The sequence below is a fragment of the Neomonachus schauinslandi genome, chromosome 1, assembly GCF_002201575.2.
Source record: "Neomonachus schauinslandi chromosome 1, ASM220157v2, whole genome shotgun sequence".
Classification (NCBI taxonomy): domain Eukaryota; kingdom Metazoa; phylum Chordata; class Mammalia; order Carnivora; family Phocidae; genus Neomonachus; species Neomonachus schauinslandi.
Genome location: NC_058403.1, coordinates 162587751 through 162659202, shown reverse-complemented (window position 1 = coordinate 162659202; position 71452 = coordinate 162587751). Strand labels below are relative to the sequence as shown.

At 48.5% G+C, this 71452-nt stretch overlaps 1 protein-coding gene across 1 annotated transcript; it reads left to right on the top strand.

Annotated features, from left to right (window-relative positions):
* The first annotated feature begins 13662 nt into the window (after positions 1-13662).
* On the top strand, positions 13663-29636 carry SLC6A1 (solute carrier family 6 member 1). The gene is made up of 14 exons (XM_021695019.1): positions 13663-13907; positions 14298-14429; positions 15017-15117; positions 16002-16111; positions 17714-17846; positions 20659-20793; positions 21000-21103; positions 21411-21535; positions 22940-23052; positions 23448-23579; positions 24996-25098; positions 26531-26631; positions 27040-27207; positions 29005-29636. Exons 1-14 carry the CDS (start codon positions 13670-13672, stop codon positions 29107-29109), a joined length of 1800 nt encoding a protein of 599 aa, XP_021550694.1. The 5' UTR covers positions 13663-13669; the 3' UTR covers positions 29110-29636.
* The last annotated feature ends 41816 nt before the right edge of the window (positions 29637-71452 follow it).

Below are 71452 nucleotides of genomic sequence, written 5' to 3'. Positions count from 1 at the left end.
CCTAATCAAGTGATTTATGATAATATCTGCCAGGTAGCAAGCATTTTCCTCTGTACCAGGTTCTGTGTTAACCACTTTACGTATTATCTCATTTAATCCTCATAGTAGCTAAACGTAGGTATCATCACCTCTGTCTTAGAGAGGATGGGGGACTAACTCATGGTCACACAGCTTCTGAGGGTTTTCTTGCCCTCAGGGCCAATGCCCTTAACCACTCCCCTGTTCTGCCTACCCCTGTCCTGCCTGCCCCTGTCCTAGATGACAGATCAACCTCCGAATACCCTTTGACATCCCCAGTGGAAGGTGTTCATGAGTTTGTTCATTGGCCATGGACTTAAAATGTGCTCAGTAAAAATCCGATTCTCCCAAATGGGTAGGTTTTTCTTGCTGCATGTGATTTTTCACTTTACAAAGAAGGGGAGATTCATTCTATAAAGACTCCTTTAGAAAGCTAAGTGAATGAATCAAGAACAGATGCATTGGCTAAAGTGAGCATTCATTTGAGTCTTTTAAAGATAAAATCAGCTTTCACTTGTGGGAAATACTCGAGACCCTGGAATCTGACCCTTAATCAATTCCAAAAATACACACCCTCCTCATTCTTGCAAAATATTCTAAAGCAGCGTCTCTCAACATTGTTTTAAAATCCAACTGAGCTTGTATTAAAAGAACAATAGGATTGTTGTTTCCCAGATATAAAATTACAATTACAATAGTGAATGTGTGTTTTTGATCGCTACCATCCCTGAGAGTTTTGCCCATCTCCTAGAGAAGGGGAAAGAGTAACTTTGTCCTTCTACCACTTAGAAGATGAGCTTTCTGGAGTGACTAGATTGCAAACTCAAGGTCCACTGAGAGCCAGGCAGGTCAAAGAAATGAGTCAAGGGATCAGGAACAAGATAATAGTCATGGCGGGACTTACAGTAAACTGGAAAACTCATGCCTACTCTCTCCCCCCAATACCTGCAAGTTCAAGTTTTAAAATTCTGATACCACTGAACCAAACACAGATGGGGACCCCCTCGGCCCCCACAGGCCATCAGTTTGAGATTCCTGTGGCTTCTTACTGTAATCTTGATGCAGACAGTTTATCTTTGGGGCTTCAGTGTGTTCATCTCTAGAATGGAGCCAATAAAGCCTGCAGAGTTGTAAATGGAGCCCCGGGTGTGGAAGCTTGATAATGAACTGAAGAAATGCCCAGCGCCTTCGCCGCGGAAGTGCTATTCTGTGACGCCGAGTCAGCTCTCCACGTAGGCGGCGTGTCTGCGTGTGACTTATTACAGATTATCATTTAGTTCAGCCCGTCTCTGCAGTGCTGTGTTTTCCTTTTTCCCCCAGTCTGAGTTTTTAAAGGGCGTTTATCCTAATGCCCTTCAGAGTCCTTCAAGCACATCGTGAACAGGAGAGAGCGGTGATGTAACCCCCCGGGTTTTCTTACAAGTGTGTCTTAAAAGGCAAAGAGTGATGTGAAAGAATGTCAGGTGGTCAGCATGTCACCCTAATTTCCTGATCTGAATGAATCCTTTCTGACTAGGTGAGCTGGGGCCTTTTCAGAGGCAGCCCCTGGAGCACAGAGCTGCAAAATTGCACACAGCCGGCGAAGGAAGGGAGGGGGTAAGGCGTAGCCTGGAACAGGACAGTGAGGGCCCCGAGGCCGGTGCCTGGCACAGGGTACCTCAAAGTAGGTGCCTTGAGCTGTCCGGACAGACTGATGGGCACAGACAGAAGGGCTGGCCTCCAGCGAATCCAGTTAGACCAAAGGGAGGAAGCCAGCTGGGCAGACCCTGCCACCTGCGTCCGGGGTCTCAGCTCCTCAACCACTCGAGACTGTGGGCTCTGCCACCACGTTTCTTCCTGCTGAAACACAGGCCCCCTCCTTCGTTGGTTCTCCGAGGCTATCATGAGATCAGAGAGTAGAGCCTTGCACAGCCCACAGGAAAGGGACAGCACCCCTTCTCCACTGTCCTTATTTTTTTCTTTTTCCTTCCGTCTTCCTCCTGTGCCCCTGCTCTCACCTCTCTGCTGCTCCCCTGTCCCTCTGGTTTTCTTTGCTCTCCTTTCTCCTCCTCCTTCCTGCCCTCCTCGCTCCGTCGCTCCTCACTCGTCAGCACCCACGGACAGCTGGACTCTGGGCCCCAGGCATCTGCAGGAGCGGCGGTGTCCGCTCCAGTGTCCGTGGAGGAGGCGAGGTCTGGGCTCTCCGTACGGGAAGCACGCAAGAGCCGGTTCCCAGAGTGTGCTCATCTCCTCACAGTCCTGTGACCTCACGGTGGCACCCTGAACGTGCTGCAGTGGGAGCATTTACACCCCAGAATCAGCCTTCTGTTCGTTTTCCTGAGGGCCCCCTTATAAACACCAGCACACTGCCGCTTCGGAGACCAGTGCCACCTTCCCAGAGGCAGACGTTTCTTGAGGACTTATAATAACAACGTCTCCTGTCACAGAGGGACAGAGTGACAGATGGGGACGGAAGGTGGAACTCAGGACAGCATGTATACATCTGTCACTGTTTGAGTGGCTGTGAGGGAAACAGGGCAAGTCCAAGACCCGGGTCCCATCCGTATAGAGGTGACAATGTAGCTGGGGAGATAAGACCGAATAGTCATTAGTAGGATAGAAGTCAAGTTGTGAATAGTGATAGGCCTTCACCTTCAGCCCCACCATGATCCCAGCTCCGGTGCTGTCCTCCCATGCCCCATCTCCTCCCCGCCCCCGGTGCCAGGCTCCTGCCAAGTCATCATCAGATCAAATCTCCCCACTTTTGAAGGCTCCAGTTTCCCCCAAGTTCCCCCCGCCCCCAGTGCCCAAGGTGGGGAAGAGGGATTAGAAGCAGGGGCTCCGGAATCAAGCCTCCTAGATCTGGGACCACGGGCAAGGTGCTTTACTGCTCTGAGCCTCAGTTTCCACGTCTGTGCAGTGGGGTATGGTGAGAGGTAAATATGATCATCTGTGAAATGCACTAAACATATTAAGCACTTAATAAATGTTCAGTGTGGTCACTGCTCTTATTACAGGATACAGTGCACCCCCTTTTCCTGCATTCAAAGCCCTTTATTGCTGCTTTCCACCTCTCCAGTAATGCTCCTTAAATCACCCCAGCTTCTAGCCAGCCATGCCAGGCTCCTCATTAGCCCTAAATGCATTATGCATTTTCCCCCTGTTCTCTCTGCCCAGAATGGACCAGCAGCTAGGCTTGGGGTAAGGTAAGGATTCCAAGCCCGCTTTCTCTGCCTGTGGTTATAAAGAGAACCTCCCCACTTCTGTCCCCTTCTGTCAGGGGCACAGTGCCATTCTCTCCCAGTTGTCTGCCAACGGGGCCATCCCTCCTACTCTGGGCTGATGAAGAAATTATCCCATGCATGCTGGTTACCTGTGGCCCAGCTGTCCCGAGAGCCCAATGGCAGCAGGCCCAGACTCCAACTGGCATCTTTATTCCCTTGCACCTAGTGTGGGACCTGCTACCCAGATGTGCACGGTCCGTGCGGGCTGGATTGGATTGAAAATTGTCTTGACAAGAGGAGGTGCTCAGTCGGGCTTTGCAGACAATTGTTAGCAAACCACTGATTGGGTGAGCTAGACACACAGGGTGAGATGAGAATGAGGACACGGAGTAGAAGGGGAGCTAGAAGGCGCGGTCTGGCTCCTCTCCTTGCCCATGGAGGAGAACAATGGCACAGAGAGCAGAAGGGGCTGGCTGGAGATCACACAGCTGGTGATGTGTGCAGTGGATTCCCACTCGGGGCCTGCGGCTCCAGAGACTCCAGCTGGCCACACTCCCTCTTTGCCCTGCAGACGTGGCCCAAAGGCAGGCCTCTGCTGTGGCACACAGGGCCCGTATGTGCAGTTGGAGGAGAGCTGGGGACTCCCAGAGGGGATCACCACCCTTTGGGGCTGACTGACAACCCCCCCGGGGGACACTAATTAGAGCCTCTAGCCCCTGGGGCCGAGGGAGAGCTGCTCAGCCTGGATCCCATGTGGCCTCTTGTTGGCTCCTGAGACACTGGCAGGTCTGCCCAATCGGCCATGGTGACAAGTTAGCTTCTCAGGGAGCCAGACCTCAGCAGCCTCCCTTGGGTTTCTTAAAAAGAGTGGCAGGCCTTGTCCTTATGGGGATTTGTCCTGGAGGGAGTTGCTTGCTGGAAATGGGCCACTCTTACACACCCTAAAAGTGGGGTCTGGGTATCCCACTAGAGACCGCAGAATAGAGTTTAAGAGCGTGGACACAGGAGCCCAGCTGCCTGGGCTCGTCTTAGCTCCCCTTGCTCCTAGCTGTGAGACCTTTGGCAAGCCACTTTAAGCTCTCTGTGCTTCAGTTTACCCATCAGTAAACAGGGAGGGAGTGAGAATAGTTAATACACATAAATCATTTAGAGAAGACCCTGGCATGTTAGTAGGTGCTGGGCTCACTTCTTTCCTGCACTCTGAGCTCTTCTTTTTCTTTCCTTCTTTGTTAATGAAAAGTTGGGGATTTTTTTCCTGTGTGCCACCACAAAAGAAAGAGAAGCTCGACTTCTGGAGTTTATTTCACCTTTAGATGGGTCTGTTAAGCCTCTAGCAGTTATAAAGCTGATTTATTTTTTCACACTCTGGTTGTTGGGGGTGGGTGGTTGGGTTCTCTAGCCTTCTCCTACATTCTGGCTTTGGGGCACCCCCAGAAAACCAGAATTCCAGGTTCTCAGAGGCTGCAAGCTGAGGGGAAGGGCTTGAGCCTGGGTTTCCTTATCTGCATGGGGCTGTGAGGCTGGGGAAACTCAACTACGTGTAGTCACATCTCTTCCCCTCAGAACCCAGCAGAAAAGCTCAAATAAGTGGTAAGGCTACATCTAAAGGCTTCAGAGAATTTCACACAGGCCCATGTCTGAGAGGCACCTGCTTGGTGAGCAGATACCACCTGACTGTGAGCCTGGGTTAAATCCTGTGTGACCTTGGATAGGTCATTTGACCTCTCTGAGCCTCAGTACCATCATCTGCAAAATGGAACCAGTAATCATTTTAGTTTCAGTATATTTAGCACTTGCTGGGCCAGGCACAGCGCTAGAAAATTCAAATCCAGTCCTCATTCCTCATGAAGTGGTTCCTGTTGGCTCCATTTCCTTATGAGGAAACCAGCACTTTGAGAAAATAAATAACTTACTTGAAAGTCACAGGGGGATGTTGTGAAGTGTAGGTATTCAATAGATGCCATTAAGAAACGCGCCTGGGTCTGCAAATTATGTCTCAGGTATGTTGAGGCAGGTGAGGAGTTTGTGCCAAGATGTGAGGCTGCTTTCCTTCATCTCTTGAGTATGAATGTGTAATGAGCTGAGAATTGGGGTCATGGGGATCTCCAAGGATCATACTGTTTGTGTCCTGTGTGACCTTGGGCCAGCCACCAGCCCTCTCTGGGCCTTGTTCTTCATCTGTAGATTGCTGGTATAGACCAAGGGTACCAGTGTGGCAGAGAACAAGTTTGGAGCAGGAGGGAGGCTGCATAGGTCCTGGCCCTAAGCCCCACTGGCTGTGAGGGTCCAAGGAGAAGGACCTACCATCTAGACCTGCGGTGTCCAGTTTGCCTGCAGCTCGCATCCTGGCAAAGACTGAGTCCTCACCCCCAGACTCGGGTCTCTGAGACCTAAGTCCTGAGGCCTTGTAGACCCTCTCCAGCTGCCCCTTCTCCATCAGAGCACCCTCTCTAGGGGTCCCTCCCTAACCTTCAGAGCAGGTGGTGTTAAAGGCTGCCCACAGCATGGCATCCACCTGCCCACTTCTATCCTCCACCCAACCTTCTGCACGTGATTATCAGCTATTAATTGGTCCTCATATTTGTGCCATGTTTTTCAATTACAAAGTACTTCCCCGGCCATTCATCTCTTTGAATAGCAATCTAAGCTGCTGTTTATTGAGCACTTCCTGTGCACCAGCCCTCTGCTCTCACCAGCCTCTTTCCATGCATTATCTCGATTCAGAGTTTCACAACCATCCTATGGAGTACAGAAGTCCAAAATTACCACTGAGGAAACGGATACTCAAGCACAGTAAATATCTAGCCCCTGGACACATAGGGACTGGAATCAAGCTCTGTGAAATAATCAGGGGCATCCCTGACCTACGGCTTCCAAAGCTTCCGTGTGCACCCGAATCACTGGGACTTTTAAAATGCAGCTTCTGATCCCATGGGTCTGGAGTGGGGCCCAAGATCCTGCATTTCTAACAGGCCTCTGGGTGATGCCAATGTTGCCTTGTGGAGAACCACACTTTGGATAGCAAGGCCTTGAATCACCAAGCAGTCTGAGACTCCTTCACCATAGCTGCAAACCGGCAAGTCTCAGTTTCCCTATCTGTCAGCTGGGTGAAATAGCCTTTGGCTTACAGAGATGGAATGAGGACTGGATAATATAGCACCTGTGAAATGCCTGGCACACTGTAGGTGCTCAATAAATGCTGGCTCTTCTCCCTTGATAGGAGCTGGCATGGGTCTGGGTACACAACAGATGCTCAATAAAGCCTGTCCAATTTATTGAGCCTAGCATTTTCCCCCTAAAGCAGAAAATAAACTGCATTATGTTTCCCTTTGGAATGAAGCCAAACCCAATATTAATTTTTTTCTTGAACTGCAGAGTTCCAAAAAGAAATAAAAGCGAGTAGAGTGATTGCAGTATGAAGCAAGCCTCTATAATTTCTGTAATTACAGAATGGGAGCAAGACAAAGCAGGAGTATGCACAGCGCCATGGGAGGGAGTGGGGGCCCCTACTCCCAAACCTGCTGCTCCCCGTCTTGCCTTCCTGGCTCTTCCTGGTGCCCCCCCTCCCTCTGAGCCTCCTTCTGGGCCCAGCCCTAGCCTTGGACAGTGGCAGCCCTGAGACACTGGCCTTGGCCTTTTGGCCTCTGCCCAAGTCCCCACCCCACGCAGCCACCGGTCCCTCTGATGCAGGGGGACAGAGGGGGGATTGTCCAAGGTGGCTGCCACACACTCCCCTCCCCCCAGCCTGCCATCTGTGCGGGCCTAGGCTGCTGAGAGCCAATCTGCTAGTAAGGCCTGCAGGCCCCACCTCCAGAAGAGATCCCTGGTCCCACTCCTCACCGCCTCTGCCCTAGCTGCCACCATTCAAGTCACTGTCCTCTCTCACCTGGACTCTCAGCCTCTTAATGAGCCTCCCTGCTTCCACCCCTGCCCCTCTGCAGCCTCTTCTGGGCAACCACAGTGAGACTCTTAAATGTAAGTCAGATTTCCCCACCACTTACACCCTCTACTCTCTCTCATCCTGTTTAGAAGAAAGTCTGAACTCCTTGCTGTGGTCTCTGAGACCTTGTGTGATCCGGCCCTTGCCCGCCTCTGACTAGTTCTGTTCCCTCCTGTACTGGACTCCAGCCAGCACAGCCTCCATGCTGACTCTCAAACATGCCAAGCTTATTCCTGCCTCAGGGCCTTTGCACTTGCTGTTCCCTCTGTTTGAAATAATGTATCCTAGAGAGTCGTATTTCTGGCTCCTACTTCAAACTGAAAAAAATTTTTGTTCAGGCCAAATTAAACAAGCCCAAGGGCCAATTCTGACCCATTTTGCCACTTCTGATCTAGAGCTTCCAACTTCATTTTTTTTTCTTATAAAGCATTTCCTCACACAGGGATTGGCAGAGGTATTCTTTCTGCTTGGTCTGGCCCCATTTTTATTGATAGTTTTAGGACTTGGTCTCAAACGGCAAATCGAGGAAGGAACAGATTCATGGGAACATTTTCACCACTTTCCTGCCTCGAGTCTCTTTCTTTAACTCCTTCCCAGAGCCTCCCTGAGTGAGTCGTCTTCTATAATACTAATCTGATCACATCATCACCTCTGTTGCATCCCTGCAACTGGTCTCTAAGTTCCTTAGCCTGGCTTTCAAGGTCCGTCACAAACTGACCTTCCTATCTTCAAACCTTTCTACTTCTGTTCCTGCATTTCTCTCCACTTGGGATGCCCTTCCCTCTTTTTGAGGCTGATGAACACCTATTCAACCTTCAAAACCCAGTTCAAATGTCCCCTCATCTGGGATGCCTTCTTTTTTTTTTAATTAATTAATTAATTAAATTTAGAGAGAGAGAAAGAGAGCAGGGGAGGGGCAGAGGGAGAGAGAGAATCTCAAGCAGTCTCCACACTCAGCACGGAGCCTGATGCAGGGCTCGATTCAATGACCCTGAGATCATGACCTGAGCCAAAACCAAGAGTTGGGGGCTTAGCCAACTGAGCCATCCAGGCACCCTTGGGATGCCTTCTCTGGTTGACTTCAATCATTCCTTTAAGCCCTGCAGTGTCTTGTTCATACACTCTTGCTGCACATATCACAGGGTACTATGATTGGCTACAGGCCGAGATATTTCTCCTTCTAGGCTGTGACCTTGTCAAGGTCATGGACCTTGTCTTATTAATCCTTGCAACCCACATGTCCAGCCCAGCTCCATGAACACATTAGGCCCTCGGTAAATATTTACAAAATGTAATCTTTCTGCTGGCTCCTGTTAGTTTCCCTGATTCAGACTCTGGTTCAGAATACAAAGGGCTTGAAATGATTGTTCCATCCGCATTTCAGCACACAACGAGCAGACACTTGATGAATGAAGGAAGGAGTGAATGAGTAGGTGAGTGAATACAGAGGATGTGTCACTGTGGTCTCACATGAACTGTGCCCTTTTGAACGTTGCTTCGGTGGAATTCAGTTAATATGGGGAAACATTAAGGACTCGGAGGAACATGTAGCCAGATCCTTGGTCTGCCGAATATTGTCACCTGACAAGGAAGAACCAGAAGATTCTGGAAGAAGGCCTTGGAAAAATGCCCCAAATCATGAAGCGGTGAGAGGCATTCCTTTGACCCACGCGGCCAGCAGGTAGAGGAGGGCCGCACTGTCGAGGGGGTGGAGAGATGGAAGGTCCTTCTGCCGTGGGTCCGCAGAGCCATCCTCCAACCTGGGGCAGCCCCTGCCCGGCAGAGCGCATCCTGCCTCCAGGAAAGGCTAGCAGGGGCTCCTGCTTCCAAAATCATTCATTTTCTAGAAAGATAGCCAGATTCCTTTGCTGGGCACTTGCACGTGCCTATGCTTTCCATGTGCTGTTTTTCGTGAGAGAGGGAAGCAACAGGTTAACCAGCTGGTGTCGGGAATGAAAATTTGTCAGCAGCTACTCCTCGGGTGTTTGAGCGAGGCCGCTTCTGGAAGTGTTGTCTGTAAGCTCCGGGTCTCAGGCCTTTTAACTAACGGGGGTCCCTTGATCATTTTTGTCCCATCTACTAGAGGCTTTGACTTTTGTTCCTGCCAGACTTGACTTATTATGGAATAATCCTTTATTTTATTGACAAACACACAAATGTACTGCTCCCAGCTTCTGCCTGGCCCAAGGGAATGGGCTAGACCACTCTTCAGTTGGTATACAGAGAGCCCAAAGTGGGGAGATTTGAAATTTTTACTAGCTAGTTTTCCCCCATGGAGGCTAAAAGGACAATTTCCATCCGTCTTCTGAAAATGCTGCAAGTCTCTGGAGGGCCTGGCTAATAAGCCCGCGATAAACGTTAGCTGCTGTTAGTCGTAATAGTGTGAACACCGCTGTGCCTCGCAGGTTAGGAACCACGATCTGTACACAGCTGGCAACATCAGGATGAGGAGAATGGCCGAGATGACCGGAGCCCTCGCTCTGAGCCAGGTGTTCTTGCACAATGCTTTACATGCGTGATCTCATTTATCCTTCACCGCAACCGTGTGAATGAAAGATTATTATTTCCCCATTTTACAGATGAGGATCAAAAGGGGGAGGAACGTGCCCAGCGCTAGTAAATCTCAAGGGGAGCCAAGGTCTCTGATGTAGCACCTTCTCACTGCCTTGCAACCCAGGGGGCTTCTCCATAGGAATCCCCAAAGAAGCACCAGTTGTATGAGCTGGCGGCCTTACACTGTGATCTTCACATTTTCGTCTTCTGAAAGGAAAGCTCCATCTGCTTATGTGGCTCTTCAGAGGGCGGTTACAGGCACCTGCCCGGATCTTTCCCATATTCCGAAGATAGCGCATGTGCCTTCCTCATGCTGAGCTCTTCAAGCAGCCGTGGTCTCTGATCTCTCCGGCCTCTGCACGAGGGGGATGCTAAATGTGCTCAGGGAGGGGGCGGAACTCTCCTTCTTCCCGACCTTCCACCTCTCCTCTGTGTTGATGTTGAATGGTTTCTTCAAAGGACACACACACCACGTTTCATCCCCTTAAACACGCCCTATCATCTCGCCTGCTTGCTGGGAGTGAGCCAGAGCTGCACCTGTCTGTCTGTCCGTCTGTCTCTCCCTGCGTGGTGTGGGGCAATCTGAGGTCCAGTGCATAGTAGATTTTGGAGTTTGGTTTGAGTCTCCATGGATAAGCAACAAGTATATCCAGAGCGGAGGCCAGAAGTTGTTCCCATAGGGCTATAAGCCTTCCTGAGAACTTAGTCAAGTGGTAAGAGAACAGAGATTCAAGACTTTAGCAGGCATCCCCTGTGCCAACATGAGCGAAAACAGGGAATTTTATTTTACCATGGTGGGGATGCTATCTTTGTAAATTCTGAGCATTGGAATGTAGCCAGTCTTAAGAAAGCCTGGAATGGCAAAGACAAATGCTTTCAAGACTGTCCATCTTTTGACCTCTAATTTCTTTCCTCCTTAGCAGACCGACTGACTCTCCCTGCTCCTCTGAGTACAGGTGGGCAGAAGAGAGCTGCCTAAGAGTTCCCAGTTCCCCGGACAGGCTGGCCTTCTTTCAGCCTCATGCCAAATTCCCAGGGAAGGAGCTTTGATTGACTAGCCAGAGTCAGGTGATCAGCTCTGGTCCAAGGTGATTGGATCCTTTTGAACAAACATGGTGGCCGGAGCCCACAAGGGTAGGTCATGGGGACAGTTAAGGTCATCCTTGATTTGACAGTTAATGGCTAACCACCCCCACCCCCACACACCCTTTCCTAAGGCAGCTCTCTCCCCCGCATATCCCAAGACTTCCTGGTAGACCACAAGATGGGCTATCATCCCTGATGATGGGAGGTCACCCTACATTCCTACCCTATCTGGAGTTCCTTCTGATGGTGCCAGACCCAAGTCAGGAACCAGATGGGTCATCTTGAAGACTAAGAAGCAGGGTTGGCAGTAAGGTTTGGATTGTCCGAAGGTAGTCTGGTTTTCTGTGAACTCTAGGCAGAGACAGTGGTGTTTGGTGATGAGGACTACATGTGAGGGGCTGGCAGGCGAGTGCACAGCAATCAGGGTTCCCCCAGTGGGGCCGAGCTGAAGGAGGAGGCCATTTGGGGCCACACACTACTTTGGCTCCGCTCCTACGTCTCAGAGTCCCCAGCCCATTGTTCCATGCAGTCCTCTTTTCTCTGAGGGTTCCATAAGCTTATTCTGTGTTATTTGATTAATTTAAATTTTTTGTAGAAATTTAGAAATTATAAAAATCCAGAAAAGTGCAAAGAAGGAAACAAAAGTCACATATAAACTAATCAGTATGAATGCCTTAAGATATATCCTTAGGGTTTTGGAGGTTTGTTTTTTTTTTAATGAATAGATTGGGGGGGGGTGGGCAAAAATAGGATCATACTAAATAAATTATTTTGGGGTCTGCTTACATGGCCTTTTACAACATTTCTGCACGTTTGGTTAGGGGATGGAGAAAAATCTCAGCTGCCTTTGTTGGCTCCCAGTTGGGCCCTGAGGGGCTTTTGCCCCTCTGTTGATTTCTTTTTTCCTTCTGATAAAATGATGGAATGCTGTCCTTGCATTGCCCTCATGCCCGCCCATACAGCTGAACCGAGAGGGCAGCAGGCCCCTTCCAGCATGTTCCTAGAACCACATGGCGTGGACTCATGTGGTCACCCGGCTTGGGGGCTCCCATGGGCTTCCTGCTCCCCTGCTGCTCTCTGCCCAGGGCTGCCCGTTAGCCACCACCTGCCAGCTCACTGAGGTCCCTCCTCATCTCTGCTTTGCAGGCTTGCACCCAGGGGTGGCAGAGGGAGCTGCTCTGGAGCTGAAAATCATCAGGTAACATCCACAACCAAAATGATCACAACCATGTGTGGAATTCTCTTTCTAAACCAGTCAGGTGAAAAATACCCGTACAGCCATGAAAGCTTATTTTTGCCACAGTTCTACAAGCCAGACAAGATTACTGCCATTTTATAGATGGAGAAACTGAGGCGAGAACAATCAAGAGTAGGACTTAGGGTCACTCAGCTTGTAAAAGGCAGACTGGAGATTTGAACCCAGGGCTGGGCTGAGTCTGATGTCATACACCGTTCTCTACTCCATGCTGCCTCTGGAACTAAAGAGGCAAGCAGAGTACAAAGTGTAGGTGAAATATCTTGGGTCAGAGAGGTCATGTAAACCAGTGGTCCTTCTTCAGCTGAGGGCTGGGACTGGCTCCCAGCATAAGGGTCTCCTTTTGCAGAATTTGTTAAATGAATAGATTCAGGACTCATCTCCTTGAGATTCTGATGTGGGACACCTGGGTGGGACCTGGGACTCTATCGTTATAGAGCTTTGCAAACAACTTGGAAGCACGCCAGGCTTGGGGACTGCTGACAAAATAGTAACAAGTCCCCACCATTTGCCAGGCACAGAATCCTTGCTGAATAAGTGAAGAGCAACAACCTGATGTACTATTATCATACTCAATTTAAAAGATAGGGAGAGTTAGGGGCGTCTGGGTGGCTCAGTTGTTAAGCGTCTGCCTTCGGCTCAGGTCATGATCCCAGGGTCCTGGCATCGAGCCCCACATTGGGCTCCCTGCTCAGCAGGAAGCCTGCTTCTCCCTCCCCGAGTCCCCCTGCTTGTGTTCCCTTTCTCGCTGTGTCTCTCTGTCAAATAAATAAATAAAATCTTTAAAAAAAAAAAAAAAAAGATAGGGAGAGTTAAGCATCTGCCTTCTGCTCAGGTCATGATCCTGGAGTCCCGGGATCAAGCCCTGCATGCGGCTCCCTGCTCAGCAGGGAGTCTGCTTCTCCCTCTGACCCTCCCTCCTCTCGTGCTCTCTCTCTCTCAAATAAATAAATAAAATCTTAAAAAAAAAAGATAGGGAGAGCAGGGCCCAGAGAGGTTAAGAAGTTTTCTCAAAGTCACACCTCAAATGTGAAAGAGGACTTCGATCATTAATTAGAGTCTGTGCTCATCTACCACTTTCACCCACCACCTGTAGCTGGGTCACCGCCCTGTTGGCCCCATGATAAGCCCCTCCATGGCTTACAGTGGCCATGGTTACTCTGGCCTCAGGGTATGAAAAATCTAATTGCACTCCAAGAGGCAAAGATGAGGAACACTTAATATTTCTGTCAGGAAATTTGGTCTCCTCAGTTTTCTTCTCTGAGCAAGACACTTAAGAGAGGGCACATGACACAGATTTGCAGGTTTGAAGCTAGTTCAGGAGCTGTCAACCCACCACATCCGCCACACACAAGTCTGGAAACAGAAGGCACCGTCCTTCCTCCAGGAGAAAGACAGCTGATGAGAGAGCCTTCTCTGGCCCCTAGTTTGTTTGTGGGTCCTTTTATTTTTGTTATTTTGGGGCAACTCCAGGATTTGGCCACCCTTCTGTGCCTGTCACCCCACCCCTCTGTTCTCCTAGGGTGACCTTGAGCCGCAAACCTGCTGTCTGCGTGGACCGGGGCCGACATCACACGTCCATCTGCCAGGACCTCTATGTCCAAACTCCGAGACATGGCGACCAATGGCAGCAAGGTGGCTGATGGGCAGATCTCCACGGAGGTCAGCGAGGCCCCTGTGGCCAATGACAAGCCCAAAACTCTGGTGGTTAAGGTGCAGAAGAAGGCGGCGGACCTTCCGGACCGGGACACATGGAAGGGCCGCTTTGACTTCCTCATGTCCTGTGTGGGCTACGCCATTGGCCTGGGCAACGTCTGGAGATTCCCCTATCTCTGCGGCAAAAATGGTGGCGGTAGGTGCTGGCCAGGCAACCTCCCAGCTGGGTCTGGACCCCTTGAAGTATGTCACGCTTGGGCATTTTCTGGGGCTACCTTAGGGGAAGGGGCCCCCTAAAGACCCGGCCCCGTTTCCTGTTTTTGTCCCTTTACCAAAAGATTCCCAAAGGACAGTTGTCCTTTGTTAACGATACCAAAATTTCACCTCATCATTTTGCAAAGAACAAGGGATATAGTTTGAGCAAAGGACATCCTTGGACCTCATTTTGGCTGTGGATGCTACTTTGAAGGCAGAGTGTAGGGAAATTATGGCTGGGACCCCCAGAACGCCCTGCCATGATGCTCCCTCTGAATGGGGCTTCTCCAAAGCCTTGGGACCATGAGCATCTCTCTTCTCAACCCCACAGGGGCCTTCCTGATCCCCTACTTCCTGACACTCATCTTTGCGGGGGTCCCACTCTTCCTGCTGGAGTGCTCCCTGGGCCAGTACACGTCCATCGGGGGCCTGGGGGTGTGGAAGCTGGCCCCCATGTTCAAGGGTAAGTCTGCAGAGTGGCAGTGCTCCTGCCCACAGAACTATGGTGAAACCAGGGCCTTCCTGACACTCTCAGCCCCACTGGAGAGAGGGACATGCTTGGTTCACTTCTGAGCAGAGTGGAGCCCTCGGAGGGGCCAGGTGGCAGATGGCAGCCCTGGCTAGGATCTAGGGCAGCAGAGGTGGGCAGGAGGCCTCAATCCAGAGACCCCGTACACACATCAGCCTGCCCTGTCCTGTGAGTTCATTTCCCCAGCCAGAGTTGGGTACAACTTCCTTTGCTTCCTTGCTCAGTGCCTGACAGACCCTCAGATGGATACATGGAGAATTATTCTTGCCTGGCAAGCCAAGACCCCCGCCCCACCTGCAACCAGCCAGTGCTGGGCCCCAGACCCAAGTCCTCCCTTGCCAGATGTGTGTGACCTTAGATAAGTTTCTCCCTCTCTCTTAGCCTCAGTGCCTCAATAACACCTGTCTCCAAGGTCCAGTGAGCTGGTGGACATCATGGAAAATGATAAGAATGAGGCTCCCTGGGATAGTTATTATTACTGCTCTCTTAGACCAATATCATGATGCCGTGTCCGCTCCCAGGTGTGGGCCTTGCTGCTGCTGTGCTGTCATTCTGGCTGAACATCTACTACATCGTTATCATCTCCTGGGCCATCTACTACCTGTACAATTCCTTCACCACAGTGAGTGGCCCCTTTGACCCCCTCCAGAAGGAGCCAGACCCAGAGCCCACCGTCCTTCTGCTGGACTACCATTCTGCTAATAGGGCTGTTCCTTGGGTTGGCGGGGGTTGGGGGGGGATCAGGGACATGGTGTGTCTTCGGCAGCCCCTGTCTCCCCACAAGTCATAGCACCGTGAACCAAGCACCTGCTCCGGGCCTGCCACTGAGCCAGGTGCTTCATGTAGGCTGATATCTAATCCTCCTGACATGCCCTCTTAAGGGGGCTGTTGTTAGCTCATTTCATATGGACTCAGACTGCCTGGGTTCAAATCTTGATCCCAGTATATACCAGCTGTGCAACTTTGGGAAAGTGGCTTAACCTCTCTGAGCCACTGTGCCCTTATTAATAAAATGAAAGTAAAAATGAAACGTGCCTCATAGAGTTGTTGTGAGGATTAAGGAGTAAATATGTGTAAAGGGCTTACTTAGCACTGTACCTCGCAAAGAACAGGTACTGTTCAGTGGTCACTGTTAACATCAGTGTGCAGAGGGTCAAACAGGCGAGATCTCTTACCCGAGGTCACAGAGCTGGGAAGTGGCCCCGGGACGAACACATGGGACCTTATGGCACAGCTTGGGAAGCTGGTTTTCAGAGTGAAATGATCAAGGTTCACATTTCAGTTCTGACACTTAGGAGCTGTGTGATCTCGAGCAAGTGGCTGCCCCTCTCTGATCTCCACAACGGGCATCTCAACATGACCTGCATCTGGGAGCTGTTGGGAAGGGGCGGTGAGATCATGGATGGCTTGGAAGAGGCGCAGGGGACCGTGAGGATGGACAAAGTGCACTGGGACCACTGTTGCCATCCCCTGGGGGCTCAACAGGGTTTGTCTGTGCCTTTGCAGACGCTGCCGTGGAAACAGTGTGACAACCCCTGGAACACGGACCGCTGCTTCTCCAACTACAGCATCGTCAACACCACCAACATGACCAGCGCCGTGGTCGAGTTCTGGGAGTAAGTGTGGGGCCGTCAGTGGTGGGGGGTGCCTGTCAGCCAGGGCCAGCAGGAGACAGAGACACCCTCAAAAAGATGATGGGAGCTGGGGAGGTGCGCAGGGCTAAGGAAGAAACAAGAGAGAGTGAAGCCCTCTCCTCCCCCGTAGAGAGCTGGGCCGTGGAAAGGGCCACTAGGCACAAGCTGGAGAGAATGAATTCCTGCCTTCTCACTCCTCCTGCCCAGTGGCTCCTGCCATTGGTCAAACCTAGTTAGAAGCCAGAGGGCCAGGGAGCCAGGGAGGTAGCGCCAGCCGCCAGCCTCCTGGGGCATGGAGCAGGGTGGACAGGGGCAGACGGTGCGCCTCTGGAGGGGGGTAACCGGCACAGGCCAAGAAGGATCGCCAGGACAGGCCAACAAAATCCCAGTTCATCTGGAAAACCAGTCCAGTCTACTTAGAAACCCAGAGTTGTTTGGAATAAAGGTGCGCACACACGTACACACATACACACACACACACATGGTTCATAGCGAAGGCTGTGCTGATTGTATCTTCAGAAGAGCACATCACAGATGTGTGTTGGGGTATTGATTTTACAAAAAGAGGTCTTAGGATCCAAGTCTCTCTGGCATGAAGGAGGCATCTGTGCTGGGCAGCTTAAAAGGGTCTGGGAGCACCCTGGAAGGTTCCACTGCACCTTGCATAAGCTGCCAGGAGGAACTGTGCTCAGAAGGCGTCCGAACACGTGATGCGAGTCTCTTTGTGCAGAAATGTCCTTGGCTAGGCAGTCTCCTTACAAATAAAAATCAGATTCTTCTCCGGCTGCTGCTTCTTTCCAGCATCTGCCACATAGAATTCTCTCACACACCTTTAGGATTGCCTTGAACCATTTAGTCAATAAACGTTTCTTGAGCACCTACTATGTGCAGTCTGGTTAGAGACATGGCAAACATAAGCAAACAGGCAGAGTGGCAATGCCAGATGACCAGTGCTAGGAGGAGGGGATGCACGGGGTGCTCTAGGGGCCCCAAGTTGATACCTGGATGAGCCCAGGGGAGGAGTGACATCTAAGGTGAAAACCACGTGGGAGAGACAGGTGTCAGCAGGAGGAAGAGAATGCATGAAGGCTTGGAGGCAGGTGAGAGCAAGCCAGGCGCAGGTGAGGGGATGAGCTGAGACTGGAGAGAGAAGCAGGGCCAGCTCAGAGGGCCTTGCAAGGTGGGCCTGGAGTGGTTGGGCTTCATTCCAAGGACAGTAGGGAGCTATTCACTGCAGGGTTTTAAGCAGGAGGGTGACCCGATCAGACATATAATTTAGAAGGGTCCCTGGGGCTGGAGTAGGGATAGAGCAAAAATGAAGGTGAGGGTCCTGCTAGGAGGTACTGCAGCCAAACAGGTGAGCAATAATCGTGGCCAAAATAAGGCACCGGCAGGTCCCTTGAGCAAACAGCACTTTCTACCGGTTAGTATAATGGACCCCACAGTCTCCTGCCAGCTCCTGTGTCTCAGTGATCACAGACGTCAGCACAGTCATGGCGGGGGTATCATTCCCTGGGCACCCCCAGGCCACTCCAGCTCCCACCAGCCCCATGTGACTTTCTGCTCCCTCCACTGTTCCACCAGGCGGAACATGCATCAAATGACAGATGGGCTGGATAAGCCAGGACAGATCCGCTGGCCTCTGGCCATCACCCTGGCCATCGCCTGGATCCTTGTGTATTTCTGTATCTGGAAGGGTGTTGGCTGGACTGGAAAGGTAAGGCATGTGCACAGTGAGGACCAGAAGGGGATGGGTCTACAAGGGCATTTCCGCCCTGCACAAGGAGTCTGCACTTCCAGGAACCCCACCGAACCTGGAGAACAGCAGGTCCCTGCATCTCTCCCTGCCTTGGTTTTCTTTCCTATAAAATGGGAATAATAACGCTACCTACCTTCTGGGCAGTGTGAGGATGGAATATGATAATGTAAGTCAGTTACACAGAGCTATCACAAAACAGATGGTAAACTTTGTTCAAGGACCATTGAGCAAACTGTCCCTGAGCATTTCCACCATACCAAGCCTTGTTTTAGGGTGATCCAGAGATGAATATTCCACATCCCCGCCTTGGAGGAGAAACAGAGATGGATTGATGAATGGTTAAATATTCAGCCTTTGTACTGAAATAGTCCTGAGTTCGGATCCCAGCTCGGCTGTTGACTTGGCTAGGTGACATCAGGCAGATCACTTCACCTCTCTGAAACTCAGTTTCCTCCTCTGAAAAATGAGGCTTATCTGTTGGTTTGTCAGGAGAATCAAATGGGATGGTGATTTTGTAAAGCCCTCGGCAGGTACCGAGAGGAATTGTACTTGTTTTTGTTTTTATTATCAGCAAGGGCAGAGCCAGGTCAAGCTGGGGGGGCCCAGCCTGAGGACATCTGGGGAGCTTGCCAATCAAGTTGGGGGAAGGGACTTGGCCTTACTCCCACCCTTTTCCCCTTAAAGCCCCGCCCCAGGGGTCCAGGGACAGAAGATAGCCCAGGCTCTCACTGGACCCTGGCCTGAAGGTAACTTAGAGGAAAGCTGTCTGAGTTCTGACAGCAAGTAAGGGAGAAAAGGGATTTGAACTGAATCATGCTGGAGCAAGGAGGTCAGGACTACCCAAGCTGACATGAGCAAAACAGAACCTTCACAAATTCCATACTTGGGCATGAGTATGGCTGATGAAAAACTGCCCAATACCAGTCTGGTGGGACCTTTGGACCTACCAGTTCTTAGATCAAAAGCCAATGTCAAAACCTCTCTGATGCATCCCTAGGTTAAGCAGACAGGAGGAGGGCACAGGTGTCTCCCAGCCCAACTTTAAGAAGCAGAAGAATGTAGGGCCTAGGGGCTCTGGAAGAGATAGAGCTGAGCTTGAATCTCAATCTCCCGATACCTGTGCTTGGGCAAGTCATTTCACCTCTCTGTGTCTCTATCTCCTCATCTGTTAAATGGGTACAATAATAGTACCTTACGGGGTTGTCATAAAGACTAAGGAGAATGAACTATGCAGAGTATGTAGCATATGCCTAGCATCTACTGGGTAGACAGTGCATGGTATCAATTGTCTTTTGAGTGAGTCATCCAAGCTATCAGTAAACATTTACTGAGCACCTACTGTGTACCTGACTCCATGCTAAATGTGGAAGACAGATTCAAGTAAAGACCTAGGCGATATATATTAAGCATGTTGTATACATACATACAACTGACCTTTCTGAGTCGGCAGGTTGATTGTACCTATTTTCCAGACCAGAAAAATCAAGGCTCAGGGAGGATAAGAAATTGACCCAACATCGCACAGCCTATAGATGCCATAGATGACTTCAAATTCCCTTTTCCTATTTCCAAGTACAGTGGGTTTTCTGGTGGATCATGGCTACCTTTCCTAACCCTGAAGAATCTAAGATCCATTCAGGGAAATGAAACTAACCCAGAGAACAGTTCATGCAGTCCAGAAAATAGGGTCACATCAGACTGTGAGATAACAAGGATTATTGAGCTTGAAAACTGCTTTTTCACAATAGCGGGCAAATGTAATTTCAGACAATGAAATCAGTCTTCTGATTATCAATTTGGCAAAAAGAAAAATATTTTTAATGATTATACTCAGTACTGGCACATTTGTGGGGAAGGTGTGCTCTGAAATGCTGGACAAAGTCCCGTTTCTGGAAGGTAATTGGGCAATATGGATCACAAGCCATTAAGAAGTTTATCCCTTTTTAGTCAGTAATTCTACTTCTAGAAAATTTTCCCAAGAATGGTATAATAATTTTGTAGACAAAGTTTTATACACAAGGGTTTCCAATGTATTATTAGTGAGATTCACATGAATGGATAACAGTAGGGGAGACTTTAAAGAGGATGGTAGAACCTCCTGAGGGACTATTTTGCATAATTAAAAATCACATTGTTATGAGGCAATAAAACAATGGTTAGTAAACAACGTATGCACTGCTTTTTTTTAATTTTAGACATGTTAAATGAAAAAGCAAGCACATAATTGGAGCATCATTTTGTAAGAAAATGTGATCATACATGCATTGCACAGTCTCCAAAGAAGAACATTAATGTGTTAACATCCGTGCATTTATGTATTAGGCATTTATCCAGGGTCTCCTATAAACCGTGGATTGTTCTAGGTGCTGGGAAAACAGAAGTGAACAAGACAAGCCCTCCCTTTCACCTAACTTAAATTCTATGGGCGGTTGAAGAGAACTTTAAGTGTGTGTGTGTGTGTGTGTGTGTGTGTGTAACTTTAAAATTTTCCTGACACTTTGTTTTACCTGAATAATTTAGACAAAAGTCAAAAAATAAAGGAGGGGTAGGGGAAAGGGAAAACCAGGTGCTGGCCTGGTTGGTTGAGACTCCAAGGAGAGGCTTCAGAAAAGTGGACAAATACAGCTGGTTAGGAATCCAGGGAAAGCTTCCTGGAGGAAGATGAACTGGAAGTAAGCCCAGGGCCACAACAGACACTGATGTAAGTGAAGTGGGGGGAGGGAAAGAATGGGCACGCTGGAGGGGCCATCGGTGCCAACTTTCCTCCCAGGTGGTTTACTTCTCCGCCACTTATCCGTACATCATGCTGATCATCCTGTTCTTCCGTGGAGTTACGCTGCCTGGGGCCAAGGAGGGCATCCTCTTCTACATCACACCCAACTTCCGCAAGCTGTCTGACTCTGAGGTGAGTGGCCTCCACCGGCTGAGTTAAGAGCACACTTGAGACCTGAGCCACCATTTACCAGCTTTAGGATAAGTCACTGTACCTCTCTAACCTCATATGTAAACTGATATGGTTGCCAGGTACAGCTGATTACCACATGTAAAGGGCCATGGGGCACTGTGGCTATGATTATAATTTTGACTATTTTTTCTTCATTCTACCTATAGGTGTGGCTGGATGCGGCAACCCAGATCTTCTTCTCCTACGGACTGGGCCTGGGATCCCTGATCGCTCTTGGGAGCTATAACTCTTTCCACAACAATGTCTACAGGTGAGAGAGCCCAGGAGCCCCTTCCTTCCCGGCCACGCCCCGCTAACGCCACGCCCACATGCGGCCACTCCCCTTATAGATCACGTCCCGTGGCCTTTCTCCACTTTCAACTCCGTTCCAAGTAAGTCATTTCCGGGCCACTCCTTCCGGTTCCCCCCTCCCTGGGTTGGGGTGGGGCCACCTGCCCTGCAGCCCTGCTCCCACGTACCCTCTTCTGGCCCCGCCCCTTGCCCCTCGCTAACCACTGCTCCTGGCTCACCTCCTTGCCAGCCTCATCCTCGCTGAGTCCACCCTTTCTTCTCTGCAGGGACTCCATCATTGTCTGCTGTATCAATTCCTGCACCAGCATGTTCGCGGGATTTGTCATTTTCTCCATCGTGGGCTTCATGGCCCATGTCACCAAGAGGTCCATTGCTGATGTGGCGGCCTCAGGTCAGCGCCACACATGGGAGGGCCAGGGCTCCTGGGGTGGGAGGGGGCCTCTGTGGCAGGCAGGCATCTGTGGTCCTTACCGCCATCACCAGCAGGAGCCAGAGGATTAGCGTGCAGGCAGAGGGAAGAGCCGGTAGAAAGGCCCTGAGACAGGGATGAGTGTGGTGTGTCGGCTCCCTGGCACTGAGCATCACGAGGTGCCAGGCAGAGCAGGGAGCATTTTACGTGAAACTTTCCAACACTATGGAGTCCATGCTTTCTTACTGCATTTACTGGGTGAGGAAACTGAGGCTCATGGACCATGTCCACCAAGCTAGAGAGGTGATGGAACTGGAGTTGAGCACAGACCTGGCTGATCAAAAAGCTTGGGCTCTTAATCACCTGACCATACTGGCACTTCCAGCACAATCCTGCCTTTTGCAGGGAGAAGACCGACTCTTGTCCCCTGGGATATAAACCTTGTTCCAACTCAGACATGCTCACCACCATGACACAAAGTGCCTAAATCTTTGCTTTTGTCCCAAACGTGTTCTCACCAAGCAGGCTGTACCCACTCTGCTCACCACACAGTCATCAATGCTGCAGGGTCAGAGGAGAGCCCCAGGCAACCCCTGCCTCCCTGCTCAGTGGGGAAAGCAGTGAACATGAAGGACCCACTATGTGAACATGAGGGACCCACTATGTGCACAGCAGAGTCCCTGGGGCTTGGGGAGGCAATAGGACTTGTCCCTTCCCTATCATGGAGAACAGTGCTGGTCATGTGGAAAGGAACTTTCTCCACTGATGTCCTCATCTTCTCTACAAGGGCCAGCTCGTTTCTCTGGCATTCCCCAGGCACCACCCCCCTTTTCTGAGCCAGACCCAGGGAGGTTACAGTTTCTTTCCTTCACCTTCCAAGGTTTCCCCTCATCTCTTGAGTAAGCCCCACCCAGACACTCAAACACAGTATGTCCCAAACTGACTTCTTTAAACCTTCCCCTTCGCTGGGCTCCCCACTGCAGCAAAGGGTGCCACCATCCCGTACCCAGGACAGCCCCAGCATCATTCTGGACCCTTCCTTCACCTTCACTCCATAAACCAACCAATACCAGGACCTGCCCATTCCACCTCCTAAGTATCTCTCCATCTGGCCACCTCTCTGCACCTGCACTGTCCCCACCACGGGCCAAACCACCACAGTCCTTCCTTTCATCTCACTGGTACCATGGCCCCTGGACCCAACCCTACTGCCTCCCCCACCTACGCACACCCTGTATCCTCATCTAGGAAAGGGGGTGCTGACAACACTCACCCAAAAGTTTACTCCGAAGATGAAATGCAATAAAGCTTAAAAAGTGGGTGGTGTGCTGGTATGCGGTAGGTGCCTAGTACCTTTTTTTTCCTTTTTTGTCCTTCCCGCCACAGGCCCTGGATTGGCGTTCCTGGCATACCCGGAGGCGGTGACCCAGCTCCCCATCTCTCCCCTCTGGGCCATCCTTTTCTTCTCGATGCTGCTCATGCTGGGCATTGACAGCCAGGTGAGGACACCCTTCCTGGCACCTGGCGGAGCCCCCACCCAGCCTTGTTGGTCTGGGAGCAAGCAGGGAGAGGAGGCCATTGGCCATTTTCTTAGGCCCCCAGGAAGATGGCCAAGAGTTTCAGACCCCTAGACTGTTCCACCACATGAGACTTCAGGGTGGATCAGCTCAGCCACCTTCCCCATTTTCCAGATGGGGAAACTGATGCCCAGAGGGAAGGGACTCTCCTGAGGTCACAAAGAGAGGCAGAAGCAGAATCAGGCCTGGATCCTGGGGCTTCCTTGGCTCTGCTGTCCCGACAATGCCAGAGCCCTTTGGTCTTGCCCCAGAGTCAGGCCCTGGGTGGGTTGGGGCTGGGGTCTGCTGCATGTAGCTGACCTTCGTCCCCCTTGAAGTTCTGCACCGTGGAGGGCTTTATCACGGCCCTGGTGGATGAGTACCCCAGGCTCCTCCGCAACCGCAGGGAGCTCTTCATTGCGGCTGTCTGCATCGTCTCCTACCTGATCGGCCTCTCCAACATCACCCAGGTGAGCTCACCAGGCACCGGGCACACCTCTGGTGCCCAGGCACACCTCTCCACCCCAGCCTCGTGCCATCCCACCCTTCGTCTGTTCCTTGAGCACCATCTCTGTGCCAAGCCCTGCACACACAGCAGTGAGGCAGATGGGGACCCTGTGCTCAGTGTGGGAGGGTGGGAGACACAGACACTGAGCTAGAAAAGATAAGACACAGCTGGAGAATACAGTCCCTAACTCAGCCTGGGGCACCCGGGACTGCTTCTGGAAGGAGAGGATACAGGGACTGAGTTTTTAAAAACGCACACAAATTAATTAGACAGTCGAGCTAGAGTTGGGCCTTTGGCAATGACACTGCCCCTTCTTCTCACTCCCATTTTTCTTTTACTATTGATAGTAATAAGCAGTCTTCTCTGTGTTCAAGGCCCTCCTGGTCTAGTCAGAAGGCATACACATAAACTGATGAATTGTACAATAAATATAAATGACCTGAAAGCCATGAACTCAGTGGGTCTGTGGGTCTGCTTTATGATCCACAAAACTACCCCCTGGATTCAAATACAGTTCATTCCCAGAATATTGTTCATTTGTCCTTTTATTCCTCCATGGCTGTTAAAACATTCACCACGGGCCTGTGATGATCCTGGAAATTCAGCAGTTAGCAGGACAGACACAATATCTACTCTCTTAGAGCTTATGCTTTGGCGGACAAGACTGACAAACAAATTAAATCATTTCAGAGAGTGTTCAGTGCCATGAAGAAAAGATAGTAGTGGGGCAGGGAATGACCGGTGAGGGTAGGAGGGACGCTACCTCAGACACCGTAGTCAGGACAGGGCCCTGTGAGGAAGTGGCAGTTGAGCTGAGACTCAAATGATGAGGAAGAGACAACCGGGGGAAATGAGCATAGCAGGTGCAAAGGCCCTGAGGTATGCATGAGCTTGGTAAGTTTGAGGGGCAGAGGGAGTGAGCAGACAGGTAGGGTGGACAGAACCAGTTCATGCAGGAACTTACAGGCCAAAGCCATTTGGATTTTGTTTTTTATTTTATTTTATTTTATTTTATTTTATTCTCTCAACTTTTTGATGTTGAGAGCCATGGAAGGTTTTAAGCAGGGGAAAGACATAACTGATTTAACTTTGTGGAGAGATGGCTCTGATGACCAGCTCCTCTCTCAGTCCTCGAACATTCCCAGACATGGAGCATTTCTCTTCCCCGGACATCTTCCCAATTCCCAGGGAGTCAATGATCACACCCTCTCCTAGTTACTAGGCCCTCGATGCTTCTTTTAATCTTCCCTCAAGCCTCCTCGCTGCAGTGTTGTCTCACACCTACCTTGCCAGGCTGCAGAGCCCATGTTGGCTGTGAACTGAGTGCCCTGGGCCCTGGTGGGAAGTGGACCCCCTCTCACAGCTTTTCCTCTTTTAGGGGGGCATCTATGTCTTCAAACTGTTTGATTACTACTCTGCTAGTGGCATGAGTCTGCTCTTCCTCGTGTTCTTCGAATGTGTCTCCATTTCCTGGTTTTACGGTGAGTGTCAACCCTCCTTCCTCCTTCCCTCCCTCATTCATTCATTCATTCCTCTCTTCAATCATCATTCAACAGTTACAGCTTGAACACCAAGCCCTTCCTATACATTAGTTGACAGTTGACCCTTGAACGACCCAGGTTGGAACAGCACACCCTACTTGTTCTGTGTATAAATACAATACGGTATTTTTTTGATACTCATTTTGATACAGTACAGTACTATAAATGTATTTTCTCTTCCTTAAGATTTTCTTAATAACATTTCTTTTCTCTAGCTGACTTTATTGCAAGACACAGTATATAAATACATAGAACATACGAAATATGTATTAATCAATTGTTTGGTATTGGTAAGGCTTCCAGTCAACAGTAGGCTATTGGTGGTTAAGTTTTGGGGGAGTCAGAAGTTATATGTGGATTTTTGACTGCGTGGGGGTGGGGAAGTCAGAGCCCCTAGCTGCCACATTGTTCAAGGGTCAACTGTATTCAGTCCTCACAGAAATCTGATAAAGCTAGCACAGGGGGTCTTGTATTTAGGGGACACCCTAAGATGGGTTAAATAAATCCATTTAAAACGGGAGCCAAAATTTCTTCATAAATTTTGGGATAAGAGGGTTTGAGATTTTATCTAGAAAAGTGACACCAAAACTACAAAAGACAAAGTTCTAAAGTGAAATACTTCACAAAAATGGGGCTATGATGAAAAGTATGCACTCCCTTACAACAAAGACTGGAGGAAATGATGGTTTTGTTTGTTTATTTTGTGGGCTGAGGTTCCAGACGCCGCTGCATGGTAGTCAAAAGAATGTCCTTCCCTGCACTTTGATTATCCCAGCATGACAGTGTGTTCAAACTGTTTTCCTGGGTCCCTCTTAGTCCTTGATATTCACGTACTTTCTTCGCCACCCCCTCCTTGCCATCCCCCTTCCCCCACAACTGGCTTCCTCACTGGTCAGGGGCTTTGCTCAGAATCCGAGTGATGCCCAGTGTCAGTCTTGGGAACTTCATGACACCTGTGGTGTTTTGCAAGATTTGGTGTTCTTTGCAGTCTGTCACCGGTTGCTTATAGCATTAGAGAAGTGGGGAAACCCGCTCTGTCCAGTAGAGCTTTGAAGGAATGGCTAGGCTAGCTGTTGGGTGGGAGGAAACTGAGAGAGGTGAGGACATCCTTTATAAGCATAATCCTTTGATGGTGGATATTTTCATGTGAGGTGCCTGGCTTTCTCACACAACCCACTTGCTGGGGGTTATTGATGCTTAGATAACAAGGACCCCCCCCAGAGCGTTAGCCCCGTGTTACAAAGAGGCTGAAGCTCCTAGAGGCCAGGTAACTTGCCTGTGGTCATACTGCCTGAAAGTGGCAGATTGAGATTTGGAGCCTGCAGTGCCCACAGCTCATTCATCCCTCCTGCTCTCACTCCAAATGTCACAGGTGTTAACCGATTCTATGACAACATCCAAGAGATGGTTGGCTCCAGGCCCTGCATCTGGTGGAAACTCTGCTGGTCCTTCTTCACCCCAATCATTGTAGCGGTAAGGACAAGTCCTGACCAGCCCTGTTAGGATGAGGCCAGGCCAGTCCCTGGGGTGACTCAGGTCCAGAGAGAAACTTCTGGAGGCAAAGGCGCCCATTCCCTAATAATACTACTCCATCCCATTTGCTGAGCATCTACTCTGTGCCCCACATGACACCAGACACATTACATCATCTTCGAAAACCTCAGCAAAATAGGCATTCTTGCCCCCATTTGACCGCTGAGGGACCCGGGCTCACCCTGCCAGCATCATCCAGCTAGCTGGCCCCCACAAGGGCCCTTTTGAGGGTCAGCCTCATGGCAAGGGAGGTGGTGAGTGGACCTATCAGCTTCAGGGTCTAGGAAGGGGCTTTGGTTGTCCAATCTGGGGGACTGACTGTGTCCCATCCCCCTCCCCCCTCCCCAGGGTGTGTTCATTTTCAGTGCTGTGCAGATGACTCCTCTCACCATGGGAAACTACGTCTTCCCCAAGTGGGGCCAGGGCGTGGGCTGGCTTATGGCTCTGTCTTCCATGGTCCTCATCCCTGGGTACATGGCCTACATGTTCCTCACCTTAAAGGGCTCCCTGAAGCAGGTAAGTCCCTTCTTCACCCTTCAGATTGCTAGTCCCCTTCCTCTACTGTGTTGGGCACGGCCCCTACCTTGTGGAGCTCACAGTCTAGTTAGGAAATAGACAACTCAATATCCAATGGCAACAGAATGTTGGAAGTGCCATGATTCGGGTAAACCAGGGAGATCGGTTAGCCCTGCCTGGCTTGAAGAGAGTTAAGGAAGGCTTCTTAAAAGAGGGGATAGCTAAGAAGAAGCCTAAAGATGAGCCAGAGTTAAAAGTAGAAGCAGAAAGAATGTTCCTAGAAGGGGGTGGGAAGCATGTGCAAAGGCCCAGGGGTATGAACAGCATTTGGTGAACTGAAAGGAGATCATTGTGGCTGGAGGGTAGAGTGGAGAAGGTTGCAGAAGGGGTGATAAGAGATGAGGTTGGGGATGTAAGAAAGTCAGGCCAGATCATGGAGGGCCTTGAAAATTAGGACAAGAACTCTTGACTTTATCTTGAGAGTAATGTAGAGCCTCAGGGGTTTGAAACAGGTGAAGGGTGGGGTCCCTTGTATTATAGGCTTACTCTAGACCCCTTTTGTGGGCTTGATAAAGATGAAACGTGGTCTTGCCCTCAAGGAAGTATAATGTAAGGCATGCTGCCCTCAGCAGAGGCCCGCTAGCATATTCTAGGTCCACACCAGCTCTTTGTTAAATTATTATCGAATTCTCAAGTGAAACAAGGCAGTGCTGGAGGTACCCAGGTGCTAGCGACATTGATGGATTAAGTGTACGCTGAGAAGATTTCACTGGGGAGAAGTGGACAATCAGAATATGGAGGACCACAGCTGGGAGACTTTGGATCAGTGGTTCTCAACCTTATTTCTACTAAGATGGACCTTCCAGACCAATCAGAGCCAGAAGAGAGAGCTCTATGGTCTGTGGCCTAAGGAAGACATGGTGGGGATTCACGTGTAGCCCCTGGACCAGCCTCCTCCTTTCACAATGCAGAAACTGAGGTCAAGCAAGAAACCACTTCCCCACCCCTTGCAATAAGTTATTAGGAGAGCTGATGCTTGCAGCCCCTTCTTCCAGCTCCAGGCCCAATGCTTTCATTTTCCACAATCCTCTGCTGAGCTGCAAAAGGCAGTCAAGTCAGGTCTGGGAGTGGAGGAGAGGCAAAGGCCGTGTACTTGAGGAGGGGAGCACAGCCTGTGCAACCCAGGAATGGGCACATCTGAAGACAGTGTGTGATCTGAAGGGATAGGATTTCAGGGAATATGTGTAGAGAAGGTAGGGGGAAATTCATCCATTCAGGAAATAGGTATTGAACACCTACTATGTGCCAGACAGTATTCTCAGTAATAGAGACACAGTCATGAGAAAAATAGGCAAAAATCCCACCCTTCTGGGGCTTATATTCTAGTAGAGGAAGACCAACAATCAACAAAATAAAAACATGTTACATAGGGATGAGTACCTTGGAGAAAAATAGAGTAGAAAGGGGTTTTAGGGAGTGCTGAGTGAGGCCTTGCTGAGAAGGTAATACTGAGCCAAGACCTAAGGAGGTCTTGAGTGAGATCGAGCTGTGTAATTATCTGAAAAGAAGGATGTCTCAGACAGAGGGCACAGCAAGTGCAAAGGCCCTGAGGAAGGTGCATGTTTGACATGTGTGAGGAGCATTGAGGGGGCCAGAGAGTATGGAGGATGTGGGGACGAGGCCAGAGTCTGGGTGCATTTTGAAGGCAAAACAGGCAGGATAGACCTGAAAAGAGGTGGGGGAATGGAGCGGCCAGTCTCCCTCCTCCCAGCCCAAATTCTCCCTGGTGCCCAACAGCGCATCCAGGTCATGATCCAGCCCAGTGAAGACATCGTTCGCCCAGAGAACGGTCCGGAGCAGCCCCAGGCCAGCGGCTCAGCCAGCAAAGAGGCCTACATCTAGGGGTGTCTGGCGGCTTGCCGACCTGACACTCTCACCCCCCAACCTGGCTGAACATGACCACCACTTGATGTCTGAAGATACCGTCTATCTCAACCTACCTCGAGTGGCGAGTCCAGACACCATCACCATGCAAAGAGAGGGGAGGTGGGGGACAGTCACACCCCCGGTGGGCTCAGCCCTGGGCAAAGAACCAGCACCTGCACGCTGGTGACCTTTTGAATCCGGGCCCCATAAGCATCAAGCAATCAGCCTCTGTGACTGTGCGGTAGATCATTTTTATCCTGCCAGCGAGTGTGATGCGGTGAGGCCACACACTCGTGGCTTTTAGTCATATTGCTGACTGTTCTCTTACTGCCGAAACCCATGACTCTTATCTCAGACTTTGCTGGAGTTCGGTTCCGTCGGAACACTGCTCTGAACACATGAAAAGGGCATTTTGTATAATGGGGATTTCCAGGGAGAGCTCACTCTTAAGTAGCAGGGAGCCCGCGGAGCTCTGACTTTCATTTTTTTTTTTTTTTGTTTATCTTTCCCGAGGCAGCTTGACAAAACAACCCCAGGGACCTCCATCAGTATTCCCCGAAGCTGCTGCTGCGTCTCCATCAATCTGCAGAGCGTCCTTCCTTGCCCCCTCCTAGCCAGGCCATGCTGATTGCCCCTGGCCCAATAGCGATCATTACAGACAGCCCAGCTCCCTCACTCCCTCCTTGGAATACTGCCACAAGCACAATTGACTTTTTTTTTTTATTGCCATTCTGGGGGCCTAAGATCCCGCTGGGGAAATTCCCTAATCAGGAGCCCCAGTTTCTCTTAGGCTGCCCGTTTTATGGAGCACAAATCAGGTGCAGAGGAAATCAAGGTGAAGGTTTGTCTGTCCTTGAGTCAAAATGGATGCAGTTCTTTTTCCGGCTTCCCCTTCAGCTGTGTCCTCACTGCCACCCCAGTCAAAAATGCTGCCTTCTTTGTTCATATTCCTCAGTGGGAATCCCCCCCCCTCACTGCCACTAAAATCTCCCCAGCCCACTAACTGAGGAGCTAGTGTTAATCCAGACCACCCGCACACCCCCTCCCCCAAAGTGCTTCCAAGATTAAACGGCGTCATCAAGAAGTAGTATTTGTTTCTTTCTGGAATTGGGCTCCGTGGCGGTGGCGGTGGTGGTGGCGGTGGCAGATCAGGCAAAGACAGTTTCTTGCAAGCTCCAGTGACTCAGCGTTTCTCATTTGCCAGGAAGATGGTTTCCCATGTAGCAAATCGTATGTTGTTCCCCGTAGCTCCTTAGCTAGTTAGCTCACAAACTGTGTTTTACAACTAATCCTTAATAATTATGGTAAATAACTGTGACTGTGGGTTTTTTAATCTCTTGTCATTCTCATCCGACAGTGACCAGCATACCCGTTCTTGCAATAAGGTATTACCCTCAGAATATTAAGCACATTCTTGTAGAGAAACATAAAGTACGTGTACACATATAAAGGCACACACATATACGTTCATCCTCACGTGTGGTATATAGGGTCTTATTTGATATCGTGTAGGAAATCTCAAACCTTTTCCTGAGGTCATCTGTAAAATAGTCTCATTGCTAAGGCATCCCTAATGCCAACTGGTGAATCCATGATCAAAAATGCATATGTATTGTTAAATTATAGGGTTTAGAATGAAAGGAACCCTTCACTGTGTCTCATGGTCCCACCCCCCCCATCGTGTGTGAACTCTTCTAGAATAAGGGCAGGAAGACTTCTGACTTTCTCTTTGTTCTTCCATGTGAAACTAAGACCACGTCTTTCTAAGACAAATGCAGTGTACTTAATGTTTGTATGCAAATCTAATCGAGATGTTTGGCAAGAAATCCCCTAACCGATTTCCATCCAAACCTACTTAATATAGCACAATATTACGTGTCGTACAATTCCAGTGAGAACTGTGAATATGTGTACCTTTTTTAGTATTTGCCCTGGGGGAAAAGATATTGTATTATCATATATGCTTTTTTTGCAATAAGGATTTATTCTCAGAACACCAAGTAAATCTATCTCTATATAAAAAAATATATGTAATATATACATATTCAGACTATATACAGAGCCTGTTTTAAAAAAATTACAGTATTATTTAGAAAAATTATCTGTTCTATGGACCAAATGTAAAATATTTATAAATGAAGATGCATTTTAAATGTCTATAAATGGTGTCATAACTAGAGCACGGGCGTTATGTACGTTTCTAAGAATTTAGAGGAAAAATAATAAAGGTTCTATGATATACGATGTCAGACCTTCAATTCTTTGGGGTGGGGGCACAATAGCCTCTTTCATTGGAACAACAACACATACACACAAAACTATTTTGTCCCCAACAGAGAGAGAGAGATTTGGGCTCAAAAATCCAGCAAGATACAGCTGCGTTTCCCAAAAGTCCTGGAATGAGTGAATACAAAATGACTCTGAGCTACATAAGGGAGGTGTTTTCACGGGGAAGCAGGGCTCTGAGAGGCCACAACTCTTAGAACCTGCTTCCAAGGCAGAAACAGGCTGTGATGCTCTAAGAGACACTGGGCACCCAAGGAACCCTGTTAAGTGCTTTCTTACTCGAGTTACTTCCACATTCCAGCCAACCACTCACACTGAAAATGATGGCCTAGAAGGGAAAGGAAAGATACGGAACCCCATACTCTCCCCGAGCATCAGGAAGTGGGAGTAGTGAGTATGGGCACAATGTGCACATCTCAAGAAGTGAAATCAAAACAACTTAGTTTTGTGCGGGTCTCTCCTGTTCTGGAAAGAACGGAATGCACGTCCATGTATAAGTTTTGAAATACGTATTGTGTAATTCACACATGAATTAAATGCTCTTATAGTGGCATTTGCATAGTATAAAGATGAACAATAAAATGTATGCTGGGGGCACCTGGGTGACTCAGTCATTAAGCCTCTGCCTTCGGCTCAGGTCATGATCCCAGGGTCCTAGGATCGAGCCCCGCATTGGACTCCCTGCTCCGTGGGGGGCCTGCTTCTCCCTCTCCCACTCCCCCTGCTTGTGTTCCCTCTCTCGCTGTGTCTCTCTCTGTCAAATAAATGAATAATCTTTAAAAAAAATAAAAAATAAAATAAAATGTATGCTGAAGATTTAGATTTTAAATTTTCCTGTACTTAGAAGGACATTACATAGCAAATTTAAAAACACCACGACCAGCTGAGAGAAAGACCGTGGAAGGAAGGAAAAGCCTTATATTTTAGTACCTTTATTGGACTTTTTTCCCCACTTGTTGAACAAGGGGTCCCACATTTACCTTTTACACTGGAAGCTGCCACTAAAGTAACGGTCTTGGGGAACGTCTAGGGAAGGCCGCTGCTGGCCGAGAGCTTCCAACTCTGGATGTGTGGCGGGCAGCCTGGAGCCGTTGGTCAGCAGGGCCAGGGGCAGGGGACAGCCAGGACAAGCCTGCCCCCTGCAGCCTGTGTGCAAGCACTCCGGTCTCACACTGCATCTGACTCTGGAGGCCCCCGGAGTTATGGCTCCTGCTTCGCCCTGCCTTCCAGATCTCAGGCAAATGCACTTTGGGCCAATGCTCACTCAGAACCGTACGTGCAAGGGGGCTCTGGGCAATGGTGTTAGCTTAGCCAAGTAGAGAATATAATGCAATCTCCTTTAATTCTCTCTCTCTCTCTCCCTCTCATACACACACACACACACACACACACACACTAATAATAATAATGAGATGATGATGATTTTGCTAAGCCATTTGAGAGTGACTTGTGGACATTTGGACCCTGTTTGTCTTTAAACATGATCACGTCTCCTCTGAAAAAGGACATCCCCTTACATAACCACAGGACCTTGACAAATTCAAGAAATTTCACACAGTTACAATACTATCATCTAACCTACAGTCCATGTCCAATTTCTCCAATAATGCCCTTTCTGGCAACTTTTGTCTGGTCCAGGATCACACGCTGCTTTTGGTTGCTGTGTCCCTTGTGAGCACCTACTACCTGCCACGCAGAGTGGACACGGCCAGCCTCCCTTTCCCATCCCCCACCCACCCCTCCCCACATCTCTCACCGAAGTAGGGGAAGGCCACTCTTTCCTCCACTGTCTGCTCTCCCAGCAAAGGACAGCTGGGGATTTTGTTATGGGCATCACCAAAAAGAATGTGGCTTTCCCTCAGGAGAGCAGACAAAAGGTTCAGTTAAGGAAGCCACGTCCTGGGGGCACTTCTTTCTCTGGCTACTTCTCCTGCCCTCTCTCCTTTCCACACCTTTCCTGGCCCTTCATCCCAAAGCCATAAGCATTTAAAGCACAAAAAGAAGAAATGAAAATCCAAAATGTGAACCTCACCTGTCAAATACGGCCATGGTGATGTCCTTTCTGCCTGCCCCCTCTGTCCCCCACACCGAGGTGCTTCTTCCCCAGCTCCTCTTGTCAGCAGCTCAGAGGAAAGACACAAACAGGTCAGAGGGCCCAGGATTGGGAAGAATCTTAAAGGTCATCTGGTTCTACTGAAGTTTGGATTGTTTTCAGGGACTTGTTTCTCCAACTGCGATGTGCATACAAATCACCTAGGAGATCCTGTCAAAATGCAGATTCTGATTTCATAGGTCTGGGGCGAGGTCAGGACTCTGCATTTCCAATAAGCTCTTAGGTATTATCGATGGGCTTCCTCCCACTCTTTACATAGCAAAGATCCAAAGAAAAGCCACCCAGCTTCTTAAATGCTCAGAGCATTTGCCACCTCCTTAGGAAATTGTCAGAAATTCAAATTGTCTTAGGTATAAAAGAATTTGTTGGCTCGTAAAAATTTCCAGGGTTCTTGTCAGGCACAGCTGGATCCAGGTGCTCAAAGGATAGCATCAGGAATCCATCTCTCCACCTTTCTGCTTTTCTCTGCCCAAGCCTCTACCCTCAGACTACTCTACCCTCAGACTATTCTACTCTTAATGAGGCTTCCAGCAGCTCCAGGCTAACATCCTACCAGATTGGTAACCACACTATAAAGTGAGATGCTTGTCCCCAAAATTTCTGTCACAGTCCTGGGACTGAGTCACGTTGAGCCAGCCTAGATTTCATGCCTGTCTCCTTACCAGTCAGTGTGGCCAAGAGGATGGGATGGACTGACTACCAGGCCTGGGCCACCTGGCCATCTCTTGAGCAGGGGGATGGATCTGTTGCACCTACTCATGTGAACTGAGAATGGGTGTGAGGAGAAGTAGGTCCCGAAAGGAAAAAGGGAGGAATAGATGCTGGGCAAGCAAATATGACAAAGACCCCCTCTCCCCAGAGAAAGTTACTATCTCTTCCAATAACCTTCTGAAAGTCCTTCTCTGAACAGTTGTGCCCATTTGGTCCAGTTTCTAGTGCAAGGTCTTTGTGCTGTAGCACAATTGGGAAGGCAGATGGAGAGGAACTGGGTGTGTCTTAGACAGGTTGGGACAGTCCAGGGTGGGGCTACTGTTGGGTAGACCCAGAGGTGAAAATCAGGAATGCTGCCTCCACTCAGCCCAGACCATCATCATTGCCCAACTGGACCACTGTGACAGACTCCTGACTTGTGTTCCTGCCCCTAGTCTTGCCTCCTATCACCCACTCTGCAACACTAGCCAGTGATAGCCTAAAAATAGAAATCAGATCATGGCATCTCCCTGTTTAAAATTCTCCAATAGCTTCACCCACCACATTTAGAAAAATGTCCCTTCTCCCTACTCTGACCTGTAATGCTCTCCATGATCTAATGGCCACTGTCTGACTTTCTGATATCAATGTGTACCACTCACTTCCTCATTCACAGCATTTGGCCATCTCTGTCCCTTGAGCCCTGCAACTTTGTTCCTACCACAGGACTTTTGCACTCATCATTCCCTATGCTTGGAACACTGCTCAGGGAGGTGGGGGGGTCACCAAAGAGGCACCTGATTCAGCCTGGTTCAGAACAGGGATGACTTGCTAGGAAGGGGTCACCTAAGCTGGGAACCAAAGAAGGACTTAGCCATGGAACTTTGGTCCAGCTATGGTCCCAAGTCTGCCCAAAGATGAAGGATGACAAAGACTTGTGAGAGGGACAGAGGGGACAGAGTAAGCAAAGATCCAGGGCCTTGGAACACAGAGGCAGAAAAGCACTCGCGGTTCTGTACTGGGGGGGCCAGGGACACATTCTGCCTCTGCTCTGTTCTTCCTTTAAATATCTTCAAGTCTGGTTCCTTCCCTTCATTCAGGTCTCTGCTCAAATGTCACCCCCTCCCAGAAGACTTCTCTGACCACCCTAGCTAAAATAACACCCTCCCCTGTCACTCTCTGTTCCCTAACTCTGCTTTACTTTTCTTATTCTTAATACTCACATGCTCATTAATTTGTCTGCTTCCTCCCTGCCAAAGGAAGCTGAGGGAAGATAGGGATTTTTTCTGTTCACTGCTGTGTCCTAAATGTGCAGAACAGTGCCTGACAGTAGGAGCTCAATGAATACAAGAATAAATGAATGAATGAATGAATATGAATGGACAAGGAATAGCAGCATAACAGCCCTCAAGGTCACAGGCTTTGGAGTCAGACAACCCTCGATGTGAGTTCTGGCTCTGCCACTCAATCTCCATGGGACTCTGAACAGGTTACTTAAAATCTCTTTGTGCCTCAGTTTCCTCATGAAATCATGGTTAATGTGAAATGAGTTAAGGACAGCACAGAGTGCAAAGCCTGGACCATAATGAGCCTGCCCCAAACAGCAAGTGTTATTATAGCAATGGTCCCCGAGATGCTCCCCTAGGAGGACCTCTCTCATCAGGGTCCACTCCCCATCACAGCGCCCCATGTTTGGAAGGATTTGTCTACCAAACTGTTGTTTAATAAGTAAGCCCCCCTTTTGATTAATCAGACATGGCTGCTAATTAGAGCTCCTGATTAGCATGAGGTAGCCAGGGTGACAGCAGTGAGCTGATATCATTCCAGACAAAAGCAAAGCAAAGCAATGTGGCATTTTGGGTACGCAGCTCACCCTAATGGTGCATTATTATGTGATTTCCTCGGGGCTCTGCATAACACGGAAAAAGCGCTTCCAGACGTTCTGCTGGTCTCTTCAGGGACCCTCACAGGTCCAGGGCCTCACATGGGGTCTAAATTACCATGAGTCCACAAAACATTTGGCTGCAGACTTGGTATTGCCCCTCTTTAAAATCAAAGCCACACAGGTTGTTGTTTGAGGAACAAACTTCCAAGCAGGGTGATCACAACCTTGGCTCAAGTAAATAGAAAAGATCAGGAAAATGGCTCATGGTCTTGAAGCTCAAATTGTGTGCTCATCTCTTTCTTCTTCAGAAAAACTTGCAGCAGTGGAATGCCACCAAGTCAATTTTTAAGGCCTGGGTGCTTTCTTTTTTCTTTTGAATTGAAGTATAGTTGAAATATAATCTTAAATTAGTTTCAGGTGTACAACATACTAATTCAGCCATTATATACATTATGAAATGCTCAGCACGATAAGTGTATTACAAACTTATTGACTATATTTCCTATGCTATACTTTTCGTCCCTGTGACTTATTTATTTTATAACTGGAAGTTTGTACCTCTTAATCCCCTTCACGCATTTCACCCATTCCCCCCACCCATTCATATCTAGTGCTAAATTGCCTTCCAGGAAATTTGTGTCTGCTTTCATTCCTCAGAAAGTAAGAAAGTATCAGAAGTGATAATCCCCCAACACCCTTTCCAAAAGCAGGCCTTGTTATTTTCAAAACTCGTTTCTAGTTTCACAGCCAAGGATATCTGAATATTTGAGCTTATATGTCTTTGAATGTCACTGATGCTGGTCTTTTTTCATATGTTTTCTAGCCTTTCATATTTGTTTTGTGAATTTACAGTTCCTAGACATTTTGTTTTTGTATCTAATTTGTTTGGAAGAGTTTTTTTTAAATATTGAGAATATTAACACTGTCTTGTCCATGTTAAAAATACACATTAAATCTTAGGCAGCTAAATCATAAGACACAGATGTAGATGTGTGGGTGTTGGTGTAGATGTGTGGCTGTAGGTGTAGATGTGTAGGTACAGGTGTAGATGCATAGGTGTAGATATATGGGTGTAGGTGTAGGCATAGATGTTTATGTGTAGGTGTCGATGTGCATGCGCAGGTATAGGTGTAGATATGTGGATGTAGGCATAGATGTGTATGTATAGGTGCAGATGTGTAGGTGTAGATATGTAGGTGCAGGTGTAGATGTGTGGATATAGGTATAGGCATAGATGTGTAGGTGTAGATGTGTGGGTGCAGGTGTAGATGTGTAGGTGTAGATGTGTGGATGCGGGTGTAGCTATGTGGGTGCAGGTGTAGATGTGAAGGTAGAGATGTGTGGGTGCAGGTGTAGATATGTACGTGTAGATGTGTGTGTGTAGGTATAGGCATAGATGTGTAGGTGTAGATGTGTAGGTGTAGATGTGTGGGTGTAGATGTGAGGGTGTAGATGTGTAGGTGCGGGTATAGATGTGTAGGTGTAGATGTGTGGGTGCAGGTGTAGATGTGTGGGTGTGGATGTAGATGGGTGGTTATAGGTGCAGATATCTTCTCCCAAAGAAGCCTTCTTCCTGATTGCCTATGTTCCAGTTCCTGGCTTCTCCAGCTTCAATTGTTTTATAGTGTGAGCTAAAAATCCAAAAACCCTTCAGGCACCCCCTCTTCCCATCCTGGGCTGGTCTGACCCCTCACTGGGGTGAGACTGTGGGAGTAACGGCCACCTCTTGCAGCACCCTCCTCATAGGGCGGGGGATTCATGATTTACTGCATGTCAAGTCCTTACAGCAGCACTTGGAACATTATCAACACACAGATCAGGCCATTCTGATGATGGGCTTTTTGAGACCCCACAATAGTGCCAGTGGGGTAGTCCTCTCTCTCTCTGCACAAACCTGTCCCTTTCGTGATCTTCATAGAACCTTCCCTGGGACACACCTCAGGCTCGCTGGGCTGTTGCAGGCCCTCTTCAGACCAGCCGCCGCCCGGTGGTGGTAGCAGACGGTGATAATAAATACTTACTGAGGCCCCGCTCACACTCACGAGGTCCTGCACCCACAATCTTCCAGACGCTTTCTCGTTTAACCTCAGGACACCCCATGAACTGTAGGGGATCCTTACATTGCTGCCCCCGCCTCACCCCTTTGGGTCTCTTTCCCATTTTCACGTTGTACACATGTGCCTTCACTCCCATATCCAGCACCTCCCATCTGTGCCACAAACACAGGCATTACTTTTTATAATGGGAACTACATCATAAACTGTATTTTTTTAAAAAATCACAAAGCCATGTGGGCTTGCCAATGTGGAGGAGGACAGTTTACTGACAAGCACATCTCATTATGATGCACATACAATTAAGGACTGTGCATATTTTGCTCTTGGAGGAAAGTCTTGTTGTATTTAAAAAAGGCTAACGGGGACATGGGTGAGCAGCCCAGGCATGATGGAGAATTCTAATAACATCGGAACACCGTTGAAGAAGAACTCGGGGGCTCCAGCGACGTGGTCACTGGAAGTTTCTTTCATCTGAGGTTTTCGAGACAATTTGCTAGTGTTTTCCTTGAGGTTTGGTCTGTTCAGGTCTGAAAAGAAGCAGACACCAAGACAGAGTCCGAAATGCAAGAAATTTACTAGGGTAAATGCCTTTGAAGGACACATGGGAGAAAGGGTAGGGGCAGGCAGGGGACACTCAGGCCACGGTGGCGGGCGGGCGCCTGTACAAGGAGGGAGAGAAACAGAGAGCAGGGTAGGAAGAGCCTCAGGCTGCAGGGCTATAGAGACAGGGCTGGCCAGGCCCAGGAAGAGCCCCAGGCCTGTGGGTCTCATTAGAGGAGCTCCACGCTGGAGAACTGTCTCGACCCCAGCACATCCACCAGGCTCAGTCCCTGACTGCGGCTTGCCAGGGGGAGTGTGGACATGAGGCCATGATAGCTAAACTCTCCGCGGCGGTTCTGCAAAAGAGATACAGGGACAGGGAAAGGGTAGCCACATTTCCTGAAAATGTTCTACCTGCCCGGCACTCTCCCAAGGGATGCTGTTTCCTCCCCATTGCCATCTTGCAAAAAAGTGCAGGTTATGCTTTCCTTTGACAGATGAGTATCCTGAGGCGCAGACAGGGACAGCAACTTCCCCAAGGCCACACAGCTACAAGTCAAGGGACCAGACACCATAGTGGCCTCCTTGGGCAGAGATAAACACACACACAGGGCACCAGGCAAAAGTCTAAGACCAGACAGAGTTAAGGCCAGAGGGTGATCAGGAAAAATCCATAGCATGAACATCAGGGGCTTCTGACTCTTTTCTTTGGGAGCCTCAGGGATCAGCCCCACCCCTTGTGCCTGCCCCTGTGGAGATAAGGGCCTGCGCTGGCCCTGTGCGTGCAGGGAGCTCCACTGTAGAGATGCTCAGTGGAGTCAACAAGGACCATGCCATGTCGCACCAGCCGAGACTCCGAGCACAGAGAACCCTGACTGCACCTTCAGAAGAAGAAAGCTCTAAGCCAGCAGTGTATGACAGAATCAGGAAGCGTGCCAGATCAAAAGCTGATACCCAGGCCCATTTCAAACATTCTGGTGCAGAAAGTCTGGGCTGGGGCCCAGAAATTGCCTTCTAAAAAGCAGCCCAAGCTTTTCTGATGGAGAAAACTGGCTGCCAATCGCATCAAGAAACACTGTTCAAAACAATCCAGGAACCCAGATTCAGGGACGTTTTACAAAACCCACTGGCCTATGCTCTTGAAAAATGTCAAAGTCTTCAACAACAAAGATGGAAGGATTTTTCAGATTAAGGAGAAGTGACAACTGAATGCGATGCATGGTCCTGAATTAGATTCTGGGCCAGAAAAAAAAATTTTTTTTCTTTTGCTATAAAGGGCATTGGTGGGACAATAGGTAAAATTTGAATAAGCTATGTAGATGAGATAATTGTATTGTATCAGTGTTAATTTCCTGATTTTGATCAACGCACTGTGGTTATGTAAGAGAATGACCTTGCTTTAAGGAAACGCACGCTGCAGTATTCAGGGCTAAATGGATATCAGGTCTACAATTTATTCTCCAATGATTGAGATAATCATACTAATAGACACATATGTGTGCATGTGTGTGTGTGCGTGTGAGGTAGGGAGAGAAAGAGTGAATGATGAAGCAGGACAACGTGGAGAAATAACCCTTGAGGGATCTGGGTGAAGGGGTTACAGAAACTCTTTACAATAGTCTTGCAACTTCTAAGTCTGAAATTATTTAAACAAATGACCAAGGAAGAGGCTGGGTGTCACCTGCATTCGATGAGAGCTGTCCGGGGGTTCCTGCGGGGGTGCAGGGGGCCAGGCCCTGGACACACAGGCCTTGGTTTGGAACAGGATCGCTCCTCCCCCGAACACGCCCGTCCTGTAACTGCCCCCTTCTTCTGGAAAGCCACTCCTTCGGGTTCAGGTGAGAAGTCACCTCCTGTAGCCTCTCAGGAGCAGCCGCGCCCAGGCTGTGGTGGGTGCTCTCCCCCACACCCCCCATCCCCCCACCCCTCCCCCGCTCCCTGGCAGGTGCTCCTCTCACTGCTTGCTCCCTTGTCTCCCCCACCGGCCTGAGGGGAATAGACTGTCTCATTTGTCTTTATGTCCCCGGTCCTGGCACAACGTTTGCCACAGACCCATGCTCACAAGACTTTTTGGTTTCCTATGGCTGAAATCCAGCATTTTGCAATACACACTACTAACTAAGCTCTGCCTTCCCTGTCTCGTTAGCACCCATAAAAACTTGTATGGTAGGTCTGATTACTCCCATTTGATGGATGAAAAAATGCTTAGGAAAATGAAGTGACTTGCTTGGGGAAAAAAATGTATTGAATGAATAAATGAATAAGTAAATAAGGCAGAAGGTGCAGAGTGTTCTGTGACCCCAGAGAGGCCAAAGGTATGTGTATTAGGGGTAAGAGGGGGTCCCCAGGAGATAAACTCCAGTTCAACCGAAGGAAGCACATTCTCATGGTCAGGACTATCCTATAACACAACCAGCTGCCTTGGTAGGGAGTGAGCTCCCCATCCCTGGACTCGTGCAAGCAGAGGGCCCCACCTTGACAGAGATGAAAGGAAGATGAGAGGTGGCTGACAGCCAGCAGGGGTCCATTCTGTGAGTCTTCTAGCAGCAAATGGTTTCTGAGCTGATCCCGTGGGAGAAGGGACTTGGGATTGGGACGAGGTGGGATACCTGAAGATATAAGCCTTTGTGCCCCTTCCTCCCCCTCGCCTCACCCCCCTCCAAGAACAGCATTTCCCTGAGGGCATGTAGCCAAGTCCTGGCCCATCAGAACATGAATTTAAAAAGTTGGCCCTTGCACTTAAAATATTTTTTTTTTTTATTTGACAGAGAGAGACAGCGAGAGAGGGAACACAAGCAGGGGGAGTGGGAGAGGGAGAAGCAGGCTTCCCGCTGAGCAGGGAGCCCGATGCGGGGCTCGATCCCAGGACCCTGGGATCATGACCTGAGCTGAAGGCAGCCGCTTAACCGACTGAGCCACCCAGGGGCCCTGCACTTAGAATATTTTTAAGTGGAGGCTTTGCAGCAAAACAATGGCCTCATTAGACTTCATTTGAAACGAGGGAGCCGACCCCCAATCAAACTCATAGTGGTCACCTGGGACCTGCTGCTGGCCCCCATCTGGGGCTTGAGGGCCAACTGGGAGGTTCACAATGACGTCCTCCCAGCCTCGGCTAGAACCCCGCTCCCAGCACCCATCCCCAGCCAGCTCTCCGCGCCAGGTCCCCATTGAGCCCTCAATGTGGGACCTTCACCTGGGGGGACCACTTCCCAATATAGCTCAACTCAGGTCTCTGCTGCCCCCCCAACCCAGGCCACCCCATGGTTGACCTGGCAGCTGCAGTGGCCTGCTTGCTGGTCTCTGTCTTCTGCTCTTCTCCCTCCAACCCATTCTCCACCCACAGCCAGAGAGCTCTTTCTAAAGCTTAAGTCAGGTGGTGAGACTCTCCCGCGGAAAACCTTCCAACGTCCTCCCACGGCACTGAAAATCAAGTTCGAACTCCTCGCTGTACTCTGCAAGGCCCTGTCTGACCTGGTCTCCTACCTTCAGCCACATCAGCTGCCCCTCGCTCTCTGCACACTCACCTGGCTGTTGTCATGTCTGGTTTTGCTGCCACCTGTGCCCCCTCCGCTCTGCCTTGTAAACTCCTACTCACACTTCAAGAGCCCTCTGGAGCACCCTCTCCCTGCAGAGCCCATCCCAGAGCCAGGGCCTTCCCTGCGCTCTGGACCCACCTGGCTGCACACAAAGATGCACAGTGTTGGTATCAGCTCACTCCTTCTGCAGCTAGACTGTTGGTCTCATGAGGACAGGGACTGTCTTGCTCGCCGTTACTCCCCCCGGGACAGAGTGCATACCTGTCACATTATAGAGGCTCACTAACTATGTGTTGACTGAAGTGGGCAAATGCATGAATTAGTGCGAATACCAGAGGAGAGATTAAACTATATTCCCCACAGGAACAAACTAGCAAATATCATATAAACACACAAATATAAACACAAAGTCTCACAAGGATGAATGCTTAAATGTAAGTAAACAAGTAAGTGACAGAACATTCCCCCCCCAAACGTTTAAAGCAATGGTTCTCAACCCTGGCTTCATGCTGGAACCACATGGGAGCTTTTAAAATATCCTGGCCCAGGCCCATCCTGGATCAATGAGCTCAGAATCTTTTGGTGGGGGCAGGTGGCGGGAAGGGAGTAGGCTTCAGATTTTTCAAAGCCCAAGTGATTGTAGCACACAGCCAGGATTGAGTGGTTCTCGAAGTGTGGTCCCTGGACCAGCAGCATCAGCTTCACCTGGGAACATCAGTGTTTCTCAAACTTAGGCCTGCAATCTCCCGATTCCTGGGCTCTGTGGTGGGCCCTGGTCATCTGCTTGTCTGACAAGTTCCCAGATGTTCCTGGTGGGGGTGACACTTGAAAGCCCAGGGCTTGAGAGGCACTCTTTCTCTCCAGTCCTTAACAGAAGAAGGAGAAGGATGGAAGGGGGTGACATGATGCTTGCTGATCTGGGGTCAGAAAGCCATGGAAGGGGGGCAGATATTGTTATATCAATTTGTTTTTCCTTTTTCTTTACTTTCCCATTTTTGTAGATGAGGAATCTGAAGTCTGGGGAGGAGAAGCAATTGGCCCAAAGGCTGAGATCAAACCTTTTTAAAAATAAGGTAACAGGATATTTACTGAGCACTTGCTAAGTACCAGGTAGGGTTCTGACCTGGGGGATCAGGCCTCTTAACTCAGTCCTGCTTCTTCGCAGTTGACACCAGCACCCCAAGGGCAGAGCCTAGGGATGGGAGGTCTCTGCTGGGGCCTCAGCTCCAAGTTAGCTGGGCCAGGCTTCCTGCTCCTCCCATACCCTGGTAGAAAAAGTAGATTTATCCTCTGCTTCTTGAGCCCCCAGGGTCTGCCAAGACCCAAGGGGAAAATGATGAGGAGCCAGTGAGGCAAGGCAGCCAACTGGAGACTCTCGTCTGGCTGCCGCATAGGATGCTCCCTTCCCTGGGGGATGCTCAGTTTCTGCACAGCCCATTTTCCTGTCTGCCAAGGTGGTCTCTGGAGACAGTGTGAAAGACACAGCTGGCTGGGAAAGCAACAGCCACTCCCTCACTTCTCCCACAGGAAGAAACCCTGATCTTGTTCAGGTATCAGGCAGCCTAGGTCTACAGGAGAGGCGGGGCTCTGCCCAGCTCCAGAAGATAAATCTTGATTGGTCTATGTCGATTATGCGATTCCATTCTCCTGGGCAGAGATTGGTGGAGTCCTAGCCACGGGAGCAATTATGGCGAATGGAGGGGCTTTTTGTTTTGTTGTTTTTTATTTTTGTTGTTATTTTTTGTTTTGTTTTGCTCTTGAAAGTAGATGCTGTGAAAGGTGAGCGGGAAGAATTTGCCTAACACACCAGCATTAGAGGGAGGTCCAGCGCTAGAGCTCTGGGGCCCTTATCATGCATCCCAGGGCTGCACCCCCAAGGCTGAAAGCTGGCCTCTCCTCTGTGCACTTACTTCTATGTAGCATCCAGCACCCAACGTTGTTCTCATTTGTTGACCAGCCCACCTCCTCCTGCCTAGGCTGGGATCTCCTGAGGGCAGGCTGGGGTAAAGTAGGTGCTCAGTGAATCTTGATTAACCAGAAGAAGTGTGGGGCTCATCGTAAGGATTGCCCACCTATAATCATTCTTCCCTTCTTCCATGTTGACGGAACCCAATTGTATTTGGGTAGCAATGGACTCCATCGCTAAGGACAGATCACTCCTGTTCTAGTCTGGTGGTTCTCAACTCTGGCTGTACATCAAAATCATCTGGGGAGATTTTAAAAACACCCAGCCTGTGCCTCATCAGGTTGGTTTAGCTGGGGATTTAGGCATCAGTATTTTCTAAAAGCTCTTCAGATTACTCTGAGGGGCAACCACAGCTGAGGATCCCTGGTCTAAGCCAATCATGGTAAGCACATCCACCTTTGCCAGATGCTCACTTTCCCAGTCTCTCCTAGCGACCGGTGTGCTTGTGACACAGTTGTGTTCAATGGGAAGTGAGAAAGTATCTGGGGGAAGGAGGGAAAAGGAGTTTCTGGGAGAGATGTTCCTCCCTGAGAAAAAGATGACAGAGCACTCGTCTCTTTCTTCCTGCTTTGAATACAGTTGCAAGGAGTGTGATGTTTGGAGATGTGGCAGCCATCTTGTGATCATGAGGTAAGACAAAAAGCAAAGGACTCTTGTGCTTGATGACATAATTAAGCTATTGAATCAAATCTGCCTCCTGAGTTCTTATTATGCAAGATAATTAATTTATTATGCTGTTTGAGCCTCTATTATTTAGGTTTTCTGTAACCTGTAGTTGTATATATCCCAACCAATACCAAAAAATAAGAGAATGGATGAACAAGTGAGTGCTTTTTCCTATTGGCCCCCTTCTAGGACCTTCTACCCAGCCAGAAACATCTCTCCTCTCAGATTCCCCCCTCCATACCCATATACTTGCCCTGAAGTCCCTCCTTTCATTCTTGGAGCTCTTCTGGGTAGCACTGTGCCAGAACCGCATGGGTTCAAATCCTGGCTATGTCTCTCACTGCTCTGTGACCTTGAAAATAGGACTCTCCGTCTCTGAGTCTCCATTTCTTCACCTGGATCACCTTGTAGAGAAGCTGTGAGAAAGAGACAAGGTGCTGCCTGTGAAGGTCAGCATTCAACACACAGTACGTGCCCAAGAACGAGCTACTACTAAATGTTATTATTTGATAAGTCACGTCCTCCCTAGATTGCGTCCCTATGCCATTTCTTCACCTCTCCTGGGCCCCTCCCTCAAAGTCTCTAATCATCCTTCACATAATAATACTCATGTAACATTAGTAACTAAAATTCATTGTGCACATATTTTGTGGACGGCAGTGTTCTGAGCCCCTAACAGATGAGATCTCATCAAATCCTCACTACAACCATAGGAGGTAGGTGCTATCATCATTCCTGTTTTATCCCCCAGGACCCTGAGGCCCACAGAAAAAGCTTAGAAAGTCCCCATGCCACTGTGAAGTTTACATTCTAGTTTTCTCGGGGCAGGGGTGGGGTAGGGGTGCCAAATAGAAATTCAACAGTAGAAGAGATGTTACATGCAAGGCAGAGCAGGGAGAGCTCCATGGGGGTGGGCTGGGTGGACCCCTGTGGGCTGGGGTGTCTGGGAAGCCTTTCCTCACAAGTCACATGTAAGAGGCTCCTGCCTCTTCTCTCACCATTCACTGTCCCCCCACTAACTGGGGACACTGAGGCCTCCAACCCCTGAGGCCCTTCCACCTTTGGCCTTTGCACATGCTGTTTGCTCTACCTGGAGCTCCCTCCTCCTTTTGTCCAGCTGGCTAAGTCCATCTCTTCCTTCAGGTCTTGGCCTAGGTGCCCTTCCTCCAGGAAGACCTCCTGGGGTGGGCTGCCCATGAGTCTCTTGGGAATCTGAAACCTATGAAGCAAGAAGAGAGGCAATGAACCCTTGTACATGCCCAGCTATCTGAGAGGCAAGTCCGCATTCATTTCTTCCAGTGACTTCCCAGACCAGGCAAGACAGGCTTTCTCAGTCCCACCTGACAGATTAAGAAACTGAGGACCGAGGAGGAGAGCAGATCTACACAAAATCACACAGCATTCTTTCTGTCAGAAGACAAGCCCTGGACCACGCCTGTGGAATTTGGCAACAACAGCAGCAAAGATAATAATGCATGCTGAGGGCTATTTGGCATTTATTGAGAAGGGCTCTAAAAGCTTTATATGCATCAGCTCCTTTAGTCTTCACAATGACCTATGAAATAGATACCGTTATCCTCAGCTTATAGTAAGGAACTAGACATGCAAAGAGATGAGAAACTTGCTTTCCCAACTACCAAATACTCATCAAGTTCCAAAATACTCTTCCTTTCACCCAGTAACTAAAGAAACTAGAGCGAGCTTCCTCTTCCATTAAATCCACAAAACTTTAAAAAATCATAGATGGCGGTATCATCAAGGAAAAGAAGCACATTCATGCATGTTGGGCAGATACCTAAACTGGTTTTTAAAAATCCTTCTGCACATAATTTGGTAATAATATATGGTAAGAAACATAGTAAGAATATTTATTCCCTTTGACTCAGCACTGCCACTTCTAGAAATCTCTTTCTTAGGAGATACTCAGAAATGCAGGGCAGAATTGCAGCAGAAAGAAAAGGAATTCACCTAGAAATTCAAGAGTAGCATTAGTGGGATAAACCATGGCACCCCCAGCCCATGAAACATGACTCAGCCATCGAAGGTGATGTTAGAAAAGAGAAGTAGATGTCATTTTTAAAAAAATGTCCAAAATTCAGCTATGAGTCAAAATAAATAGGATGCAAAATTATGTGTACATAATATCATCCACACTGTATCATCATCTACATGGAAGGAAACCTCCCCAGGGGTTGACACCTGTGCAGCAATAGTGTCTGAATTTATTGAACAGGCTGGACAGGATACATAATGACCTCATTCCTCCTCATAACAGCCCCTGAGATAGCCACCGTTGTATTGTAGTCCCATTCCACAGATGGGACCAGTGAGGCACAGGAAATTAAGCTCCTCGCCAAGGCCAGGACTGTCCAGCTCCAGAGCCCCCATCCAGACACCTTCTATCCCCTACTTCTCTATACACAGTCTCTCAGTATGACATTATAGGTACACGGTTACGACTGCTACTGTGCTTTTAAAACTTTTTTCTAAGCTGTTTACAGTAAACATCTATCACTTATATAATGATCAAGTGGGGAAGGCAATAAAATCATTTGTGTATGCCAAGTGTCAGAAAGTTCCAGAAGGCTGTACACACTCAGGTGTTAGCCATGATTATCTCCAGCTGGAGGGAGGACTGGAGCACTCTGGGCTCTTCATTTTGCTCTCTTTTGTCATTTTTCTGTAGAAAGTGAGCACATGAGTTGTTTAGAAGTTGGATGTCTTTGGCTTCTGGAGTTTGCATGGGGTCAGCAGTGGCTGGCGGGGTGGGGGGGCTGCTCTGATGGAAGAGGGGGCACTCCAGAGCCCTGCCTGCCTCCTGCTCACCAGCCTGGGGCAGGGCTGCTCCCTCCCACAGGAAATGCAGAGAGCCAGCACCAGCTTGTGTCTCTCTTCATTCCCTCCCAAGAGGGCCATGTCCTTGCTCATCTGTAACTTTCAATTAACCAGGCACCAGGCGCCGGCTCAGAGGCTGAGCAAATGTTCTGAGGAAGAAAAGGAAAAACAGCCCAACAACTCCAGGAGGACATTTCCTTTTAATTAAAGTGAGGATCCAAAAATCCCTTTCTGATGAAAGTACATTTGGCCAGGAAGGCAGGGCAGGCAGGGGTGGGTGCCAGAGGGAGCAGGGTTTTGTGGGGAGGGATCTTCCTACCGCAGTGAGGAAAGGTGGCTGATCTCAGAAGCCAGGACCCCCTGAGAGAGCCCATCCCCAGAGATGGGATTATTGCTGACATTCTGACAGGTGGTGAGGGAGGTAGAGACCAGACAGGTGCAAGCCACCCTGGGAACAAGGCTTTGAACTTGGCCCGTGAAGAGCTCTGGGTCTCCAGGCTTCCTTACTCCTCTCATTTCCTGGGCCAGCCTGGCTTCTCAGTGTCTGTTCAGACAGAATGAAGGGGACGAAGGACACTGTTGGGGTTGGGATTTCTCTTAAGCCAACTTCCCAGAGGCCTGTCAGCTGAGCTGGGGGCGCACCGGACGGTGGGTGGTGGTGGCTACAATCATGGCAGCCAACTTTTATTGAATGTAACTGCTGCCCCTGCGGGTGCATCAGTAGGAGCACAGACTTTGGGACTCAGCCTGTGTGAGTATGAATCCTACCTCTGCTACTCCTGAGCTGTGTGGCCAAGGGCAACTTAATTCACCTCCCTGGACCTCAGTTTCCCCAGCTGTAAAATAGGGATAATTAGTGAGGCCTGTTTCACAGAGAATAAAATTAGTAAATATGTATCCAGTGTAAGAACAGTGCCTGGCACATGGCTTACACTCAATAAATGTTAGCTGTTATTAAAACACTAAATTTATACAGGTTAACTCATTGATCCGTCCCAATATCCCATGTGGTGTCATTTTCATGAGGTCTCTTGGTGGATGCAAACAGAGAGGCACAGAGAAGGTTAATAACTTGCCCAAGTTCACACAGCTCCCCTAGTAAGGAGAGGAGCAGGATTCAGACCCAGGCCCTATGGGCATCATCTTATTCTGCCTCTCAGTGTGGATGTGGAGACGTAGATGTGAATAGTGCTTTGCTGCAATTTTTTTAAAAGATGATGAATATTAGGGGAATGGCTATCAAAGTTGAAGGCCAGGGCCTCAGGTCTGGCAGACTTGTGTTCAAGCCTCAGTGTGGCTGCTTTCTAGGTGCATGCCTTCAGGCAAGTCGCTTGGGCCTCTCTGTGCCTCCATTTCCTCATCTGCAAAATGGGATCCCTGTCCCTTTTCCCAGGGCTGCAGTAGAGTAAGAAGCAGTGCCTATCCCCTGCCCAGAAGGGGCTCGTCCCTCCTCTCCTCCCTGCCTCTTGAAGCAGCCCAGAGCCCACACAGCAGCCAAAGGCACAGCCCCAAACCCCCAACCACAGCCTAACATCAAATGATGAAGCATGAGGCCCCCCATTGTACCAGATCCCAGCAGGGGCACAGAGGGCTGAGCCTAAAGGAGCTGGAAGGGGGGCCCTGCTGAGGGCAGTGGGGCGGGGGATGGGAGGAGGCAAGTGAGAAGGCCCACCTTGCTGGACCCTCTTGTTCCTGTCACGTACACAGATACACCAGCAGCCCAAGACTCCATCGTCTAGACTACCACCATGGTTCCTCCTCACCCCCTCCTCCAGGCCTGCTCCCACCAATCCAGCCTCCGTGTTACAGCAGAAGGGTCTGTCTAAATGTGGGTCTGATCTGATCTTGTCTGTTGTCGAAACCCTCCAAGGTTCCCCACTGCCCTCCGCGTTATGTCCAAACTCTTTTCCGCGACCCTGAAGCCTCTTACCCTCTGGTCTGGCCCTTCCATCCTGACTGGCCACTGCCCTTCCCGCTTCACCTGCTAAGCTCAGACAACACTGAACATTGCTTTGTGCCATGCTCTCTCACCTCTGCATTTGACTGAGCAGCTCCCTCTGCAGGAAGCTCCCCTTCCGGCCCCCTCCCTTCACCTCCACCACCAAAACTGCTACACTGCTTCCTTGAAGAAACTCTTCCCAACGTTCCCCAAAGTCCACTGCCAAAAGTTTGTACAAACTTCTAAGCTTCCCTCATTGAGCATTTACCATACTCTGTTGTAATTACTTTGAAAGTGTGTCTCCATTGGACTTAGGGAACTTTGAGGATGGAAACCAGGTGGGAGTTGCTTATTACTGAAATGATGGTGCCTGGGACAGAGAAGATGCTAAAGGGTCTGATGGACGGACGGATGGATGGATGGATGGATGGATATATGGTTGGATGGGTGGATGGATAAATGGATGAACAGATGGATGGGTGAATAGATAAGTAGGGGAATGGAAAGAAGGAATGATGTATAGGAGATGAATAATGGAAGGGTAGATAGATTAATAAATCAATAGTGGATGAGTGGGTGAATGGTTGAACAGATGAACAACTGGAAGGCTAGTGGACACATAGACAGTTGGATACTGGTCCTTCCTCTATCATTAGAGGGAGAGAAACTCCAGTCTTGGATATCAAGGTTTGGAAGCCTCTGTGCCTGCCCTCAGCTCTTATTTTCACTGGTCACAACAACAGTATTAACATATTCTTAAACCAGACTTCTTTTTTTTAATTGAGGTAAAATTCATATAACATAAAATTTACCATTTTCAAGTGAGCAGTTCAGTGGTGTTTAGTACATTCATGATGTTGTAACAACTATCACATCTATCTGGTTCTAAAATATCTAATCACCCCAAAATAAGACCCCATGACGCTGCTTCTCACCATCCTCCCCTCCCCCAGCCCCTGGCAATCATTAACCTACTTTCTGTAGAGGACATTTCATAGAAATGCAATCATACAACATGTGACTTCTTGTGTCTGGCTTCTCAAATCAGACTCCTCGTGGGCAACACAAACTAGCTTCTGAGGTTGGGAAGGAATCCGTGAAAGGGGACTATGACAACTCCTGCCTGGCACTCCCACCGGGAAGACAAAAGGACTGGTAGAAACAGCGTGGGCTGAGAAGCAGGCAGAAGGACCCCACGGCTCCAGGTTATGAAGTGAGCATGGAGAACACACCGACCTCGCAGGGTGTGCCAAGTACCTGGCCAAGGGTCTGGCAGGCAGTGAGCACTTGGTAAGTAGGAATTGGAGTGGCCTGTATTTAATGGCATGAGGAGGAATAAAGATTCCCCTCACCTCCTGGTTCTGTAATGGTCCCAGAAGGGAACTTTCTCTCCTCCATGTCAATAAACACCAATACCCATGGGGCACTTGCTGTGTGCCCGAAACTCTAGCACGCCTTTTCACCTACTCTTCCCGACAACCCTGCAGAGAGTCTATCAGAAGACCCCTTTTGCAGATTTGGAAGAGCAAGCTCAGAGAGGTGAAGACACTCACCCTGTGCCTGAGCTGGCCTGGAGCCCATGCTTATCCAGCGCCAACCTGGTGCTCTTTCCCCTGCAACGTGCTGCCCCCTTCCTCTCCTCGTCCTCGTTGGGGGCTTTGCTTTCTGTACAGCATTCAAACCCTAAACGATGTAGGCCCCTGTATCCCACCCCCTGAAACCTTCTTCTTAATCACTTCCTGCCTCTGGTGGCACCCCAGACAGGCTCCCTCTTCCCCCCAGAAGCCCGCTGCTCCCCTCCCAGGAGGCCAAGGCCTCTTTGTGGCCCGAGGCTGCCACCTGGTGTCTGTGTCGGGTACAGCAGCCACAGAGGGCACACAGGCCACAGTCCGCATTCCCTGCCCAGGGTGCTGGGAGCTCAGAGAGGAGCACGCAGCGGGGACTGGCCAGTTTTATGTGAGCTCTTCCTCTGTGACCGGACTGGCCCCGTGCTAGGTGCTTCACCTGCACTGATCTCACTCAATACACACTTTAGCACTGTGAGAACTACTCCCTGTGTATGTAGCAGGGGTTCAAGAAATATATACAGCTGGGCGCCTGGGTGGCTCAGTTGGTTAAGCGACTGCTTTCGGCTCAGGTCATGATCCTGGAGTCCCTGGATGGAGTCCCTGGATCGAGTCCCTGGATCGAGTCCCGCATCGAGTCCCGCATCGGGCTCCCTGCTCGGCAGGGAGCCTGCTTGTCCCTCTGGCCCTCCCCCCTCTCATGTGCTCTCTCTCTCTCATTCTCTCTGTCTCAAATAAATAAATAAAATCTTTAAAAAAAAAAAAGAAATATATACAGCAAAAAGTTAAATGCCATATGATTCCATTTATATGAGGTCCCTAGAGCAGTCACATTCTAAGAGACAGAAAATAGGATGGTGGTCGCCAGGGGCTGGGGGGAGGGGGCCGGGGAGTTAGTGTTTCATGGGGACAGAATTTCCTTTTGGGAAGACGAAAAAGTTCTGGAGACGGATGGTAGGGATGGTAGTACAACAGTGTGACTGGACGTAATACATTAGAACTGTACATTTTAAAATGGTAAAAGTGGTGAATTTTATGTCATGTGTATTTTACCACAATAAAGAAAAAAAAAGAAATATCCGTGAGTGAATAAACTAAGAGCCGAGCAAATGAACAAAGGAATGCATAATCACAATAACAGGAATAGTAACTGAGGACTTGGAATGTGTCAATCATCCTGTAACAGGTTCTTCAACTCAGAGGTATGTCTTTTTAAGATTTTATTTATTTATTTGACAGAGAGAGTACAAGCAGAGGGAGAAGCAGGCAGAGGAAGGGGGAGAAGTGGGCTTCCCGCCGAGCAGGGAGCCCGATGTGGGGCTCGATCCCAGGACCCTGAGATCATGACCTGAGCCTAAGGCAAACACTTAACTGACTGAGCCACCCAGGTGCCCTAAACTCGGAGGTATTTTTATTAGGATGTGTCCCGCAGAGCTGGAGGCTCTTGGGGTACAGCAGTGAGCCAAGTCCCTACCCTGATAGAGCTGGCATTTTGTGGGAAAGATAGTAAACAAGGAATATGGAAGTGTCCAAAGCTGCTATGTGCTGATGAAGTGAATTTGTGTATTGGGGCCCTCAATATGGAGGCTGCCCCAGTGGCCCGGTCCACATGGCCAGTGTGAACCTAAGTTGGCCTGTGCTTACAGGGCACACCTGCCAAGAAAGCCTAACATGCACCCATCAAATCCTCTAACTCAGCTTTAGCTAGCTCGCCCTTCCCTGGAAAATAAGACCTGCTAGCCTTCTAAGGAAATCCCCCATCTTGCAGCCAATCATGCCCTGTTTCCTCTTTCCCTCTTTTAAAGTCCTATAAAACTTGCACTTGGCCAAAATCCTCCCAGAACAGTGCTCCACCGCTTGTGAGGCACTGTCCTCCCCTAATCCATGGACTGTTTTCCCTTAAATAAAGAACATCAAACCCATTACTAAATTGTTTTAGTTTTGTCACTTGACAGTGCTATAAAGAAAAAATAAGGCAATGTAAAAGGATGAAGAATGTCTGGGATGGAGACAGGGGAGCTCTTTCAGGCAGAGGTAACCTGGAAGGCCTCTCTAAGGAGGAGGTATCTGGGTGTCCTGGTTTGATCCTTACCACACCCCTATGCGGTAGGTACTATGAGGCATCTGAGGCAGGGGGTCGGGGGGGGGGGGCCTGGGGTTGGTGCTCAGTGTTGCCTTACCAGGAAGTGGTCCAGCCAGGAATTGAATCCAGGTCTGTTGGAGCCTAGCCCTGAAGCTCTTAACCACACTGTAAGTGAGGACATGATAGAACTTCTCAGTTCACACCCTGCAGGCAAATACTTCAACTCTTTATTTATTTATTTGTTTATTTATTTATTTATTTATTTATTTATTTATTTATTTAAGACAGAGAGAGAGAGAGAGAGTGCCAGCAGGGAGGGGGGGCAGAGGGAGAGAATCCCAAGCATGCTCCACACCCAGCACAGAGCTTGATTTCACGACCCTGGGATCATGACCCTGGGATCATGACTGAGCAGAGTCGGATGCTTAACAAACTGAGCCACCCAGGCGCGCCAAATACTTCAACTCTTTGAGGGCCTCAAGGCTCTGTCCCAGAGCGTGAGCCTGGTGCTTCCCTCCCCACCGTCAGGTGGGAACAGATGGCGCAATGGATGCAGATGTCCAGCAGGTGGCGCTGCTGCCCGACCCAGACGCGCCAGCCCGGGGAGGTGGGAGGTGGGGTGGGGGTGGAGTCCGCAGCGGGCCCCTCACAGGCCAGTCTACCCAGCCTGCGCGGGGGGGGGGGGGGGGCCAGGGGACATGGGATCCACCTGAAGTGAGACTAGGTGGGCGCTTCAGGTGAAGATGGAAGGCCTCCGACAGTACTGCCAACATGCTGTGTGTGAGAGAGACAGGCCCACTTTCAGAATGTCAGCGCTGTGGGTCACTGAAGCTGAGTGACCTCTGGCCAGATGCTGGATCTCTGCTTTCTTCTGGGAGTATGGGCTAACAATCCCTCACAGGTCGTTGGGAAGATTCAAGGAACTCATGTATTCATTCATTCGAATGAATTGCCTCCTCGATGCCAGGCCCTTGGGATTCAGCAGGAATCAAAGCTGACAAAAATTCCTGCCCTAGGGGAGACCCTATTCGCGGGCAGACAGACATCAAGGAAGAGAAATAAGGCAAACATTAACTCAGGGAAAGGTGATAAGGAAAAACAATAATAAAGCAGAGAAGGCAGGTGGGGAATATGTATTCAAGGGGTCAAACACTTCGTGTTGGGAGTGAGGAACACTTTGCTGAAAAAGTGATATTTGAGCAAAGGTGGTGAGGTGGCAAACCATAAGGAAACAGGGCCATAGCATTCTGGGCATTCCAGAAGGAATAGCAAGGGCAAAGGCCCTAAGCAGAGAGCGTCCTTGGTGTGTTGGGGATAGCAAGGAGGTCTGCAGGACTGGAGTGGAGAAAGCTAGGAGGGGAGTCAGAGGAGAGGGGGGTCCAAGCAGGGCACCAGAAAATGAAGAGCTTTCCCGGTCATAGTGGAAGGATTTGGGCTTTCACTCTGAATGAGATGGGAAGCCAAGAAAGTTTTCAACAGGGGAGTGCCATGACTCTTACGTAACAACAGGGTCCTTCTAGCTACTCTGTGAGGAAAGAGCCTGGTGCATAGTAGATGTTCAATAAATGGTGGGTTTTGTTTTTTTATATATATACCAGTCAGAATAAACAATAATTGTAGTGCTGGGTAAACAATAACCCCACATCCCCAAAGATATTTCTTACTCATATTACATGTCCAACAAAAAGTTGGCCCCAGTGGGTAGGGGTGTCCTTCACTTAGGGATCCAGCTGATTTCAGTGCCACCAATCTATGATGCTGATGCTTTGACAAAAGCCTTCAGGGTTCATCAAGCCAGGGTAAGAGAATGATGAAAAGCTGAACAGTAACTAGAGGCTTCTGACTGGAAATGGTCTACATCACTGCTTCTCACATTTCAGGGGTCAGAATTAGTCACAGACCCCTGCCCAGGGATTTATTAGCCAGGATTCTTCAGAGAAACAGAACCAACAGGAGGTATATAGATATCTCTATCTATCTATGTTGCCATTTATATATCTCTCTATCTGTGTCTATATACATACAGAGATTTATTATGGGAATTGGGTCATGCCGCTGTGGAGGCTGAGAAGACCCACAGCCTGCCGTCTGCACACTGGAGACCCAGGAGAGCTGGTGGTGGGGGTCTCATCTGAGTCTGAATGCTGGTCAACCAAAGAGCTGTTGATGTAAGTCCCAGGCTGAGGGCAGGAGAAGAACATCATCCCCCAGCTCAACAGTCAGGCAGAGAGAGAGAGAGAATTCTCTCTTCTCCTGCCTTTTTATTCAAGTCTTTAACAAATTGGGTGATGTCCACCTCCAATGGTGAGTGAGATCTTCTTTACTCTGTCAGTTCAAATGCAAATGTCTTCTGGAAACACCCTCACAGACACACCCAGAAATAATATTTAGCTAGATATCCGGACACCCCATGGCCCAGTCAAGTTGATACATTAAATTAGCCATCACAGAGTGGGAAGGGAAGTGTCATCCTCCAGATACTCAGAATGGGGGAAGTTAGGCTAGAATTGGACACCACACTATTATTGTTTTCTATTAAATATTGTAATATTTTAAAATAGGATAAAGTTACAGAACTCCCACTGGAGGGCTGAGTAACTATCTCTACTTCCTAGGGAGAGAGTCTGGGCTGACATCAGGGAGACCCTTAAAAAGAGCAGAATCAAGGGGCCCTGTTTGAGTAAATGGCTTCCCCATCCACCAAGCTTCTCACATCGGGAACCCAGGCATCACTGTGGACTCTTCCAGATGCCCCCTTCCCTTGTCCAGTCATCAATTCCCATGCGTCTTACCTCCTCAACTACATCGCAAGTGTATCCTTATCTCTCAACTCCAACCACAGACAGCTTCCGGCTCCGATTGCAACCATTCCTCACCATGTAATAGCCAGTCTCCTGCTGGCCTCCCTGCCCTTGTCTTGCCTGCATGGTCTCCCTAAGTGGCCACTCCGAGCACATCACTTCCCTGACTTCTCTCCAGTGGCCCCAGATGGTATCATAAAAAAACAAAACAAAGCAAAACCCAAGTGCTTTTCCTGGCATTCAGACCCTTTGGGATCCAGCCTTCTCTTACTCTCCAGCCTGATCTCATACCATTTCCAGCCACACGTTCCATGCTCCAGACTCCCTGGCGGTGGGGCTCTTCTCTCTGCTTTTCCTTGTCTCTGTGCTTTGGGACATGCTGTTCCCTCTACCTGCAATCCCTTTCCTCTTCCTTTAGGGAAAAAACTCCTGCTCGTGGTTCACCCACCTTTTCTGGGAAGCCTCCCCGGTGTCACCCTGGCAGAGGGATTGAGCCCTGTGGGCCCCCCCCAACGTCCTGCCATAGCACCCACCAAGCAGTGTTGGTGTTTTTTCCACGGCCCCCGTCCCCCACCAGAAAATACATTTCACATCGAAATCCAATACCCACAATCACACTTACCCTGGATGCAAGAGTTTCTCAAACACTATTTTCCCTTGCTACCTGCTATGCACGCTAATATTTTCAATTACAGGCTATTCTGTTTCATTTTTTAAAACGTGCCAGTCAACCCATTAAATTCATTTCGCTGCAGTCTGAAAAATACTGCCCTAGAACCTCCTGCCGGGCTGCAGGGACTGCAGCTTTAATTCTCTCTCCGTCTCCCAGAGCTGAGGGCATTAATAAATGTTTGTTTAAATAAATCCATAAATAAATGAGGGAATGGTTATTTAAGTGTGAGTGGAGGCGTGACTAATTGAATGAGTGAGTGAAGAAACTGATGAGTGGATAAGTGAACTGATGCATCAGCGAAGGAATGGATGAAGTGCCTGGCTCTGGTGCGGGGGCAGCAGCCATAGCTGGTGGACTACCCTGGGCCCTGCACCGAGGATGCAGGGTTTCTCCGGTTCTAGCTCCTGGGAGCAAGTTAAAAATGCAGGTGCACCTGAGACCCATTGAATCAAACTCTCTGGGACAGGAGTGCGTATTTTTGATGGTGCATTCTGCCCAGGTGCTGTTGAGGTGTGCTAAAGTTTGAAGACGCTGCTCGGGTACCAAGCCAAGCTACTGTTGGAAGAGGCATCGTGAAAGGAGCAGAGCAGAAGCACCAAAGACAGATGACTACCTTCCTGCATCCTTCCCTGACTTGCTTCCAAAAGGAAGGGACTTCCGGTGACCCTGCTCCTTTGCCACCTCCAGCTGGTGGTGAGGGGGCGACAGAGCCCCAACCCACGCTGCTGACGGAAGAGCAGGAAGCAGTGGTTGCCATGGCAGCACATTAACAGAAGCAGAGCTACCTCCAGTTTCTGCATCTGGAAAGGGTCAAGCCTTTGGAACATGGAGTGGAAAGGGAAATCGCTCCCCCAGGATCTTTATAATTAACAAAACTATAGCACCGCGCCTAGGACAAAGCCTTTTCAATAAGCATTACCTGCTGGGGGTCCGCACAAGGTAACTAGCAAGTGGTGTTCCCATTTTACAGATCAGGAAACTGGGGCTGGAGCTCGCAGAGCTGGTATTTGAATCCAGCCTTCCAGATTTCAAAGCCTGTGCTCTTGTCCTTCTTAGGAAGTGACAGACAAGGACACAGAGACTCCAGAATCCTGTCGGCACTGGGGTTTGGGGGGTGGGATCACCTGCATTGACTTGGCACTATTCACAGCCCACTATGCTTGGCACCCCTCTGGAAAAACTCACATTTGCATAGACACACAAGCAGGAAAGCTTCCAAAACACACCCACGCATGCATGTATACACACTCAGAGGAAGTATACACACACAGCAGCCTCACATGCGCACACACTTATGCCTGAACAGACTTACATTCACATACAAATACACATATACCTATAAACATATAACACCTGCTGAGGCTTTGTGGTTGTTTGTCATACAGATTTATTATAGCAATGGATAACTGATACATATATACACCACAAGGGAATTTGTCACGCAGTGCATTGGCCTTTTAAAGGCCCTCGGAGGGGATCCTGGCAATGTGTTTGCCTAGTCATATGGTTTTGTAAAATTTGCAAAAGTAATATTCTTCTTTAAATAATAGCTCGAGATGTATTTCACGTACCATGGATGTTCCCACTTAAAGTGTGCAATTCTGGGTGGTGGTTTTTTTTTTTTAGCATAGTCACGGAGTTGTACAACAATCCACCACTATCTTATTCCAGAACTTTTTCATCACCCCAAAAAGAAACCCTATATCCATTAGCTGTCATTCCCCCATCTCCCTACCCCCAGTCCCAGGCCACCAGTACTCTATAGATTTCGCCTACCCTGGACAGTTCCTACAAATGGAATCCGACAGTACGGGCGGGGCCTTTGCGTGTCTGGTTTCTTTCACTTAGCGTAAGTTTTCAGGGTCCATCCATGTTGTAGCCTGTGTCAGCTCTTCATTCGTTTTACCACTGAATAATATCCCATTGTATGGATATGCCACACTGGGTTCATCCATTCGTCAGATGATGGACATTCAGGAAAGGTAGCACATTTTCACCACAATCGGTTCACACTACTAGGTCCTTCTTCGTGAACCCCCTTGGTCACATGACAGGAAGCATTTAGGGGACATTGAGTTGGGGACACCTTTAGTTTGGTACCAGAGGGGATATGCATGCGGGTCACCTTCCCTTCCATAGACAGTTTATTATTAGCCATGCATAGAGATGTCTTCCAGAAATCGTGCTGCTGCCCTGGTTCGTGACATGAAGGAGCGAGACCCGCGGTCGTGCTGAAAGAACTGTGTGTGCCCTGGTGGAGATATGTGGGTAACAAGAGAAACGAGATTGGAAATATACGGAGCTGGAAGTGGAAGTGGGACATTCTTCTCATCATCAGACGCGTCGTATTATAATTGGATTCAGTTCTCATCGACATCTAGTCAGAAACGAATTGCCTATCCAGGAGTATACAGCTGAAAAGAAAAAAAAAAGTAGGAAATTCATTTCAGAAAGTATCCAGAAGGTAATTAATACATGTTATTTTTCTAGGTTCTGTGATGTTTCTGGTATTTGTTGGTTTTTAAAAAAATTTGTAATATTGTGATTTCTTTTTAAATTCCAAATAAATATTCACATGGGCACCTAAATTTGTATTGATCATTTTGGAATCTCTGACTTAAACAGGGTCCCTCAAATTATGTGAGCTTTAAATCTCACACCCGCCCTGCACACACACACAAAATGTGGCTCCATCCTTTGCCACATACCAGGGCTGGTCCATGTGCTTCCACGTGCCTAGAGCAGGTGCTCTTCAAGGTCAGGGATGGAAGGAGGAATGGCAGCTCTATTCTTAGGAAGCAAGTGAACCCTAAGTCACATATATGGGATCCCACCTGGCAAGCTTTTCTGTAAAGAGCCAGATAGTTAGGATGTTAGGTTTTGGGGGCTATGTATAGTCCCTGTTGCCATGACCCAGCTCTGCCACTGGGCAAGAGCAGCCTTAAACACTACTCAAATGAATGAGCGAGGCAGTATTCCAATAAAACTTTGTTTACCAAACCCTGGGGACGTCCCAGAATGGCTGGCGTGGAGTGAGATCTCAGCACATATTAGTTGGCCCTGACTTCCTGTGTCTCTCTGTTGCTTTGTTTCCTACTCCTCTGTCTCCTTCTGTCCATGAACACTCACCTTAGCCTTTCAGAATCACAACCACCTGCTCCCAAGTGAGTCAGGCAAGGAAAAGCACCTCGTGCATTGGTGATCGGCTAATTGGCACAGCTCTACCAAGCTCTATTCAGGCAGTGAAGGGAGCTCAGCACTTAACTCAGCCTCTCTCTCAAGGCTCACCACCAATCTGGGAGAGGCACTAAGTTGGAGGGGCCAAGGAAACCTTAGGGACAGGCTGAGCTGGCCTTTTGGCAGCCACATACCTCTTTCTCCTTTCTTGTTATTCATTAATGCACTCATTCGGGATTTCTTGAGTGCCAACATTGTGCTACGTACAGGAGGCTCAGCTTGTGGTCTAGCAGGGGAGACCGAAAATTAACACTAACGCAGTCACTGACGCATGGGAAATAGCCCAAAGTTGTTAATGAACAAAAGAATGGAAATAAGGATTCGTTCCACCAGTGAAAAACAGACATGTTTTCCTAGGGATAAGCACAGTAGGACTGGGGCCTTGGGATGAGCAACTACGACCTCTCGACAAAGGGAGGCCCAACTAGGAGGCAGGACTGATTTGCCAAAACAAAAGGTGTTAACAAAAAATTTGATTAGAAAAATAGGCAGGGGATCTGAACAGACATTTTTCCAAAGAAGACATACAGATGGCCAACAGGTGCATGAAAAGGTGCTCAATGTCGGTCATCATCAGGGAAATGCAAATCAAAACTACGATGAGATGTCACCTCACACGTGTTAGCATGGCTATTTTCAAAAGACAAAATATAACAAGTATTGGCGAGGATGTGGAGAAAAGAGAACCCTCATGCACCGTTGGTGGGAATGCAAACTGGTGCAGCCACTGTGGAAGACAGTATGGAGGTTTTGCAAAAAATTAAAAATAGAATTACCATAGGATCCTGCAATTCCACTTCTGGGTATTTATCGGAAGAAAATGAAAACATGAATTCAAAAAGATATCTGCACCCCCATATTCACGGCGGAATTATTTACGATAGCCAAGATATGGAAGCAACCCAGTGTCTGTTGATGGATGAATGATAAACAAAATGTGGTGCATATGTATAATGGAATACTATTCAGCCATGAAAAGAGGGAAATCTTGCCATTTGTGACAACATGGATGGATCTTGAGGGCATCATGCTACATGAAATAAATCAGACAGAGAAAGATAACTACTATATGATCTCACTTATATGTGAAATGTTTGTTTTTAAGATTTTATTTACTTATTTGACAGAAAGAGAGAGAGAGCACAAGCAGGGGGAGTTGCAAGGAAAGAGAGAGGGAGAAGCAGGCTTCCCGCTGAGCAGGGGGCCCAATGCAGGGCTCAGTCCCAAGACCCCAGGATCCCAACCTGAGCCAAAGGCAGATGCTTAAACTGACTGAGCCACCCAGGCGCCCCTATATGTGGAATCCAAAACAAAAACAAAAACAAAACAAAGTCATAGGTAAAGAGAACAGATTGATGGTTGCCAGAGATAGGGGATGGGGCATGGGGGAAATAGATGAAGGGGGTCAAAAGGTACACATTTCCAATTATAGGATAAGTATGTCTCAGGGATGTGAATGCATAGCATGGTGACTATAGTTAATAATACTTTATTATATATTTGAAAGTTACTAAGAGAGTAAATTTTAAAAGTTCTCATCACAAGAAAAAAAATTTGTAACCATGTATGGTGATGGATGTTAACTAGACTTATTGTGGTGATCATTTCACATATATATACAAATATCGAATCATTATGTTGTATACTTAGAGCTGATATGTTTTATGCCAATTATATCTCTAAAAAAAAAAAGAGAGAGAAAGTCATTGGAAAATGATCAGCCTTGTCCACAGGGAGCTTGGAACAGCTTTGTCAAGACTCCAGCTTCATAGAGGATCCTGTGCCAAAGGCATGGGGCATCAGTCACTCTAGAGATGGGGACCCTGAGACCCAGTGGGGGAGTTGACTGTGGGAAGGTTACTACCCCCATGTTGGAAGTTAAGGAGCATAATGTGATATAAACCTGTGTTCCTGTTCAAGCTACAATTGCACGGGAGTTATCAGTTGCTTATTCTGGAATTCACAGTCCAGAGGTGGCCAGCTGGCATCCTCTTCAGGAAGGCCTCACGGGCTCCAGAAGGCACTAGGACAAGAGCTTCGTTTATCCTTGATGTTGATCAACACTAGAGGTTTTGCTGATTAGCATAATGACTGTTAAACATAAATAGATTTTCAGAGGTGAAATCAGTGGCTTGTTAGCCAGCTTAATGGATGCTAGAAACAGGCACTTGTTGATGAAACTGATGAGATTTGGAAGATACAGCCTGGCTAAAACATTTTAGAAATGCTCCCTCCCTGGCATGAACAAGAGTCCCACAAACACTTAGGAGGGCACTCCAGGCTGGTCCCTGTGGATTCGCATCCAGCCATTGGTGTAGGGTGATTCTGGTTGTCTGACATGGATTCTAACAGTCACAAAATGTGACTCTGGAATATTTTTACGTCTGCCTCAGATTTATTGAACTTAACACATCGTATGCACTGTTTGGGGCTTATTTGCTCATAATAGTTGCTTAATAAATGTCATCGTGGGGGTAGAATTCTGTCCACCATTTTCTTTCATTATAGCCTGGTAGCAAGACTGTGGGGAAGCAGCAAATCCTCCCTCGGGCCTAATTGTTGGCTATTGCTGTCATCCACCAAAAAGAACGTCGATTGTGCATTTCAGATCAGATTAGGTCTTTTTTGCAATAATGGCCCAAAGAGTCGGCGGCCCTGGAAACTAGGTCTAGCTCCCAGACCATTGCTCTGCTACTGTCAGTTGGGAGGGGACTAGGTGTAGCTCTGGCACCTACTTGAAGGCATCTTCCCTCCAGCTCCTGGCCAGAAGCCATTTGCCTAGCGAATGGATGGCTGGGGGAGAGCCGGTCAAGGGTGGAAAATATCTCAGACTTCCTGAATTCCATTAGAGATAACTGTGCTTGAGATCCATTCTTCTTTGGTCACCAAAGGGCTTTCCAGAGCTACCCCTCCGTGACCCTATAGGAATTAATGAAAGGAAATCTCATTTAGAGTGGAGTGGGGCGGCCAGCAGGGGGCGCTCTCACGCCCTACCTCTCCTTGTCTATTGCAGACCCAACCAGAAGAGAGGGACCTTTCAGGTGGACACTACTCTAACATCCCAGCAGGGGGAAGTAAGGCTTTTCTCCTCCCCTGGCAACAGCCCAGCCAATGAGAGGCAGTCACGACTCAGCCAATGAAAAGCCACTATACTTCCAGGGCCCAGTTTACTCCAATGGATGTTTTGTTTATAAGAGCACTCCCAACTTCCCGCTTTCCTCTATAAAAGAGCCTCACTCCCCATTGTTCTGTGGACCTGCCTGTGGTTTTGGTGGGGCTTGCTTGTCTGGGGCCACAGTTCTCTGCTGTTCCTGAATAAACCCATTTTTGCTGGTAAAATAACTGGCAGTTTTATTTTTAAGATTAACATTATTTGGTGACCAGAAGTGGGATCCAGCGAAGACCCCCGACAGCTCCGCGGCTGGTGAGCAAACCCGTATCGGTACCCACAGAGCCAGTTGAACTCCCTGCTTTCTTGCCCACCCTGGAGTCTGAGGGTAAGTTTTCTCCTGGATCTCAAGCCTCTCTTTCGTGTTTGAGCTCTCTGGGCTTTATTAAGGATCGGTTTTAAGGTCTTGGGTTTTTTTTTTCTCTGAGAGTACTCTCTTTGCCCTTCCGTCTGACGCCGTTTCTGAACCAGGCTGTTCCTGTTGAAACTATGCTGTTTAGGAATTTCTTCTCTTCCCTGTAGAGAAAAACCTCTTATGGAATGGGATCCCAGTCGTCGAAAGGCGTTGAGGATGGTGCCTCCGCCCCTTTCTGGGACCCTGGCCGGTTTTACATTTAAAAACTATGTCCTTCCACATGCTCATGTATATAACTAAATGGACTGACTTAACAAAGTAATTTCGAAGACCAGTGGCCATTATGGGGAATTGAGATCTCTCCAAACTCGTTTTACTCAAAATTAAGTTAGCCACCGCTCCAAAACCAACCAACAAGAAACCGAATGGGATGCCTATTTTAAATGGTACCTCGAGGCTTCCAGATGTTTTCAGGATTCTAAATTTGCCTCTTTGCAAAATACTGTTTCTAAATTAACTGCGGTAAACAAAAAATTGAGAGGGAATCAAAACAGCTTCTTAGGCTCCTTTTTCTTCCCCTTCCCTGTCTTCTTTGCACTCACCTCGTGCTCAGGTCCCACCTCTGGCACCATTTTCCTCTGTCCTCTCTGCCAAAATTCCATTTTCCTCCAACTCTCTTCCTGCTCCCTTCTCTCCTGAACCGATTAAAACCTGCCTTTTTAAAGTTAAGTCTTCCGAGGATCTAAGTAAAACCCAAATTTCTTATCTTCCCTGGACTAAAGCCAAATTGCAAGCCATAGTTAAGTAGTTTCCTAAAGTGACTGAGGACCCCCTTAGGTTTGCCAGAAAATTTAGTGTAGTTATTCCAACTTACCAACCTGGTTTCTCAGATTTTATCAGTTAGTTCACATGCTTGTGGGTGAGGCCAAACATTGGATGAAACTAGCTGGAAGGGAATGTCCTGAAGTGAATTGAGAGAAACCACTAACTTTTGGCAGGATGCTAGAACACTCTAGAAATCTCCACTGCAAAATTGCAGTAGTTTTTCCCAAGCCTGCTGATTGGAACAAAATTCCAGCTTGCACACAAAAGCCTGATGAACCTGTTCATAACTATACAATCAATTCCAAACTGTCTTTTAAGAAAATTCTGGTCTTCCTTTAGATGTTGAATCCACCCAGGTGGCATTTGACACTATGCTTACTAACAGGCTGAACTGGGATCTTTCTCCTTTAGTTCAAAGGGCCAGGATGGAATGGGAAACTGCCCCCTCCAGATTTAGGTAATGTGGCAAACCAGCTCGCTCACATCCTAGATGAGTCACCTAAAAGAAAAACCACTAAATTCTCAATTCCAACAAAGAAGACCCCCCAAACAAACCCTAAAAAAACCCCTAGTTTCTGTTTTTGCAAAGGGCCAGGGCACTGGAAAAAGGATTGTTAGAAATGTATGTGTTCTAGGTACTTTGAGCCTTCTAGTCGGTATTTCCAGTGCCCTCCTAATTCCCATTCAGGAGGATCTGAGAAACTACAAGGGCTCTTCCCAATCCTCCCTCTTCATAGGCTTGGAGAAACCACTCTCCGGATTGGGAATGGCTCTCTGTCCCTATTGACACCAGAGCTACACTCTTAGTGCTCAACTCAGCCCCACTGCTGTAAAGCAGCCCCTACCTCAGAGTGCTAGAACAGCTCAAATAGTGGCTCAAATAGACGTAAACAGGTTCCTGTCTCTAAACCTATTATTCCCTATGCCCTTTGAGAGACACACATCTTTTTCTCCTCAGTGTCTCTACCTCTAGTTATTTACTGGACTGAGATTTCTTAGAAAAGGAGTCTGCCAGAATTTCTTTCTTCCAAAAGGAGAAAACAATTCTAGAATTTGTTGGTGGTAATCAAAATAGCTAATGAAGAGAATTAAATGACCCTTTGACATCTTTTATTTGTTCCTGTTGGATCAGCTATACCATTATCTTTATGGGCAAGATCCTCAACCGATGTTGGCAGAATCCACAGTGTGCCCCCCATCGAGATTCAAATAGATCCCTCAAAAGTCTCTTCTCAGAATTAATCAGTACCCTACAAATAAAGAAGCCCTTTAAGGCCTCAAGCCCACAATAGATTACAAGGCTCAGGGCCTCATTCTCTTCTCCACTAGTCCCTGTAATACCCGTCTTTTACCTGGGAGAAAACCCAGTGGCTCTGAGCAATAAATACCATTGTTATCCCTTGGCAGTGTGTCGTTCCTAGCCCCCATGTGCTACTAACATCCATTCCCACTGAAAGCAAATTTTTCACTGTAATTGATCTATGCAGTGCAATTTTAGTATTCCAGTTGAAAAGGGTAGCCAAAATCTTTTTGCTTTCACTTGGGAAGAACAGAAATACACCTGGACAGTAATGCCAGGGTTTCACAGAGAGTCTTTACTTTTCACAAACCTTATAGACTAATTTGGATGGTCTGAGGTTTTCTGCAGGCTCCACTTTGTTACAATATGTAGATGATTTGCTTCTCTGCTCCCCTTGCTAAAGGTATTCACAAGAAGACCACACCCACCTGTTAAAACTCTTGGCTTTAAAGGGACATAAAGTTTCCAAAGAAAAATTGCAGTTTGCTCAAACTCAATTTCTGTACTAAGGGCATCTGGTCTCAAAACAAGGACTACTTTTGGATCCAGATGAAAGCCCTCATGACTGCTTAATGCTGACAGGTTACCTTTGGAATCCCTGTGACAATTCACAGCAAACTCCTCTAACCAATGCAGATTTTCATGGTTTACTGATGGTTCTTATAAAAAGGATGAAAAGGATAAATACTGTGCTGGTTTACTACTGAAGCTCCTTTTGAAGTCATCGAGACAGCACTTTTACATTTTGGCTACTTCAGCCCAACAGGCAGAATTATATGCCCTTACTCGAGCTTGGACCTTAGCCAAGGGTAAAAACCAGCATTTATGCTGATAGTTGGTATGCCTTTGGGGTAGCTCGTGACTTTAGAATATTATGGAAACAAATTGCCCTTACCTCCTATGGGAATAAATTAAAAATGTCTATGTCCAAAATTTATTAAATGCTGTACTTTTGTCAGCTGCTCATTCTAGGTTCCTGGGCATTCTAGACTTGACTCCACCTTGCTGATATTTCCACCAAAAACTGCCACTCTCAGGGAAATCAGTAGCTAAACCTCTGCCATGGTCCAAAGGAACATTATCACAGATGATAATTTTGGAAAAATTGATAAGGGATATCCAACAATTGGTCCCAGAGAGGAAAAAAGAATATTGGAAATCTAATAATTATTAGCCTAATAAAAAGAGAACTCTGGTTTGGACCAAATCACAATAGCCCTACCAGAAAATTTTAAAATTCCCACCCCTTACCACTGTACATGCATCAAACCACTGGTCTGATGACAAGATGATAGCATTCATGGGCCAGCACTGGTGGGAAAAGTTAATAAGGCCATAAAAAGGTGACTACCTCACCTGTCCCACCTGTCCAAAGTACATTCCAGGAAAACCTGTTGGCACAAACGCGTTTCATATAACTTCCTCCTCTCACAAGTAAATATGTTTTAATCATAGTCTGTATGTTTTCTCACTGGACCAGAACATTCTCTTGTAGACTGTCCAGTGCTGCTTCTGACAGAAAAGAGGATACCTACCTGGAGAACCCCTCTGGAACTTGTTTTGACAAGTCTTTGCTGTTTGGCCAGTTCTACTGCACTTCTATCGTGCACACCACCCTCAGTCTCAAGCTTAGTTGCATGTACTCATGGCATTATTAAGACTCAACTGGCAAAATTGTAGAGATCCTCCAAATACCTTGGCCTAAAGCATTGCCATCAGTCCTTCTAAATCTCCGATCCACTCCCTCAGGAACTCATAGACTCTCGCTCTTTGAGATAGTCACAGTCCACTTTTGACCCAGAGTTGATAAAAGGAAATCTATTTCAATAATGTAAAGGCCTGATTGCTTCTATTAAAAATAACCATGCTTTGGTAGAGCAGTCTTTACAGTGCACTCCTGGGAGTTGACCTTAAGCATCACACCTTGTAACCTAGAGATTTCGTCTGTTAAAAAATACAGCCCCAGAAAGACCCTTCAACCTCTCTGGAAAGGCCCTTATTGGGAACTGCTAACCCATGCCGCTGAACTCCAGGGAATAGACTGTTGGATTCGTGTGAATCACCTATAAAAAAAATCACTAAACCCTGACTGGAGCTGCATACCATCTGGTGGCCCAAAAGTAAAGATTTCCTGGAATTGAAGTGGATGACAGCCGACAGCACGGCTTTCCCAAGACGTTCGGAGCAGGCCAGGATACCTTTTTCTCACCATTCCTTTCTGAAGCCTTTGAGAGTCTAGGAGGCAAGAAGTCCAGGAAGGAGGAGAAGGAAACAAATCTACTTCTCACCAGTGTGCCCCACGCCCACCTGGATCAGTAGCAGAGGCCCTGGGTGGAGAAAGTGCTCTGCTGGACAGTGAGAAATGCAGCTTTGGGTGGGTGTCGGGAAGGAGCCTGGGGTTTTGGGAAGATGTACTGCTCCAGGAAATACTTCTCTGGGACTCAGACCAGCAGAAGCGCTGAGGGCCTGGGCTATGGCAGATGAGCCACCCCTCTGACAGGCTGGTGAATTTGGAGCTGTCCCTCCACCTGGCATCCTCTCCCAGGCCCTCCCAAACTGCATGGAAAATGTCACCTCCTGGGCCTGACTCATCTGCGTCCAGACTCTCATTCAGCCTGGGCTGGGCTGGACAGCTGCCCTTGGGCTCCTTCCATGGATGGGACACTGGGGAAGCTGGGTAGGCCTTCTGCAGGGATGATCTCCCTCCTCCCTTTGTGGGGACGCTGCCAGGAAGTGCTATGCCTCCTCTTCAAGTGGTCCTGGGAGCTGGCACAGTTGCCCACAGTAATAGCCTCAGTAACACAACTTTGTATATTGGCTTTTCTCCTGTCCTGTCCCACTACCCTTCTCCCTCCTTGCTGTTCCCCAGGACACTCCCTCTGTCCAAATAAACCCCTCAAAACGAAGCCCCTGCCTCAAACTGCTCTTGGGGGACTCAGGCTGAGACCCTCCTCATGGAGGCCTTCCCTGACCCCTCAGAGGAGGCTGGGTCATTCCTATACACTCTGGCAACTCCCTGCATTTCCCATTCATAGCTTTTATCACCCTTGCCATTAAAAAACTTTTATGTAGTTATCTATTCATGTCTCCCTCCTAGTTAGACTATCAACTCTACAGGCCAAGAAGAGTCTGTCCTCTTAACTGCTTTATGCCCAGAGCACATAGTGGGTGTTCAATATTTGTTGAGTGAATGATGGATGGGCAGCGGGTGGATGGATATAATTGCTATCACACACCAGCTATCATGGTGATGGAGCTACCAAGAGCCTCCCTGCTGAGTGTCCTCCCCTGTATGGGAACGAGGCCGCACAGGGCTGTCCTGGGGGCTGAAGGAGACTCCCAGCGCTTTGACATTGTAAAGGGCTGAGCAGAAGGAAGTGAGGACCATGGTACCCAAAGAAGTGCTGGGCCCTTCTTCAGGCTACCTGTGAGAGTTTGGGGGAACATTTATAGAGCATCTACTATGTGCCAAGCACTCGGTTGACATTGTCAAATGGACACGTGCTACCCTGGTTCCTACCACACTCCCCAGAGCCCATGAAGAGCTGCGAAGGAGAAGGCCTGCCTCTGCTCGCACTGGAGAATTTACTATTTGGTCAGCAAACCATGCAACAGGCCCTTATTTCTCTCAACAACAATAGAAGATACCACTCACTACCCACAAGCAGGGTGCCTCAGTAACCCTTCCAGGGAAGGACCATCCTTCTCCATTTCACAGGATCTGAGCAATGAAGTCACTTTCATAAGGGCGTGCGGTTTAAAATGAACAAGATAGATTCAAGCCCATGTCTGTCTGACATCAGAGCCTAGATCCCTCACCTTTCCCTGGAGAAGGCCTCATTAACCATGTTTCCAGATGGCCAGAGGAAGGCATAGGAGCCAGGAATCCTGACTGTTTCCTGGAACTTGGGGCTGTGCCTTTCTTTGCCTTCTTGTCCACGTGCAGAATGTAGGTGTGGAGGGTACAGGCTGAGCCTGAAGAACAGTAAACAAATACCAACATTCCAGGAAAGGCAGGGAGTCATCTTGATGCCCTGGGGCTAAACTTTTACTACCATGACTACTACAGCACAAAGGCAAGCCAGGAAACCCTACTCTGGGAGGCTGATCCTGGGCCAGAGGGTGGGCTGGGGGTAGGCCCCATCTGTGTCATCTCAGCCTCGGGGGAACCATTGAGGTAGGCACACTCACCCCCATTTTCCAGAGGAAGAAAAAGTAATGTTCAGAGAGGGGAAGTGCGTGCCCAGTTTCCCACAGCTGCTAGGGTACTGAGTCAGGATTCAACACTCGGTCTGAACCCAACATCCCCATTCTTCCCAATTACCACGTTGCCCCTGTTAAAAAACAAAAATTCAGCTGTGTAAATTTGAAGAACAAATTGGCTTTATTCAATGGTTCATGAACCCGGCAGCATCGCATCTAGCAGTAGAAAGGAGTTCCACTAAAGCAGTAGAAAAGGCAAGGTCTTTAAAGGTGAAAAGGGGGAAGAAAGAAGAAATTATTAGCAAAAAATACATTGTTTCAGGCAAGGTCACCCTCCTAAGGGGAGCAAGAGGGGTCTGTTTGGCAGATTATCTCACCAGTGCTGACCAAGTAATTCTATGATGATTGGTTAAAGTTTACATTTCTGGGGGCTTAAAACTGGTTAGGTTAGGTATTAAGTCTTGGTTTGCTGACTTAGGGTTTAGCACACATGACTCCATTTTGGGACTTGCTGTATTTTAAACAATTTTCCCCTTTTGATCCGACTATCAGCTTAACTGAGAGATGTCATCAAAACTTAGGGCATTAGCTCCACTCCCAGCTACTGCTCTGCAGTTCCTGAAGCTTCTGTTAATCCTTTTTTGTGGTAGTCACAGGTTGTGATGTTTTTGGATTAATCTTTGTGATAGTCACAGGCCAAGACCTTAGGTTCACAATTCTTAAGTTGTTCTCTTCGTTCCTTTCTTGACATGCCAGTCTTCAGGACATTGTTTGCCTGGTGGTTAGTGGCTGCAAGTAGGCATTTAAATCGTTGGGAGGATACAATGCACCAGGGAGATTATTAGGATTATTATAAGCAGGATAATTCCCAATGTTTGGACTGTACTTCAGAACCATGGTCCCCAAGGCCCAGACCAATCAAAATCGAGTAAGTCAAAGAAAGACTCCTTGAAGGGGGTCACCATTTTAAGCCAAGCGGTTTGCTCAGTGGTATTACGTGACTGAGTTTCACCTTCCCCAGAAGTGTTAACCCAGGTATAGCAGGTAGTGTTGCCCAAGGCACAGATACCTCCTTGCTCAGCTAAATGGTAATCAGGTTGTCCGGTTATCAAGACAGCTCTGATGAGAGTCAGGATTTTTGTTGGGCAGCTACTGTTTTCACAGTGGGTTCTGTAATACTTCCAAGAGTTAAGGAGAGATTCCTGATCATAGCCTCATTTACATTTACTTCTAATCAGGCAAGTATTGCCCTGTCAAAGCAAGTGAATCCTGAGTTATGAATGCCTCCTGGCAATTCCTAACTCCTTGGTGTAAATCCAGGAGAGTTGACCAATTAGGTGTCTCTGTTTGTGGGCAGTTAGGGACACAGATAAATAACCTAGGAGGCATTGTCCAGTTATATATCAGCCATGTAGGCATTCATAGGTCCGCGGAGAATGATAACTACTGCATACAAAGGCAATCCCTGTTGGGGCACAAACCGCTTCCTGCTAAAGTGACATTGTTTATGGACAGACAAGTTTTTGATGACAAATCCAGCAGCCTGAGAGGTGAAGGCTACCCCTCTCAGCAGTGACCTGGGAGAGTTTCATGAA

Coding starts and splice junctions, on each gene's coding strand:
- SLC6A1 (XM_021695019.1), top strand. CDS start 13,670: ATGGCGACCAATGGCAGCAAGGTGGCTGATGGGCAGATCTCCACGGAG. Junction 15,118..16,001: donor TGTACAATTCCTTCACCACA/GTGAGTGGCCCC, acceptor GTGCCTTTGCAG/ACGCTGCCGTGGAAACAGTG. Junction 17,847..20,658: donor GTGTTGGCTGGACTGGAAAG/GTAAGGCATGTG, acceptor CTTTCCTCCCAG/GTGGTTTACTTCTCCGCCAC.